At 31.6% G+C, this 72,089-nt stretch overlaps 4 protein-coding genes across 11 annotated transcripts; 2 read left to right on the top strand and 2 right to left on the bottom strand.

The window, feature by feature from the left end:
• Positions 1-16,244: 16,244 nt before the first annotated feature.
• LOC112764309 (uncharacterized) lies at positions 16,245-38,937 on the bottom strand. Of its 8 annotated transcripts, none has more exons than XR_011874748.1 (5): positions 38,077-38,937; positions 37,766-37,824; positions 37,124-37,225; positions 36,042-36,143; positions 16,245-16,381 (listed from the first exon to the last, which is right to left on the bottom strand). XR_011874748.1 is itself a non-coding variant. In XM_025809871.3 (4 exons), the coding sequence occupies exons 1-4, from the start codon at positions 38,239-38,241 to the stop codon at positions 36,110-36,112; spliced, it is 360 nt and encodes a 119-aa protein (XP_025665656.1). In that variant the 5' UTR covers positions 38,242-38,937; the 3' UTR covers positions 33,392-36,109. The 8 variants fall into 8 exon arrangements, 2 of the variants coding, with proteins under 2 accessions (XP_025665656.1, XP_025665657.1); XR_011874749.1 differs by having other exon boundaries at positions 36,042-36,128; XR_011874752.1 differs by having other exon boundaries at positions 36,042-36,128; positions 37,766-37,840; positions 38,077-38,509.
• On the top strand, positions 31,298-35,382 carry LOC112764307 (catalase isozyme 1). The gene is made up of 8 exons (XM_025809868.3): positions 31,298-32,268; positions 32,480-32,576; positions 33,087-33,364; positions 33,502-34,278; positions 34,454-34,543; positions 34,730-34,797; positions 34,887-34,980; positions 35,090-35,382. The coding sequence occupies exons 1-8, from the start codon at positions 32,254-32,256 to the stop codon at positions 35,147-35,149; spliced, it is 1,479 nt and encodes a 492-aa protein (XP_025665653.1). The 5' UTR covers positions 31,298-32,253; the 3' UTR covers positions 35,150-35,382.
• A 9,236-nt stretch (positions 38,938-48,173) lies between the features above and the next one.
• Positions 48,174-49,796, bottom strand: LOC112763589 (uncharacterized). The gene has a single exon (XM_025809220.1). The coding sequence runs from the start codon at positions 49,794-49,796 to the stop codon at positions 48,174-48,176; it is 1,623 nt and encodes a 540-aa protein (XP_025665005.1).
• A 6,581-nt stretch (positions 49,797-56,377) lies between these two features.
• On the top strand, positions 56,378-60,490 carry LOC112764308 (catalase). The gene is made up of 6 exons (XM_025809869.3): positions 56,378-56,714; positions 56,897-56,993; positions 58,604-59,655; positions 59,752-59,841; positions 59,924-59,991; positions 60,094-60,490. The coding sequence occupies exons 1-6, from the start codon at positions 56,700-56,702 to the stop codon at positions 60,245-60,247; spliced, it is 1,476 nt and encodes a 491-aa protein (XP_025665654.1). The 5' UTR covers positions 56,378-56,699; the 3' UTR covers positions 60,248-60,490.
• The last annotated feature ends 11,599 nt before the right edge of the window (positions 60,491-72,089 follow it).

Raw genomic sequence — 72,089 nt, 5'->3', positions numbered from 1 at the left:
TGTGACAATCTTTCTAAATTGATGAGGTGGATTTTTGCTGGTTAAGAGCTATACTCGCAACGTATTTCTTATATTGATTTCTTAATTGGATGACTTCTGCCTTTCCATCAAAGATCAGGGTCTTTTCCGAGCACGTAAACAAGAGTCGAGTGGCAAAAGAGTGTGTGAGGAAGGTGGTAGTAGATAAGGGTGATCACCGAGCCTCTGTTAGGGGAGATCAAGGAAGAAACTTGGCGCCTAGAGGTCAAGATTTCAGGCGAGGCAGCAATATTCCACAGCAACATCAAGGTCAAAGTAACTTCCGAAGGTTCAACAATAACAACAACCAGGGAAGAGGACACGAAAAATAGGCTCAGTTTTTGCAAGATGACTTGACTTGTAGGAGGTACCACCCGAACACTCCGTATAGAGCCGGTTGGGATGTATGTTATTATTGTGGGAGAACCGAGCATTTGTCCTGGAATTGCCCAGAAAAGAAGAGTCATAAAGTTAGAAGAGCTCTGCAGGCGGGACGAGTGTACACCATGGCGGCGGATGGTACTGAGGGCAAAGATGCTCCGATTAGAGGTAATGGTGAATTAGTAATTGAAATTTTGACTGCCTTGCATGATAATGACCTGTAGTACTCGTCATAATGCATTATCGAACTGTGCGAATTGAGATTTCCAAGGGAATGATCAAATGATGACTTCCAATTGGTGAGATAAAACGGCGTTTGGTTGGTTTAGATGGAGTGACTAGGTTCTTGAAGAATAATAACTAGAGTTATGTAGTACAAGAGGATTGAAAGAGTACATACAATTTGAACCATAAGTTAGGGATCAGGAGCATTAAGAGTGGTGCGACGACACTATTAGAATCGGTAGAACTTAGGAGCTTGAAGGAGTATGAAATTGAAAACGAAATCCGTTCAATCAAGTGTTTTCGGTGTGAAGCACCAGTTATGTCGAGGAAAGAGAAGATAATAACAGGATGAATGATATGTGAGGGAGTCTCGGTGAGTCAACCTAATTTTTCCTTTAGTGACTTACACTAGAGTCCATCTTAAATTTCTTCATGAATTATTAACTGATCAACTTCCCAAATCCTATCTTCCTACTTGCGTGAATCTCATCTCTCCCGAAAGGAACTTGAGCCTGTCCTGGAGTAATCGTGTAAATCCTTGAATCTTGGGGCTGCTGCAAGTGAAACTGCTCTATTTAGCGAGCTTGCATTTTGTTGACATCAGCTAAGATTTATTAAACTCGATGCACTTTATTCCCCCTCCATCAAGCTTGGATTTCAATTCTCTCTTTGGAAATACACCTTACTTTCCTTCTTGTGCATTTTTCCTAATCTCTAAGACTTGTTGCAATCACCGCAAAGGACATCCTTTTATCTTCTAGTGAATACCGTTTGAGTAGTTCAATCACTTTTGAGCCTACTATCTTTTAAAAAAAAAATCAACCCGAGCTTTGTTTAGAACCATGAACAACTCCTAAGAATAACCACCAGGATGTCGATTCCTTGAAAGAAAAGAGTGACCTCTGTGCCAAAATTCATGACACCTCTCAGAAAATGCACACCCACGCGTACGCGTGGCCTCTGTTTCAACAAAAATGGATTTTATATTTTAAAGCTCAAATTCAAACCTCTAAACCTCTATTTACATTCCTTTAACTTGGAAATAAAAGAAGATTTTTAAAAGGTATTTGTAGTTTGAGAAGATAGTATTTAAAGTGACAAAGATTATGAAAGTGATATATGAACCACTTAAGAGAGTAAGGTAACGTTGAGAAAGATGAGATGAGCTATGAATTATTACTGAGAATGAAAATGGTATTTATGAGAAATAATTGAATATATTGACCTTGGGGTGTTGTCTCCCCATGTCAGCCTGGGATTCGTCCCATGGATAATATTGAGCTTGGGGTGTTGCTCCCTCATGTCAGCTTGGGATCCTACCCAGGGTTATCAATGAGCTTGGGGTGTGTCTTCCCCATGTTAGCTTAGAATTCTTTCCATGGTTAATTTTTTATGGTTAGCTTCCAGGACATCTCGCGCTGACTACATAACCAACAGTTGATATCAACAGTCATAAGACAAGCATACATCATATGCATATTGTCTGATTTGATTGTTTGTGCATTAATTAGGATTGCCTAAATGATTTTAGTATGCTAACTGTTATACTTGCTATCTGTATTACTTGTATTCTACCTGTGCTTGCAACTGTCTGTTTGTCTGTCTTTGCAAACTTACCAGTGATGGAGGAACGGAAGAAAGGTGAAAAGACTTAGTGTTAAGATTAAGTTTAAACTAGGCTTAGATATCCTTAGAGCATCTCCAATGGTGAACAAATGAAGGACCCGTTTACTGTTTGTCTGACAAAAAATGAAGACTAACTATTAGAGCAAAATAAAGATGAGTTCTAGCACATTTTTCAAAGCAAGCAAGACCTTACTCAGAGGGACTTGGTTTGTTTTCATTTTAATCAATGATATTCTAACATGTGGTAATTAAATTAAAAAAATTAAATAATATAGTATTAATATAATAACTAACGTTGCATAATATGTTAACTATACATATATTTAACTTTACGTATATAATTAAATATTATAATTATTTATAAATTAAATATAATTTAAGTATTTAATATAGTTATTTAAAAAATTATATTAAATAATTAAATTATATTTAATTTATTAATAATTATAATAATTAATTATAATTTTATTTAATTAATAATTTATATTAATTATTTAAATCATAATTAATATAAGTAATTAAATTAATACTGAATATTAATTATATTATTATATTAAATTAGCCGTTGTAAAACTAGTCATTGTAAAATTAGCTGTTGGAAATTAGCCATTACTATGTTACTGTTATCATTAACAAATTAATATTTTGTTACTCTATATATACCACTTAGATATACTTCTATTCTCACACTATCTACTACTCTTCTTCATCTTCTTCCAAGTTTACAAAATCAAAGTTCTGCTAGTATTATTTTTTGTTCGAAAGAATGGATCCAAACCAACTCAACTCTTTCTTCAATTACTTACAAAACTTTTCTCAAATTTCAAATACCCAACAATCTCAAACTGCAAACTCTCAAGTTCCAAATCAAAACTTCACACTACCGAATACATTTCAAAATTCAAATCCACAAAATCTTTCTAATTTCAATTTTCAAGCTCCTTATAATAATTAATTTCCTATATTTCAACCGCAAAATCAAATTCACAAACACCACATTTTCCATTTTCATCCATATTTAACCCCTCTATCGGAAATGTTACTCCAACTTCCTTACCGTTTCCAACTCAATTCAGTGCATCAAGACATAACTCATCTGGTGTTGGTGGCTCTTCTAACCCATCCTCTCAGACTCCTATACAATCTAGTCCAAATTCACAATATTCAGATTTTGCCAAACTTCGTGGATTAGATGCTATCGACCTCAATGATGATGATATTGAAGATCGGAGGCAAGATAGTATTCAACACTGGCATTGAAAAGATGATGAAATGCTGATCAGTGCATGGTTAATGTTTCAACTGACCCTATAGTTGGTACCGATCAAAAGGGGGGGACATTTTGGAGTCGAATTCATAGCTACTGTGTAGAATTTTGCTCCGACATGACAAGGGAGGTAGTTGCATATGTGAAACGATGGTATAAGATCAACAAGGCTGTTGCACAATTTGCTGGTTGCTACGATCAAGCTAGTCGAAACATAAGGAGTGGTTCGAACGTTGATGATATAAAGGAGTTGGCCTATAAAATTTATTCCACAAATTATGGTCAAAAATTCACTTTTGAGAGGCATTGGAACATATTTCGGTTGGAGCAAAAATGGAGAAGCCAACTACCTACACACAGTGGCGGCTCGAAGAGAACCAAGGTTAGTGCAACTAGAGCATACTCATCCTCATCAAACTAAGAAACACCGTTGGCTGATGAACCCGGTGTGAAATCTCTCATTCGCCCACAAGGATCAAAGAATAGCAAGCGAAAAGGTAAGGAAAAAGCACAAATATTTGAAGATTTTAGCGAAAAAAATCATCGGTTGTTAAAAAATTATCTCTCATGGAAGATATTAAGAATGTTAGAGAAAAGGAACTAATGGATAGGAAGAAAGAAAGAGAAGAGGAGAGGGAACATAGAGCAAAGATTATGGCAATCAAAGAGAAGGAGTTACAAAGTCAAGCGGCAATGAAAGAACAAGAATTACAAGCTCAAGCGGCAATGAAAGAACAAGAATTACAAATTCAGAGGTATATTAAAGAAATGGAGATAAATGCAAAAGAAAGGAAAATGGAAAGGATGGCCAAGGAAAGGGAAAGGGAAATGGATATGCAAATACTTAATGCTGACACGTCTACAATGAGTGAAAAATGACGAGCTCTTCATGAGAGTGCATGTGAGAAAATAATCGCCAAGTGGTTTACTTAATGGTTCCTTCTATTCGTAGAGTTATGTAGTATGTTCTTATTTTTATTGCGTATTACTGGTATGTGATGTAGTTTGTTTTATTTATTTCTGATGTAATTTTTTAAATTAGCCAATATTATTGTGCCATTATTGTTCATGAAAGTGACTGTTGCAAAACTAGCCGTTAAGTAGCCGTTGCAAAACTAGCCATTGTAAAACTAGCCGTTGAGGAGTAGATACTTATTGCAAACACACTTATAAATATCAACTATCACCGACTCTGCAACTCCACTTCAACTTTTATTTCTCACATCGAAAGAGAACTAAAAATTACATTTCTAGATATGAGTAGAAATTTTGATGATATGTTTAATGAGGCTTTGTATGGCAAAAGAAGACGGCAAGATAACACACTCATAGATAATTAGATCGATGAGTGTTTACTCGAAGATTCAGAAGAAGAAGATATCGACAGAAGCTCTATCCCAACTCCTCGTAGATGGATCAACAGAGATCGAGAAGCAGGACATGATCGCCTTTTCCAAGATTACTTTGCAGATGAACCGGTGTATAATACTGACATTTTTTTACGAAGATTTTGAATGAGAAGACATGTGTTCTTTCGGATAGTAAACGCTCTCTCAAACGTCTATCCGTATTTCTAACAGAGGGTTGATGCAACTGAAAGAAGAGGCTTGTCACCACTCCAAAAATGTACCACTGCGATACTGATGTTAGCATATGGCATAGCAGCTGATGCTGTTGATGATTATGTGCGCAAGGCGAGAGCACTACAATTGAATGCTTGAAAAAATTTGTTGAAGGTGTCATTTTGGTGTTCGAGGATGAATACTTGCGAAAACCAAATCCAAATGACGTACGACGCCTGCTACAAATGGCGGAGGGTCGTGGCTTTCCTGACATGTTGGGTAGCATTGACTACATGCATTGGCAATGGAAAAATTGTCCAAAGGCGTGGAAAGGTATGTACATGAGTGGTTATCGTGGGGTTGCAACCATAGTACTTGAGGTTGTAGCATCTTCAGACCTTTGGATATGGCATGCGTTCTTTGGAGTTTTTGGTTCAAATAACGATATTAACGTGTTAGATCGTTCTCCAGTGTTTGATGATATTCTAAATGACCGTGCTCCGGAGGTAAATTATACTATTAATGGTAATGATTATACTATGGGATACTATTTAGCAGATGGTATTTATCCTGAATGGGCCACATTTGTCAAATCAATCTCAAAGCCACAAGGGGAGAAACGCAAGTTATTTGCACAATACCAAGAAGGACAAAGAAAAGATGTGGAGCGAGCATTCGGAGTGTTGTAAGCATGCTTTACAATTATATGTGGTCCAGCGCGCTTTTGGGAAAAGAAGAAGCTTGCCAACATAATGAGAGGTTATATTATATTAAATAATATGATTGTTGAGGATGAAAGAGACACTTATGCAGGAAATTTTGCTTAAGACTTAGAGTATGATGATGTCGAAAATGGCTTATCACAACCTCAACTGGGAGAAGAAGATTTTGCACCATACCATCAATTTCTCCAAAGAAATGCCCAACTTCGAAATAGGCAGCAGCATAGACAATTGAAAAAGGACTTGATTGAATACATATGACAATTTCACAATGCTTGTTATCAACTATTGAGTTTAATTATGTTTTTCTTTGTATTAAGTAATTTTACAAATTAGTGTAATTCCGAATGATATATTGTGTATTATTGTTATATATGAATTTATTTAATATTAATATTTTTTAATAGTGAATTATTTTTAAATTTATAATTTAAATTATATTATTGAAAAAAAGTAATTACATTAATTTTAAGTATTTTAATTAATTAATTAAGTGGGACAACATGGACTAAAGTTAGTTCCTCCTAATGGAGAAGAGAGAGATGGTTTGAGTTTCTATTTACTGTTTATGACGCAAAAGCTGATGTGGAGTTACTTTTTATGACAGGTCGGCCATAAATAGGAACTGAGATGAGTTTTCTACTGGAGATGGTCTTAGAGGACCACCTTTTATGGTTTTTGTTTAGTAATTTAAGCTTCGTAATCTGAGTGTCGGCGTTCTACAATTATCTCTGGCATTTTCAGGACCTTATGTTATGGAGAACTAGGGCTTTTAACCATGTTCTTTTGGGCTTTTATTATGTATATACTGTATGTAAATATTCTTTGGCTAGCCTTAACTTCGCAAGGTGAGTTAGGAGCTTGTTATGTCATTTTCTTATCTCTCTACTTCTACTTTCTTTAGTTATGCTTTTAAATCTTGGATTTTTTTGCACGCAAGTAATCCTATTTTCTGAGTGTTGCGCTTTTTATTTTCTGATTTTTGCTTTATCTATTTTTTTCAAGGTTCCTCATATACTGTATTCTTTTCAATATTATAATATATACTTTTATTTTAGAGGTTGTAATACCACACCACCTTTATTTTACGGCTTAAGCATAAAGTTCTGTGTGGTAGAATGTTACAATAATAATTTATAATTTAAAAGAGTAATTTGTAAATAATTTAAAATTTAAAAAATAAATAACTTAAAATTTAAAAAGTAACAATTTAAGTAAATAACTTAGAATTTAAAAAATAATAACCTAAGCAGATAACTTAAAATTAAAAAGTAACAACCTAAACAAATAATAATTTATAATTTATAAATAAAATTTAAAAATTTCTAGTAAACAACCTAAGCAAATAATAATTTATAATTGGGTAAAGTACTAAATTGGTCCCCTACGTTTGGGCGTAATCCTGTTTTGGTCCTTAAAGTTTTAAGTGTCCTATTTGAATTCAAAAAAGTTTCATTTAGTTTCAATATAGTCCCACCGTGAGGTCAAAGCTAAATAATTAACGAAATGTCCTACATGACAGCAGTACAAGAACAAGGTTAATAATCTGAAGAATAAATACAAATTCTAAAGGCACAAAATCAACCATGTATTCATCAATACATTTTTTAATTATCTTTCTTATAATTTAAATGAAATATTTTCTATAGAACTAAAGAAAATGATAAATAAATGTATTGATGCATCCATGGTTGATTTTGTACCTCTGAAGCTTGTACTTATTCTCCATATTATCGACTTTGTTCTTGTATTGCTGTCCTGGAGGATATTTCGTTAATTATTTAATTTTGACCTTACGGTAGGACTACATTGAAGCTAAATGAAACTTTTTTGGATTCAAATAGGACATTTTAAACCTTAAAAACCAAAACAGGATTACACCCAAACGTAGAGGACCAATTTAGTACTTTACCCTTTATAATTTTTAAAAAGTTATAGTGACGACACCTAAGCAAATAATTAGTTTAACAATATTAAAAACTAAATACCTTACAACTTAAGAAAGCATATTTAAAAATTTTAAAAGTAACAACTTAAATAAATAATAATTTATAATTTATAAATAAAATTTTAAAAATTTCTAATGACCATGTCTAAGCAAATAAATTTCTAAACTCAATGTATAAGCACTATGTTAATCTGAGAACTCTCTATTTGTATTATTATAAAAATAAAAATAAAGATTATCCCAATCTCATGTTTAGTATACCTAATGACATGTTTCAAAAACTAATTACTTCAATTTAAAAAACTACAAAATCTTAAACAAATAAAATCTCAAAATTGAACTAATATAGTCATTTTGATTATGATGGATGTATTGACTGTTAACCACGGCTATGGAAAATTATATACTTAAAATGAGCTGTATTATTTTAACGACCAAGTAGGCAAATTTAACCAATCCGAAAACTACCGCCCACTTTCTTAATCATATGTCTTGCTTTCACTTGTTTTCATGTTTGTTTTTTTAGATCATTTTTTTACAATAAATTTGTGGTCGCTCAAGCAAAATCATTGATAAGGAATCTAATGTTTAATATACAAAATTTCCTTATATGTTTAGTGCTAGTAGTACTTTAATAGCTTTTTCTCATTATTTTTCATGTGATTTTTTATGTTCCTTTTTTATAATAGTAAAAAAGTAGAACTACATGTAAGAAGTATGTGAAATAAAATCGAATTGATTTATAAAATCCATGTTTATTTCTATATAATTAAGGATATTTTCAATAATTTTTATCATTTAATAATGATCACCACGTTGATTAGCTCGAATTCTATTCAAAACATTGTCAATATTTTGACCGCGTTGAACAACATGAGAATGTCTTCAGTTATCATATCCTTCTATATATTGTGGGTTACCATATCCCTCCTCATAATCTACAATTTTAATAATTTGTTCGATCTGTCGGTAGAAAATTGACTTTTTATTTAAAAATTGTATTTTTTTGTCAAAATATTGGATTTTCTATTAAAAAATTGGTTTTTTTATTTTACAAAAATCAAGGTTTTTTTTAAATAAATTTTTATTTTTATAATTGCGTAAAAGCTAATTTTTTATTTTTTAATCGGATGAAAATCAATTTTATTCAATAAAATCAATTTTGTTAATTAGCTTAAACCAAATTTTTAGTTAATCAAAAACATGTTTAATTTTTTGGTTAACCTTGACAGGGGTAACAATGTACGACCAAGCAATATTATTGAACTGTATTAATTAACCTTAACAGGGTAATAATGAAACCAAGAAATATACTTTATATCAAAAACAGAAATAATATATGAATAACATATTAAAATATATTTTATTAAATTTCACAAAAAAAATAAAAATAAATCACAAAAAAAATACAACTATATATATATATATATATATATATATATATAAAAGATTTGAGTATTAAATAAGATATTTGAAAATTTCTTAAAATTTAATTTTTGTAGAAATTGAATTCAATTTCAATATTTGAAACATAAATAATTAAATTAATTTTGATGGAATTCAATTCAATTCCATTATTTTCTCTCCAAATCAATTCCAATTCAAATAGATTCTATTTAAAATTTCATTCCATTAAAATTTCACTTAAAACTTAAAACGTATAAAATGTTCTTATAATTTAATTACTTCTTCTTAACTTTTCTCATGCACTTTTTTCCAACGCCTCCTACCTTTCGACACACATTTTTTCTTCCCTCACCACCTTCATTTTCTTCTCTTCCTTTTTTGAAAGATCTATTATGTAGACCTAAAAAAAATATCCACACATATAAATTTTATGTATTTAACTTATATGAATGACACCAAATATTTTTCAGTCTGATTCATCTGAAATTTTAAGTAAAATTGTGTCAATTATAATACTAACAAAAAGTGACATATAAGCTTTAGAATTATCGTAACCTTTAGTTATCCTTTGTTTTACGGCATGAGATAAGGTTTAACGTAATTAAAGTGTTACACTTTTTCTAGCACACAATTTTTTGTTGGAGAGCACACAAATTTTGAAGTATAGCACACAAATTTTTAAAGTATAGCACACTAAATTTTGCACGTAATACAAACTTATCGATATAACACATAAATTTTTGCATATAACACAAATTTTTGAAACGTAGCACACAAATTTTTAAAGTATAACACAATTTTGTACAAACTTATCAATATAGTTAAGGGTGTTTATATTTCAATTTTTTCACATAGAAACTAATTTTAAATCAGTTTATAATGTAATGCATCAATTTAAACTAATTTATAAAAATAAAACTAATTTAAATTAATTTATATGCTAAAACTAATTTTTAACATATAAAAAAAATCATATTTAACCTCTCTCATCTCTCCTCTCTCTTCTCCCTTTTTCCTCTCTTCACCTCTCTCCTTTTTCTCTCATTCCTTTCAACCTCTCTTTTTTTCTTTATATCATCATTTATCTTTTCTTTAGTTTCTTTCTTAATTTCTTTATCTTTATTTTTAAGCTTTTATACAAAGATTTTTTTTGTTTATTATCCTCTTATAAAATATTTTATTCTAATATAATCATAGATTGATCAAACTGAAATTATACATTTATGAGTACAATGTGACACAAAACTTTTAATTATATATACTAAAAAAATTGGTTAAAGGGATTTTTTTGAATATTCCTAGATATAGTATACAAATTTTTGTATATAGCACACAAATTTTGGCTGCAAATGTATTTTTTAGTTAGGTGAGTCAATATTCTGGATATGTAGTCCTCTAAAAATTTATGTGCTGCACATCAAAATTTATGTATTATGCACCAAAATTATTATATTGTACACCAAAATTCATGTACTATGCGTATTTCATTGGTTGGGTGTCAATATTTTGGGTGTATGATCTTTTAAAAATTTTGTGTTGTATACTAAAATTTGTGTGCTGTACACCAAAATTTATGTGTTGTGCATCAAAATTTATGTGCTCTGGTCTCCTGAATATTTATAAGGAAAGAAAATGATGAAGACGATGAATACGATGATAATGATAATAAAAGAGAATGAGAAAAAAAAGAAAAGAAATTAAATAACAATAACAACATTAACAATAACATCATCAAGAAGAAGAAGACAGTGGTGGCAACGGTAGCTGCAACAACGATGACGTTGAAAAAGGAAAAAGAAAAAAGGAACGTAAGAGGAGAAAGAGGAGAAGGAAAAAGAAGAGGAAGAGGAGTGAGAGAGACAGAGTGGGGCGTGAGTTGTTTTTAAATTTTAACAACTTGGTTACTCAAAAGATTTGGACATCTAGCATTTTTGTTATTTTTTAATTAATAACAATATTTTTAAATTTAATATTTTTATATTAATCTAGTTTTTATTTTTTTTTAAAGAAGTGAACAAGTTTTAGTTAAAAAAAATTTTAGTTAAAAATATATTTTTAAATTATTTTATATAATTTAATAAATAAGTATATTTATTATTCAAATATGATATTATATTAATAAAGGATAAAAGTGTCATTATAAGACTTTAATTCATTTGATAAACATTTTAAACACTAGAATTCAATTCAATTTTATAATTTTATTAATTCATTTCAAACTCTAGAATTCAATTCTATATCACTAAAAGTTTTTAAATAAGTTGTTACGAAAAAGAAAATAAAAGGTAGAATTAATAAGAAGAAAATAAGTTCGATCCACTAATTACCGAAAGTAATTTTTTAAATGCAGAAGTTACAATTTCTAACTTTTTGTAAACGTACGTTTAGGACGTAAAATTACTTTTGCTTTCAGATTACAAAAAGTATCTAAATATAAAAAGAAAGCGTTCAATGCACTTAAACGTACTTTTCTTCTTCCTAATGCTAAACCAAACACAAATTATGGGAATACATATATTAATTATAATCTATTTCAAATTAAATGACTTATATAACAGTGATCTCATTTATTATTATAAATGCTAAATTGAATAAGTCATAATTATTTTTTATTGGAATTAAATGAGAATAAAATTAGATATTATCTTTTTTTGAGCTTTAGATATTATTTTTATTTGAGCTTTAGGGTTTAATGGGTGTCATACTCAAATATAGTGACTTTAGAGTTTCGGTCTGCAAAATACCAAAGTTGTCTCTATCGCTCTTTTCTAATAAGAGGAGTTACAATTCAACCTTATCAAAGATACAAAAAATTTTGGTTGAAAAAGATTGAAACAACTCTTCTATCACTTTTATGAGTACATGTACGCTTTCGTATCGTGACATATATTTTTTATGATTTAATATGGATGATTTGAATTATAAAATAATTTATTCTAACAAATAGTATCAGACATATTTATAATTTAGTCATTACAAGTATTTAATTTTATTATCTTTTTAGATTGTATATGTATGTGTTGTTTACATTGAGCATTATTACAGAGTAAAATTGTATATTATAAATAGTATTATGTAGTTCTGTTCATTGTTGTTTTTTTTTTTTTACCAAAGATAGGAGACTCGAATCCACAACCTCTTAATTGAGTATGGGGAGACTATACCATTTGAGCTATAACTCATTGGTTCTGTTCATTGTTGTTACACATACTAATTTAACTTTAATATATATCATGTGTGTGTCATATATAATTATTATTGTTGCACAAACATAAAATTTAATCCTTTTAAGGTTAATGTAATTGATCGCAATTTTTCATATATATTATATGAGACCGTCTTTCTTTTATTTAGTTTGGCAGAATTATATTTTTGATATAATAAGTAATTAATTAATTTATTCTAAAATATTAATAGAGTATTGTTAAATTTTAATTGTTTCGAAATTAATTGTGTGTGTCATTAATATAGGATAAAATTAATTGATTTTCCTTTTAGAATATAAAAAGGGATAAGTATTTTTTTTCGTCCCTAAAGTTTGAGATCAAAATCAAAATTATCCCTCACCTTTTTTTGTTATTAAAATCATCTTCAACGTTACAAAATATTATAAAATCGTCATTTTCTACTTTAATTTTATTTTTTTTACTAAATTATCCTTTTAAATAATAAAATTAATTAAAAAATTAAAACAAAACTAATCCCCCACCCCTCTCACTCCCGTAACCCTCCACCCTTCACCCTCTCACTCCCTCACCCCCTCACACTCCCTCACCCCTTCACCGTAACCCCCCACTCCCTCACCCCACTCCCGTAACCCTTCATCCCCTTCCTCATGCCCCTCTCTTCAAAACCCCAACCCCAATTCTAACCTCAATTTTTTTTCTCTCTGTTTCCGCCGCCCTACTTATTCGAACTCCAACCCCCCACCGCCCTACTCCCCTGTTCCTTGTTCCCTCCCCTTCCCTTCCTCCTACTCCTCTTCGAACTCCCCATTTTCCAAACCCCAATTCTTCTTCTCAAACTTAAACAAAACACCCTCCTCCTTCAGTCAATTCAGCAACAACAACCACAACCACAAAAACAAAAACAACAGCAACAACAAATTCAGCATTTTTAACCAATTCAACAACAACCATAAAATAAATCAATAGAAACTTTAGATTTAACAATTCAACAATCATCATCAGCTACAACTTCAGATCAAAATCAGCAATAATAAAAAAATTTTATGTTCTTCAAAAATTAAAAAAAAAATAAAAAATGGAAGAACGAAAAGAGGAAGGAAGTGATAAAAATAAAAAAATTTTCTCCTACTGCTGCTGGCGCTGGCACTGTCACAGTTGTGGGTGATGGAACTCAAAGGTGATGGATGAAAACGAAGCAAGAGAAGCATGTGCGGAGAGAGGAATCGGAGGGAGCAAAGAAGCAGAGGAGAAGGGACCCACCGCCACCATCTTCATAACCCACGGATCTGGCTCCGACACCGGTTGGCTCTTCCAGAAGATCTGCATCCTAGGCTATGGCTGCTCCGACAGTGAACGGGCTTGATCTTCTCTGCACCGCATGGAAGTGAAGACGAAGAAGATGAAGGGTTGTTGTTGTGAATGAGAAGAAGAAGAAGATGAAGAAGAAAGAAGATATGAGAAGAAGAAGATGAAAGGTGGAAACTGATAATGATGATAGGATGGGATGGGATTTGGGGTGGAGAGTCAAAGAGTAGGAAGAAGGGAAATTGGGGGTGGGTTGGGGGTGGGGTGGGTTTTTATTTTTTTAATATTATTTTTATTAATAGTTAAGGATAATTTGGTCCAAAAAAATAGAAAAGGACGATTTTATAACGTTTTGTAACATTGAGGATGATTTTAATAACAAAAAAAGATTATGAACGAAATTGATTTTGACCCCAGACCTTGGGGACGAAAAAAGTACTTATCCCATATAAAAATTATTGTGTATGTAACTTATGCGAATATTAATCAATCCAAAAGAAGATTTATATTTGGCCAAGTTATATGTACACATTAATAATATTTGAATAAGAAAAAATTAAGAATAAATTGATGTTCATTATTTATGTAAATAATAATCGATCCAAAAGAAGTTTATTGTTTGGCCAAATAATAAGAATTGCATACTTTTGTTTATTTTCTATCAATTATGTGGTCAATAATCAGCCTAAAGGAAGGTTATTATTTTGGCCAATTAATGGAAAATATATGCGATAATAAATAGGTTGCAAAGTTTAAGTTTTCATGTGTGTATTTAGTTGGTCCAAAGAAAGGCTTAATGTGTGACAAGAATTTTTGACAATATTTGATTACTACAATGAGAGTATCACTTACAATTAATTTTTCTATCCAAAGATTGAGAATTAATGTTGTTCTAGATATCTAAATATGGATTTTTTTTCATTATTTAACTAATATTTGTTGCATATTTTTTGTTCTAATCTAGTTACTATGGCTTTAGCTACTAATATTTCTGTACAAGTTAGCAGTATTCCTATGTTGAATGGTACAAACTTTAAGGTTTTGAAGGATATCGTGGAGATTGTCCTCGATTGTATCGATCTGGATATAACTCTTTGAGAGGAGAAATCCACTTCCACCTCAAAAAATCCCAATGAAGTTAAAACATTGGTGGGAGAGATCCAATTGAATGGGCATTATTATTATGAAATGTTCAATTCCTGAGGCATTTCGAGGCTTAATTACTGAGGATAAAGATGCCAAAAAGATCCTGAAAATTGTTGAAAAATTCTTTGATAAGAATGAAAAGGCGGAAGCAAGTAATCTTTGAACAAACTTGTCTCCGTGAGGTATAAAGGTAAAGGGAACATAAGGGAGTACATTATGAAAATGTCTCATCTTATTTCTAAACTGAAAGCACTAAAGTTAGAGTTGTCTGAGGATTTACTTGTGAATTTTATTTTGATCTCACTTCCTATATATTTTGGGCAATTCAAAGAGAGTTATAACACTCTAAAAAATACTTGGTCCCTAATTAACTTATATCTTACTGTGTGCAAGAAGAAGAGAGGCTACAGGGAGATAAGACTGAAAGTCTTCATATGGTTTCATTTTCTCAGTATAAAAGAAAGCGTGATACTACTATGGATTCGCCTTCTCAGCAGGAAAAAAGGTAAGAAACAGGATCAAGCTTCAACTTGTTTCTTCTGTAAGAAGGTGGAACACATGAAGACGAATTATACCAAATATGCCACTTGGCGTACAAAGAAGAGTATGATTCTTACTTTTGTTTGTTCTGAAGCTAGTTTAAGTTATGCACCTGTTGATACTCGGTGGGTAAATTCTACTACTACTACTACTCATGTAAGTGTTACTATGCAGGGTTGCCTTTGGAGCCGACCGCCAAGTGATGCTAAAAGATATATCTTATGTGGCAGACGGTAATATAATTGCAGTCGAAGCTATAGGAACCTTTAGATTATGTTCTACGAGTGAATTTTATTTGGATTTGTTTGAGACATTTTATGTACTGTCGTTTAGGTAGAATTTAGTTTTGTTTTTGTTTGGACAAGTCAGGTTATTTTTGTTCGTTCGAAAACAATAAAGTCAATCACTTTTATAATTCGAATTATATTTTCTCTAGTCATTTGAAGGATAATGTAACACCCTACCACACAAAAGTTTATGCTTAAGTTTGTAAATCAGAGGTGGAGGAGTATTACGACCTCTAAAAGTAAAATACGTACACACACGCGTATATATATGAAGAATAGTTTAACTAGGAGCCTTGAAAAAAAGTTAAACAAAAGAAACTTGAGATTCACATCACACTCGAAACGGTTAAGAAAAACGCGTGAGTAATAAAACAGAAGAAACACAATACATATGAGATAAGAGTTTCAAAAAGAGATATATATTAACAAGCTCTAGACTCGACCTATGAAACAAAGGCCGACCTATATATATATATATATATATATATATATATATATATATATATATATATATATATATATATATATATATATATATATATATATATATATATATATATATCCCAAAATAACCTAAATATCATAAATACAGTTTTTAGTTCTCTAAAGTCGACCTCTAAGATAGACAAAATACAAATCTATACAGAACTAGAGAATAATACATATATATATACAAAAAACAAAGGATAAAGTCCAAAAATAAATCTTCTCTTTAGAAGAGCCTCCAACATGCTCAACGAGGTGTCTCACGTTCTACATCTGAAAATAACAGAATATGTATGGAATGAGAACCGGGGGTTTTAGTATGGTAAAGGTACCCATATAGATAATAAATAATGTCCCGGGAAGCTAAAGGTATTCCAAAATCTCCAATAATTCAAATCAAATCCTAGAGTTCTCACTAAGCCAGAAATAAGGTAACTATATTTAAGGGTTCTAGTCTAACTCGTTGTAATTAGTTCTCTACAAACCTCCCCAAAATCACCAAGTGGAACAACCCTCAACACTCTTCCACCATTTGAGGGATCTCTCAAAAACAAACACAGACAAGACAAACAGAGAAAACACAAATATGAGCACAGATACAACAAATAGATTAAGTAGCTGATAATTACAGTTGACCAAATAGGCAAGCCAAAATAATTGCATACTCAAACAAAACGTACAAGTGCATATGATGCATGTCTGTCATATGGCCGATAATATCATCTGTCGGTTATACAGTCAATCCCGACATGTTCGGTAGCAAACCCTGGATAGAAACACCACATCACGGAGCAAGTGGGACTAAGCTACAACTCTTGCATACTATTCGCTTAACCCAGAGCAAGTGGAACGAACCACTACTCCTACGTACTACCCAGGCGGGTGTTTACAAACTCAATCCAGAGCAAGTAGGACAAACCACAGCCCTTGCATACTACCCAAGCGTCTCAAATACTAACCCAGAGTAATGAAACGAACCACAACCCTTGCTACTATCGAAGTGTTTCAATTACGAACCCGAAACAAGTGGGATGAACCACAACTTTTGCTATTACCCAAGTATTTCAAACATTAACCTTAATTCATTATCACTCAATCAACTTCATTCGTCCTCATCTCTCAACATCATAAATGTTCTTAAGTACACACCTGATCACCATCACCATCATCTCATTCAACAATATCATAATCATCCTCAACACATAACTTGTTCAGCATTATTAGCTCATTTTTAACTAAATTCTTCACTTCACAATCTCCCTCAATCTCAATTTAACTCCCTCAATATGTTTGCACTTACTCCGAAGCCTAAAAACTAGCTATCGAACCTTAAACAAGGTTTACAGAGATTTGGAAAGGTAAAGGAATAGTTAAAAACTCAAAAATTGCACTTTTCAGCGAAAAGACAATGTCGTGTACGCATGAACTGTCTGCGTATGCGAGAATTTTGGACAGAGGAAGGGTTTTGCATATGCATGCATGTTTTCCTATACGCATGAGTGTAAAAGTGACAATGTCGCGTACACAGCCATTGTTCGCATACACGAGTGTGTGGACAGAGCCCATTACTCGCGTCACGTGACACCGTCGCGTACGCAAGTATAACAGTTTGGTCAAAAAGCTGTTAAGTTCAGAAAATCAGTTTTTCACACCAAACTTCGAACATGCATAACTTTTTTGTTAAAAATCATTTTCAGTCTGTTCTTCAAATGTTATAAACCTCACGGACTCCATTTTTATTCAAAATAAGTTTTACAAGATTTGGAATTCGGAAACCAAGTTAAAGCTCGTCAAAGTTGGTCAAAAATAGGTTTTTATCAAAACTTGCCAAAGTCCTCTAGTTTCAAAATCTCCTTTCAAACCAAACCAAATCATACCCAAAAATCAATACCAACCCCTTCTACATTATTACCAAATAGTCCTCAATAACTCTCAATCATTCAAACACCTAAATTAATCAATTTTTCATTTTATCAACTCACTCAACAATTTCCAGGCCAACATAATTCACACCAACACTCATTAATTGTCATATATTTTCATCAATATCAATAATCATCATCAAAATCATTATACACCAATTTTGTTCACATGCTCGTCAATATTTGTCCTCGCTCTATAACATCATACAAATTGATTCAACCTCCATTCAACATTCTCATATCACACACATTTACAACTCTTAATAACAATTCAATCATTCATGCAAATTCAACCTATCTTAAGGTAACTAGCCTATGTTTTCATGCAACATTATATATTAACTACAAGAAACCGAAATCATACCTTGGCCAATTTCTCCTCAAGCTTAGAATACCAAAAAAACTCCTCCTTCACAAGCTTTCAACCACCAAAGCCTCTTTTTCACAACTCCCAAGTCTCCAATTTCACCAATTTCGTTAGTCCCATCCACCAAAACTCTAATTTAAGTACTCAACTTCTCCAATTTGAATTCAATTCAAATGTATCCAATCTAATTTCATTCGATTACATCATAATCAATTCTGGGATTCACTAATTCAATAATTCACAAGGAATTGGTGGTTCCTCACCTTACCCACCGATGATTGGGGCAAAACTCAACAATAACCCAATGTTAGATTATACCTAAACCATCAAAATTGTGAAAAGCACTCAATACCTTTAACCAAAATACGAATTCAGAATGGAAGAGAAAACTGGGCACAAAATACAAAGCTTCTTACCATTTTGTTCAGATAGAATTAAAGAGGATCCCAAGTTGAACGCATGGTCATAAATGACTCGTCAATCAAAGCTCCGGATTGAAAGTTATGAGGAATTGAAATTAGAAATAAAAAGGAGTGGGTTTATGGTTCCATGGTTCACCTTCTCTTCTCAGCATGGAATTGCACAAATGAAGGGGGAAAGAGGTTGAATTCATACTTATATATGGGGTGGAGTGAACCCCACTTGGGTCTGATTCACTAGATTTAGCCGGGTTGGCTCAATTTTGAGCCAAAATTTTTAAAATCAGTGTTTTAATTCGCATTCTAAATATTTTTACTTCTTCAAATTATAAAATTTAATTTTCTAATTTCTTTGACTCATAATTAATTTATTAATTATTTTTTATTAATTTACCGGGTTTTATAGATAATCTATATAAGCTTGATTTGAATTCCTATAATAATGAAATACTGCAAACAGGTACAAAACGAAAACTAAATGAGAATTCGGCATCATTATGACACAAATGCCTAAGTCATATCTTTAAACAGATAATTCATATGCTCGTGTCGAATGGAATTTTTGGACCTCTAAATTTGGTAGACTTTGAAGTCTGCATTGAGTGCATAAAGAGAAAAAGGACAAATGAAAGGAAATTAGGTCCCCAGAGAGCCAAAGATATCTTAGAACTAATACATACCGATATATGTTGCCCAGTCCCTACTGTCTCTTTGAATAACAATGGTATTTTATTACGTTCATAGATGATTACTCTCATTATGGGTATCTATATTTAATTCATGAAAAGTCCTAAGTCTTGGATGTTTTCAAGTCTTTCAAAGCTGAAGTTGAACCTCAACTTAGGAAGAAAATTAAAGCTATCAAATCTGATCATGGTGGTAAATACTATGGAAGACATGATGGTTCAGGTGAGCAACGTCTCAGGCCTTTTGCGCTTTTCTTAGAGGAGTGTAGTATTATTCCACAATACACCATACCAGGAAAATATAATATGAATGATGTTGCAGAGCAAAGGAACCAAACTCTTAAAGATATGGTGAGAAGTATGATTAGTTATTCTTCCTTGCCTGAATCACTTTAGGGAGAAGCCTTAAAGACCGCAATGTACATCCTTAATAGGGTACCAAGCAAAGTAGTTAATGAAACTCCTTATGAAATTTGAACTGGAAAAAGGCCCAATATAAAGTATTTACACATTTGGGGATGTCCAGTTGAGGTGGGACCTTATAGGCCGCATGAGAGAAAATTAGACTCAAGAACAATTAGTTGCTATTTTGTTAGTTACGTTGAGCGTTCACGGGGTACAAGTTTTATAATTCTGCATCAAGGTCTATTTTTGAAATGGAAAATGCGAGATTTCTTGAGGATGTTGAGTTTGGGGGAAGAAAATATTAGGAATATTACTTTTGATTAGCATTCTGTAACTGATAATGATCAGGTCTTTATACCTATTATTGTTCAAGATGCAGTTATAGTACAAGAGCACTATGAGAATCCTACTGTAGATACTCCTACAGTACAGGGGAATAATGAGAATCCTCCTCAATCCCAACCCATACAGCAAGCTCAACAACTCCAAGAAGTGTCGTTAATGAGATCCAATAGAAAAAAGAGAAGTGCAATTTCGGATGAATATGTAGTCTATCTCCAAAAATATGAGGATGACATTAGTTCGACAGAAAATGACCCAATCAATTTTCTTCAAGTCATACAAAATTATAACTCTAAAAAGTGGATCGATGCCTTGAAAGAAGAGATAAAGTCTATGAAAGACAATGACGTTTGGGATCTCATAAAATTACTTGAAGGTGTGAAACTAATTAATTATAAATGGATATTTAAAACCAAAAGGTATTCTAAGGGTAATGTCGAGGGATATAAAATTCATCTAGTCGCTAAAGGCTTTACTCAAAAGTAAAGCATAGACTATAAAGAGACTTTCTCTTCAATATCATCGAAAGACTCTTTTAGAACCATAATGGCATTAGTAGCTCATTTTGATTTGGATGTAAAGACAGCGTTTCTCAATAGTGATATTGATAAAACGATGTATATGGTACAACAAAAAGAAATTGTATTAGGCGATTCAAAATCTATGGTTTGTAAGTTAAAGAAATCCATCTATGGTCTCAAACAAGCTTTCCCTCAATAGTATCACAAGTTTCATCAAGTCATTATCTCATTAGTTTTGAGGTAAATATTATAGATAAATGTGTTACCGCAAGTTCAGTGGGAATAAATACATATTTTTAGTCTTATATGTTGATGACATTCTACTTGACAATAACGATATAAGATTGTTGCATGAAACTAAGAAATTTCTATCGAACAAGTTTGAAATGAAAGATCTTGGTGATGCCTCTTTTGTATTAGGAATCGAGATACTAAGAGATCACTCTCAAGGTAATCTTGGATTATCACAAAAGAATTATATTGAAAATATTTTAAGTAGATATAGCATGAAAATTCGTAGACCAGTGGACACACCAATAGCTAAAGGAGATAAGTTTAATCTCAAGCAATACCCTAAAAATGATCTTAAGATGACAGCAATGCATGATAAACTTTATGCATCAACACTAGAAAGCTTAATGTATACTCAAGTCTACACACGTCCCAATATATCATTCATAGTGGAAATATTGGATAGATACTTGAGCAATCTTGGCATGGATCATTGGATAGTTGCTAAACACGTAATGCATTATCTGAAGAGAACAAAGGATTAAATGCTTAGTTATCGGAGATTGGAAAATTTGGAAATTATTAGGTACTCTGATTCTGATTTTGCGGGATGCCAAGATAGTAAACGACTATACGCTCTACTTTAGGATGTGTCTTCATGTTGGTTAGAGGAGCTATTGCACGAAAGTCTAACAAACAGACTCTTGTAGCTTCTTCAACAAAGGAGGCAGAGTATGTTACTTGCTTTGAGGCATCCAAACATGGCATATGGTTGCAAAATTTTGTCACTTAGCTTCGTATAGTAGATGACATTGAAAGGCTATTGAAAATATTTTGTGACAATAAGTTAGTAGTACTATACTCCAACAACAATAAGAGCTCAACGAAATCGAAGCATATAGACATCAAGTTCTTAGTTGTCAATGAAAAAGTTCAAGAAAAACATATTTCCATAAAACATATAAGAATATAGTATATATATGCTAGCAAATCCATTAACCAAGGAATTAATCCCTAAAGTCTTTCATGAGCACAATACTCGAATAGGTGTCAATATATGTGATGCCTTAGTTTAGTGGGAGTTTATTTTATACTATATGTCCTATGACAGATATTGAATTATCTTTCTGCAGAATTAAGTTGATGGTTTATTTTATGTTATATGCAACGTTTATTTTGCAATATTTATTTTGTGTTTGATTTCAATAAAGTTTTAAAGTTGGACCAGTTGGAAATAGATATGCACGAGATCACTTAGCATTTAATTTCTATATTACTCATCTAAATTTAATCTATGTTGTTAATTATATTAGTATGATTGTTAGAATTAAAATTTACGAATTGTAAACAATAAAGTATACCAATAAAGTAATCATAGGAGCTGTAAATTGAAGAAATGAAAATGAAAAATATATGAGTATGAGTATTGAGATGAAAAAGAAATACAATAATTTCCTCCTTCGAGATGAGGGTGAAACTCCAAATGAGAGCTAACCAAATTTCTCTGCCTACCACAATAGTGTAGTCCATATCCCTATATATACTATTTTTCTCATCACTAATATTTATTAATACTTATGAATTCTTAATAGCTAATTATTTTCTAATTGGTATATTATATGTTCATATCAACTATCTACCCCTCAAAACAATCTTGCCGTCAAGGTTGGTATTTTCAGGAAAAAGGCATTGAAACTTAAATTCAAATAACAACCAAATGATCTCCTAAAATTATATGGAACTTCTAGTGATATTCCATAATCCACAAAACATAATCTTCCAGGATCCCATTACTTAAAATGCATCAGTGGAAATTGTTTCATCGTAATTGAGCCTCTTATTGTCCCATCAAATAAATTCTTGCCCCTTGCCACAAGTTGATCATTGTCCACTCCAAAGTTGCCACGGCCATTGAATAAAGTTGTAGTCCTAGATTCAGATAAAGCAAGTATTGTTATAGAGGTTCCAATATATGCTCTACATAGAGAGCATCCGTGCCAATAATATAGTCAAATGGAGGACAATAGCCTTATTGTGGCTCTCATATTCTTACTGAAGTTCATGTTGTGCAATCCTAGCTCGCAACTCATCTTTTGATGCAGCATCAACAATACTAGTTGTGGAATTCTTGGAGATGGTTACTTTGCAAGCAATACCAAACTGCTCAACTGAGATGTTCTCAACAAATAGTCCCAAATTATTGACTTAGAACTCAGCACCTGCCAATATAGCAAGGTCTTGAAGTAGGGGCTTTCTATGCTCACCAAATCCAAGAGCATTGATGGTAGCAACATGAAGAATACCCTGTAACTTACTCACAACAAGGGTAGCCAAAGGCTCACCAGTGACTTCCTCAACAATTACAAGTAAAGGAGGTCTCACTTGAGCTCTTTTCTCCAATAGAGGAATTATATCTTTAATTGTCGAACTCTTCAGATTTGTAATCAAGACTCTTACATTCTCGAATCCAATAATCAACTTTTCAAGGTTTGTAACAAATTGAAAGAAGGTATGTCCTCTGTCAATCTCCATTCCTTCTTCAACTTCAACGGTAGTCTCAAATGATGATGAAAACTCATTGGATAAGACACCCTCTGGTCCCACCTTGTCAATTGCCTCAGAAATTGTTTGCCCAACCAACTCGTCATTTTCTGCAGAGATAGAAACTACCCCTGCTCGTATTCCTTTTTCCCCTTGATCCTTCATCTTGCCACCACTACTAATTAGGAGTACAATCAACATCTCCTCCCTGTTTTTGACACAATCCAATTTCACGTGCCACCCAATTTGGACGATGTCGACGCCGACTTCCTCTCTTACGGATTTAATAATTGTTGTTGACAGTGACGTTGCTTCTTTTGTATTGCACACTTGTACCCTTACCTCATCCTGATTCACCTCGGTGACATTGGCGGGGCATGCGCCTCTGCTGGCGGACCCTCCTTGGTGCAGCCAATCATGATCTTTGTAGAGATCGGGATCTTCACCTTTGCTACGGTTACCGCCCTATTCTTGGTGTCTTGGTTGCGTGGTGTTATCTTGGTAGTTGTGATCTCACAGCCTCGATTCCATGGAAACGCCGCCGCCATGAGTGCCGGTGGTTTAGCCACTATCGGAGAAGCACATCGGAACCAACCTTGGTGAAGATCTCTGTTGGAACTCAGCGCTGCCACCATGTGACTATTCATCGCTCGCAGTTCTCCTTCTCACATTGCAATAATGCCACCGCTAAGCACACCCACAGAACCACTCGCGCTGCCGTCCTCGTTGCCACGCTGGACCCAGCTGCCGCCTTCCTTCACAGTGTCATCTCCTTCCTCCTTCATGACGGCACCGACCGCAGTACCGCTATTGGTCGTGCGTCGCATGCCACTGTGACTTGTAGATGTACCGTCACCGCTGATGGCATCTTCTTCCTCAACTGGATCTATTACTTTCAGATCTGAATGCTCCAAATGCAGATCTAAGTTTTCTTTTAAATTTACTCTATTCTAGCAAATTTCTGGCAAAAGTAGGCGCATATTGGGTTGGAATTGATAGAGAAAAGTCAGATCAAAAGTATCCCAATGTGCATGTGAATTCCGGTAACTCCATAGTTGAAACCATATTGAAGATCGACACGAGAAATCACTCGAAACTTCTAACAACCTCTGAGCTTTCGGAGTGCCACGAACATCCTAGAATTGCCCACTAAAATGGACTATCTGTAACCGTTGATTCCATCGAATATAGTGAAGGTATTTTCAACGACTTGAGTTCCTTCCGCCATGGAAGACTCTCAATGAGAGCACCAATATTAAAATTAAAATTTACGAATTGTAAACAATAAACTATACCAATAAAGTAGTCATATGAGCTGCAAATTGAAGAAATGAAAATGAAAAATATATGAGTATGAGTATTGAGATGAAGAAGAAATACAGTCATTTTCTCCTTCAAGTTGAGGGTAAAACTCCAAATGAGAACTAACTAAATTTCTCTACCTATCACAATAGTGTAGTCCATATCCTTATATATACTATTTTTCTCATCACTAATATTTACTAATATTTATGAATCCCTAATAGTTAATTATTTCCTAATTCGTATATTATGTGTTTGTATCAACGGTGATTATCGTAGTTCAGTCACGACACTAATGTGATAAAAGTTGCGATAATTCTATAACTAACATACAAGACGGACCAGTTGTTAAAGTAATAAGGAAAATAGCATTCAGATACTCGCATAAAATTTATAAGATGTGATTATCTCAAGAAAGAATATATGTATAGTCCAAGTGGGAGATTGTTGAGAAATTATTTAATTTTCTAATTTGTTTGTGGGTAATACATATATTAATTATAATTACAAATTATGTTATTTCAAATTAAATGACTTATATAACAGTAATCTCATTATTATTATAAATGCTAAATTGAATAAGTCATAATTACTTTTGATTTGGAATTAAATGAGAATAAAATGAGATACTATCTTTATTTGGGCTCTATATACTATTTTTATTTGGGTTTTAGGGTTTAATGGGTGCCATACTCAAATATAAATAGTGACTTTAGGATTTTGGTTCGGCGGTTCTCAAGATACCAAAGCCGTCTCTGTCACTCTTTTTTCATTAGAAGAGTTACAATTTAGTCTTATCAGAGACACAAAAAATTTTAATTGAGAAAGATTGAGACAACTCTTCTATCACTTTTATGAATACATGTACGCTTTTGTATTGTGACATTATTTTTTATGGTTTAACATGGATGATCTGGATTATAAAACAATTTATTCTAACACAAGGAGCCACCTTTGGCTAGTAGACCTAGCTGGCATTAAGTGTGTAGGAAAAACTAAAGTTAAAGGAGAAAGGTTTAAAAAATCTCAATTCATAAATAAATCTCTATCTGCTCTCGTTGACGTTACTTTAGCTCTTGTCTCTAAATCTGCACATATTTTTTATAGGTATCGTTTTTTCTGTTGTACACATTCTCATATAATGAATTCATTATTTAACTCATTTCTATGTCATTTGAATAAGGAACTCAAAGTTGACCCATACACTTTAAAGCTCCTTAGAAGGAGATTGTAAAACATCAATGTTTGTCTAACTTAACAAATGATGGAGTTTATTTAGAAAGATGTGAATTTATATGGATTCTATATATTCAATTTGGTCAAACTATTTTTATTAGTTATGGTTACAAAAATGATTCTAATGTATATGCATCTAAAATCTATAATTTAATACCTTACATATTATTTAAATAACTTAATTCTAATATTAGGATTTAATTAATTTAGTTTCAAAAGAATTTGAAAATTAATCTCAATTTATTACTTAAGTCTATTTAATTTAGATATATAATATTTAATTATTAATTTTTAATTTTATTTTTTTATTATTTATAAGTTTATTTTATCAGTAACATATCCAAATAATATAATAAAAAATGCGATTAATATGATAATATGTCATATGATTTTAATATATTTTTTATCTATCAATAGTTAAAAATTAAATTATTTAAAATAATAATAATATTTCTTTTGTCAATAATAACAAATATGTATAAGAAAAAGAATGTTTTTAAATACGTATCTACATAATACTTTACGTATATTATTAATATATTACATAACATTAATAACTAATATTATTTAATGAAGATAGATATTAATATATTATTATGAGAAAGATAATATTTAAAATAACTCCAATAGAATTAATTGGGTATCATTTTTTTATTTTTACAGTAATTAAAATGATATAAAATTAAAATTTATATTAAATATCATTTTTGAAATGATACTAGTATCAATAAAGTGATATTATATTATTTTTAAAATAGATTAATTAAATAGTGTCACATATATTAATTTTATAATTTTATATTTTTTATTTTAGTTAAAATTTCACAATTTCATTAAAATTATTTGAAATAATTAAAAAAATTAAATTTAAATTGAAATGAAATAAGCATTGGAGTAACAAATTTTATAGAGTTTCAAATTAAATTTTATAATATATGGTCCTAAAAATACGTAGATAACACTTTATAAGATCTAAAATAAAATAAAATTAAAATTAAATATTAGAGATATTCTTATATTATTAAAATCAAAATGTGTATATTATTTTAAATCAATTAATAGTAAGAACATGTATGATTATATTATTAGGAGAAAAATAATATAAATTAAAACTAACTAAGACTATTTATACTAAATGTAAATTATACAAATTATACTATAATTGTACATAATTATTTGTTCTTAAATTAGAGAATTAAATGATTATATCATTAATTAATAATTTATTTTTTAATTTTAAAAGTATTATAGTTAAATGCATATACTCTAACTAAGAGGATTAGTATATTAAACATAATATTTAAATTAAATATTGAGAATAAAATAATTTTAAATTTTTGTATTGTTGAAAATTTCGTAGTTAGTTTATTTTTTTAGATAATTATTTTAAAATTTTGTTTTTTAATATATTGAGTATAATTTTATTTTAATATTCTTAAAAGTACTGTATTTACAGAAAGAACATAAATATTAATATATGACTATAAAAATGATAACATTTATATATTATTAAAGTTAAAATTCGCGTATTAATATTTTAAATCAATTAATGGTAGTAATATATATGATTATATTATTAGGAGAAAAATGATATTCTAATTTATTATTAATTATATTAAAAGTAAATTATACAAATTATACAATAATTATACAAACCTATTTGTTTTTAAATTAGAGAATAAACTTAGTATAATATTAATTAATAATTTATTTTCTAATTTTAAAAATATTTTAATTAAATGAATAGACTCTAATTAAAAGATAAATATGTAAATCTATTAAAAATAATTTTAAATTTAATTTTGAGAATAAAATAATAATATTTCAACTTTTTTATTGTTAAAAATTTTGTAATTAGTTTATTTAAAGTAGTTATTTCGAGATTTTATTTTTTGATATATTGAGTATAATTTTATTTTTATGTTCTTTATTATATTATTAATTAATAATTTCTTTTCTAATCTTAAAAGCATTACGCTTATAAAAGAAACGTGTATATATTACTATATGATTATGAGAAAAAATATTTATATATTATTAAAATTAAAATACGTGTAATAATACTTTAAATCAATTAATAGTAAAAATGTATTTGATTATATTATTAGAAAAATATAATAATCTAATTTATTATTAATTACACTAAATATTAATTATACTAAAATCATACATAATTATTTGTTATGGAATTATTATATTATTAATTAATTTTTTTAATCTTAAGATATTATAAATTAAATACATAGACTCACTTTAAGGAATAAATATATTAATCTGATTATTAGTTTATTTTAGATAATTATTTTAAAATTTTATTTCTTGTTGAATCGAGTATAATTATATTTTAATGTTTTTTTATTTTTCTCTATTTACACATGAATATTTTGGGAGCGTATAATTATGAAAAAAATATATTTTTAATAATATTAAATATCTTTAAAATTTATTTTATACAAAATTATAAATAAAATATCTACTCATTATGACTACGAATAATAAAAAAAATAAATTAATAATTAAATAAAACTGATATTAGTTAAATTTTTATAATCAGAATAAAATTTTTGTAACTCATATAAGATATTAAAAACATGATTAATATATTATTATTTGGTATTTATATAAATAACAAAAAATATAAAATTATTTTATATAAACTAAAATCTATTCATGATAATTTTTTTCAAAAACTATATTTCAAATATAAATATAAGAAAATAAACATTTTTCGTACGTCGGACGAATACATATATACCAGCATTATTCAAATTTCGTTGTTTTCGATCAACATATACGAAAAATAAAATAATGAAAATGTTATAATACTATTTGACATATTTCTAACTTAATAACGCACAATAACCAAACTCGTAATGAAAGTATGAAACACAATTCATGAATATCGAGAGTTAAACCCTGTTTTGGTATATGAAATTAATGAGTTGTACTGATTTGATCTATGATTTTTTAATTGTTATAATTTAATCTTTTAAATTTAAAAAAATGCATTAATATAATTTTTCGTGTATTTTTCATTGTTGGAATTCAACACTTAGTGGCATAATTCAATTTTTTTTTTACCAAAAATAGGAGACTCGAACCCGCAACCTCTTAAATGAGTATGGAGAGACTATGTCATTTGAGCTATTACTCATTGGCAAAAATTTGGAAAGATATGTGACTCGAACCCGCGCGACTTCTTAATTGAGTATGGAGAGTCTATGCCATTTGAGCTATAACTCATTGGCAGCATAACTCAAACCTTGTTACATTAGACATATTAAAAATGATATGATATACATTTTAGCGTTAAACACGTCCCTTTTAATATTGTCCAAACCCTGAAATGATATCATTTAGTGCTCTTTTAGCGTCAAAACGTGTACAATGTTGTTATAATATGTCTAACATAACAAAATTTGAGCTATCTTACTGACAAGGGGACTATATTGATACACTTTTTTTAATCTAAATGATTGAATTTTGACAATTAAAAAGTCAAAAATTAAATCAATGTAACTCATCAATTTCAGATATCAAAGTGGAGTTTAACTCGAATATCGCCAAACACAATACTTGATGAAGGATTCATGTTCAATTCATAAATAATAGTCTTAATTATAATTCGGGAGATTATCAAATTCAGCATATCAAATATATCAACTATAATAAATTTAAGAGAAAATTTCAATTCTTTTATTTGAGAGATGCTAAAAAGATATTATTTTTCTCTCTATTTATAAAATTTACATCTTTTTCTCTTATAATTTTAATTTATTTTAAATTTTTTGTATTAATTAATATTAATTTTATCTATTTTTTAAAAAAATAAATTATCTTTTATAAAAATATTTTTTAACAAAAATTTTAATTTGTTGTCATTAAATTTTATTTACCAAAATATTCTTTAATAAATTATTTTTTATTGATTAAATTATATTTTTATCAAAATATTTTTAAAAAAATTTAATAATTAAATTATTTTTTCTAAGACATCCTTTAATAATTTTTTAATTATTAAATTATGATTTTACCAAAATTTTCATTAACAATTATAGTTATATTTTATTATTAATTTTTTGATATCAATATTATATTATTTTAATATTAAATAAAAAAATCTTGGTAAGATTATTTTTTGGTACCAATATATATTAATTATTATATATATTAACAGTGGTAAGATTTTTTTTATTTAATGTTAAAATAATATATATTGATATAAAAAAATTAATAATAAAATATAAAAATAATTGTTAACAAAAATTTTAGTAAAATTATAATTTAATAATTAATTTTTTTAAAAAAATTATTTTGATAAAAATATAATTTAATCAATAAAAAATAATTTATTAAGAGATATTTTGATAAGTAAAATTTAATGACAAAAAACTAAAATTTTTATTAAAGGATATTTTTGTAAAATTTAGAAAAATAAATAAAATTAATATTAGTTAACACAAAAAATTTAAAATGGATTAAAATTTTTTTTAAAAAATTATAAGGGATATACATTTTTTTTTACCAAAGATAGGAGACTCGAACCCGTAACCTCTTAATTAAATATGTGAAGATTATGTCATTTGAGCTATAACTCATTGGCATAAAGGATATATATTTTATAAATAAGAGAATAAGAGTGTCATTTTAGTATCTAAGAAAGGAGAGTAGAATTTTTTCTAAATTTAATTAAAAGTAAATAAAAGATTAAAAAAAATTATCCTATTCAACAAATCTCAGCTTGTTCTATTCTAGTAAAAGTGTAAAACAGTAACCAAGCAATTATACGTGCACAAGAATGCTGAAGATTGCATGAGGGCGTGGCATGTTTAGCATTTTGTGATGTTAGAACTTAGAAGTGATCAAGTGTGAACATTCGAAGATGAGAGCATCTCTAATTGTCAGACCTTCCAAATTAAAAGTGGCTCCTTGCTTATCTCTATGGCCAAGATTCAAGATTGTGATGAAAAGCACACATTTCAATGACTTTAGCATACGTGGCACTATACTACTGGTCCATGTCGCCGTTTCTCACAAGTGGCTCTGGCAATTTTTTGAAGAAAATGCCACAAACAAGATAAGGAACCATGAATCCATGATGTTCTCAAATACTGCTACTTTAATCCCTTCCTCATATTCTTCCAAAACTCTTATCTATATCTTTCCACTTCCCACCATAAAATATTTTAAATGCCAATTATGTATTAATTAATAATCATTGTGGGTCCTAATTTATTACCTTCCATAAAATATTCTCTCCATCAATTTTATATATCCATTTGTTGAAGGAATTATCATTTAAGTTCCGTTTGCTTATGCATCAACGGTTTGTTGGAGTTATCTTAGTCTTAAAAATTTTTTTTTCTCATTTTCAAAATACGAAATAAAATACAGGTGCTGCTAATTTGCGAATAAGATATTGCTGATTTAGTAGTACTTTGTTATTCTAATCAAAGATAGATAAAATTTCAATTTGATAATTTTTTAATATTAAATTTTAAATATGTCAATCGAATTTACACTTTTTTTACTAAATTAGATAATTTTTTACGAATTTAATTTTATAAATAATTAATTTTATATTATCACATTAATAAAAATAATTAATTTTGACATTTATCATTTAAAAATTAACTATATTCATTAATATGATTGAATAACTATATACAATTTTTTACAAGTAATTATGCCGCAATTTTATGTCTTATATATTTGATTTTAAGTTTTTAATTTTTTTTTAAGGTAACCTTAGTTTTCGTTACCCTTAGGGCCTTAGGCCTTATCCTGACTGCTTGCTTTTATATCGATCACTAAATTACTAATGCTTTAAGTATTTTGGTTAAAATGGAAACTTTTCATAATTTGTGATGTAGGGAATTAGCCTAATTAGAGAATTCAATAAGCCTTGATTATGATACTAAATTATTTATGGATTGTTTAATCTCACGTTAGATTATTTTTTAAAAAATAACATAAATAAAAAATGGATTTTATTTTTTATTGCCAATCCACTAATAATAGAAGAAATTAAAAAAAAAATAATAGAGAAGAAAAAGGAGAGCCTTTATAAAGCGTAAAATACTGGCTTTTATTGTGTTCCCCACACGAAAACTCTCTCGACTTTGTTTTTCACAATCTCGTCTTTGTTTCTCACTCTCAACCATTCCAAGTCCATGGATCCCTACAAGGTACGCAAACTCCTAATCATAAGCTCATTCATATCGATTTCCGTTCCTCTGAAAACGATTCTCGTGAATCTGTTAAAGCTAAGCCTATTGGTTTTGACTTTTGATGCTTCTTTGAAGTTTTGTTTAATTGAGCCATTTTTTGCGGATCAATTTAATTGTGAAACGGTGTTTGGTGATTGAAATCATTGCCTTTTTTCTCCGTTTCATACAGTACCGGCCATCCAGCGCCTTCAACTCTCCGTTCTGGACCACAAACTCCGGTGCTCCCGTTTGGAACAACAACTCATCCCTAACCGTTGGAAATAGAGGTTTCTTCTTATTCTTTATCCTTTTTGGGCGATGAATAATTTTCTGTGTCTAGAGGTTATGTATATATATTGGATTTGTGATGTATATATTGTATAATTTTACATATTAACTTATTTGAATGCTTTCTTATTTGCTTAATATTGCTGAAATCCCTAGGAAATAACATACTTTTTAATGTGGTTTGATTTGATTTTCTTCCATTTATGAATAATTTTGATTTGTTAAACACTCTTATCTTTGTGATGATTATATTTTTTATTTCAAGGTTATCTGATTGTCAAGTGTAGACTGTGGAGTATTTAGTTGTAGTAGTTCCGTATCTTTTCTTATGTTTAAACAAAACACACTGTATTTTTTTCCTTTGTTTGTTTTGGAATTTTTATTTATAGTTTGGGTTTGTTAAGGAGGGTGTTTATGTATCCCATCTGTTTGTGTAAAGCTAGGATGTGAATTTAGATGAGTGTTGTTTCACTGAATTTTCTTTTTTTTTTCTTTAACCCTTTTGGCAGGTCCAATTCTCCTAGAGGATTATCATCTTGTCGAAAAGCTTGCAAACTTTGACAGGGAACGGATCCCAGAACGTGTTGTCCATGCTAGGGGAGCAAGTGCAAAGGGTTTCTTTGAGGTCACACATGACATTACTCACTTGTCATGTGCCGATTTCCTTCGCGCCCCCGGAGTTCAGACACCCATTATTGTCCGTTTCTCAACTGTTATTCACGAGCGTGGCAGCCCTGAAACCTTGAGGGATCCTCGTGGTTTCGCTGTGAAGTTTTACACCCGGGAGGTAATCATTTAGGACCATACCACACAATTTAATAAATATACCTTTCAATGTCAAATATTAAAAGATGTTTTATATGTTTAAATGTATTTATCTTTTGAAGCAATTTCATTATTCCTGTTTTTGCTCCGTGAATACAGGGTAACTTCGACCTTGTTGGAAACAACTTTCCAGTCTTCTTTGTTCGCGATGGGATGAAGTTTCCAGACATGGTCCATGCCCTTAAACCCAATCCCAAGTCCCACATCCAGGAGAATTGGAGGATTCTTGACTTCTTCTCCCACCACCCAGAAAGCCTTCACATGTTCACCTTTTTGTTTGATGATGTGGGTGTCCCACAAGATTACAGGCATATGGACGGTTCTGGTGTTAACACTTATACTCTGATCAACAAGGCTGGGAAAGTACACTATGTTAAATTTCACTGGAGGCCCACATGTGGGGTTAAGTGTCTGTTAGAGGATGATGCTGTTAAGGTCGGAGGATCCAACCACAGCCATGCTACTCAAGATCTTTATGATTCGATTGCTGCGGGCAACTATCCTGAGTGGAAACTGTACATTCAAACTATAGATCCCGACCATGAAGACAAATTTGACTTTGACCCGCTTGATGTGACTAAGACCTGGCCCGAGGACATCTTGCCCCTGCAGCCTGTTGGTCGTTTGGTCTTGAACAAGAACATAGATAATTTCTTTGCTGAGAATGAGCAACTTGCATTCTGCCCTGCAATTGTGGTACCTGGTGTTTACTATTCAGATGACAAGTTGCTTCAGACTAGGATATTCTCTTACGCTGACACACAAAGGCACAGGCTTGGACCAAACTATTTGCAGCTCCCTGTTAATGCTCCCAAGTGTGCTCACCACAACAATCACCATGAGGGTTTTATGAACTTCATGCACAGGGATGAAGAGGTGAATCTTTATCTTTGTCTGCAATTTTCTTATTCAAATTTTGGATCAGAAGCTGGTTGCCACTTTAAAGTAGTGCTTTTACCTTTTTTGTACATATATAACTCTTGTGATATTGCGAAATGCTTTTAGCTGCTTTCATTCTTTTTCTCTGTTGACTGAATGCTTGATTTCACAGATCAATTACTTCCCTTCAAGGTATGATCCTGTTCGTCATGCAGAAAAGGTCCCCATTCCTTCGGTTATTCTCAATGGAAGGCGTGAGAAGGTATGTTCTGATGGATTTCTTATTGTGAATGTGAATACTTCATATTTAAATGTCTTCCAACTTGAAATCAGTTATATTTCTTAGTTGCCAATAAAGTTAGGCCAAAGTTAATATGAAAGCTAGTTGATTTCAAAATGTCTCCTTTATTGATCAACAATGTGTAAGCAACTCTACATCTTAATGCAGACCATAATTGAGAAGGAGAACAACTTCAAGCAACCAGGAGAGAGATACCGTTCTTTTGCACCTGAGAGGTTCCTGTCATAAACCAATTATGTGATTAATACAATATATTATATTTGCTGATGTCTGTATAACTGGATTCTCTCTGCTTGTTCTGCAGGCAAGATAGATTTATCCGCCGATGGGTCGATGCTCTGTCTGACCCACGTGTCACCCATGAAATCCGCAGCATCTGGATCTCATACTGGTCTCAGGTGAGACTTGAAGTGCAAATTGATCGCTTGATGAACTTTATTTTCATGAATGCCGAATGAATCTATACTGGTTTGCTCATTCAATGTTTCTCTTTGTATCGTTACGCAGGCGGATCGTTCTCTTGGTCAGAAATTAGCATCTCATCTGAACGTGAGGCCAAGCATCTAAGGCTGTTTGGCACACCAAAGCAGAGTTTGTTTGCAAGAGTTGCAGATGTGGAAGGATTATGATAAGGATAATGCCAGTTTGGATCACTTTAAAGGGTTGATATAGCAATATATTTGTGTTGTATACCAAATACCAAATATATACCTACAAATTTGTCTATGCAACTCCTTTAAGCTGTTGTCTCAAAATAAATAATGTTTTGTTTCCGTTATTTATAACTAGGTTTTTGAGCACTCTTCTCTCTGGTGTAATTTCTTATGCATGCCGTCTTGAGAAAGTAATAGCATTCCACAGAATAATTAAGATATTGTAACTCTATCCAACCTCTAAAGCCTTTGATTATGTTTCCTAAATAATGCGGCTTATGGGATCTAATTAGTGGTCATATGTGGTGTTGGACTGTTGGTCAAGTTTTTTTTTGTCATTGGTTATTATTTCAATGCCCTAAAGACAAACTGGGCTATCTTTTACGGGCCCCTTATATTTTGTTTTCGATGTTTTTTTTCATTCAAAAATATGTTAAGTGGACTTTTTTTTTTGGACTTAGAGTTGACTTTCTTTAGAAAGTCCCAACGTGTTCCGGTCCCCAAAGAAAAACAAATGAACAATGCAGTCCTAGCATACACTACCCAAAAAAAAAAGCCCTAACATATATTGCACGAATTTGGTAATAAAAAATGTTAAAAATGTTTATAAATTTATTTATGAAGGTTAAAATGGTTGTACGGAAGAGGATAAGGGACAGTTAAATTTGGCTACCACTTGGTTCCATATTTAGCTATTTATGAATAAATGAAACTAATTTTATCTGTAGATTTCTATAAATGAAAATTTATAATTTACACAAAAATTGAAAAAGTTCAGTGGCTAGAGGGCAATTGTTATACCATACCCGATATGCTTCTTCCTTCTTCAAACCTGAAAGTTGCAAGCCTTCGTTCTTCAAACGTACGATCGTAATCACAACCCCAACTTACGCCTACACCCAACAACTCTACAAGTGTTTTGAGAATGTTGACGGGAAAAATGGTGAAATTATCATTTATCAAGCGAGAAAAAATTTTAAACGGACTCTGACAATTACCTCAAAAGACAACAAGGTTCTTAACAAAAAAAAAATACTCTTTTCTATCCCTGATCCCTGATCTTTACTTTTATGAGACTGATTAGCTCCTATATTAATATTTTCTATTGATATTATCAGAATAAGCCTACATGATATGTTAAATTGTTGATTTATCCATTAAGAACTAACTAGGATTAATAAATTCTTTTTTGTTGGGAGTCTCATTGTCTTTTAAGGATAATTATCAAGACCATTTAGTTTTTATTTTTATTTTTCTATTATCTTTTTCAGATACATTAGCTAAATTTACTATGTAAAACTAAAAAATATTAGTGATTTTTAGATTGTTTTTACTTATAAAAATTAAATAGAGAATACATTAGTGATTAACATGTCACATAAGTATGTTTTGAAAAGAGATCATTGATAGAGGGACTAACAAATCCCACAAAATTAAATATAAAGGCTGGAAAGAATATTTTTTTAGTTTGAGAGCCTTATAGTACTTCAACAAAATTATCAGGGACCGAGTTGGATATTCACTCTTTATCAAGCAGGTTTGACATTAATTGTAAAGAAATTTTGTTTAGTGAAAGATAAAATTGAATAAAAAGTAAATTTTAACTAAATTTCAAAAAGATATGTGTATTACACATGACAACTTTTTTTGGTGGATTTTTTTATTAAAACAGTAATTTTTATTCTTCACTAAAATTTCATTTTTTCTTTTGCACTATTCCTTTTTTTTTTTAGTTTTATTGCTGTATATACTAAGTAGAGTTTGAATTTCGATATTTATTTAAACGAATTAGTGAGTTAACCATTAAATTAGTGAGTTAACCACTAAACCTACCGAGTTTGAGGCTATTCTAATTGCAAACATATTGTATGTGATAAAGGAAACTTGCCTCTGAATTGGCCCAAATGCTATTTTCATTGCCAATTGGGAAAGTGGGAATAGTCCAGTCGGTACCAAGTACATGATCATGTGTTTTCTCTCCCATATGTTCCTAGTTCAATTCCCATGTAAAACACACCAAATAAATAAATAAACAAAAAGAAAAAAAAATTAAAATAGAAGAAGAACGCCACGTTGCTATGTTCATGATCTGTCCGGTATCAGCAAAATTTTGGATTGGGTATTAAACCAGACAATGCATAAATTAAAACGTTTGAATGTTAATTTAACTAGTTCAATGGGATACATGTAGACATGACGTAGTAATTATCCTTGATAACATTGCAGAGAATTCAGATCTCGTATTACTTATACATAACTTTATATTTTTAAGATTTTTTAAAAATGGGTGACTACTCGTATTCTTACATTACCTTATCATGTGTTCAAGTTAAATTTATTTGAGAGTAAGAAATTTGTTTTAGCAGAGTGCATTTTTAAGAATTTTCAACCATGTTATTATTAACGAAGGAAATTGTTAGCAGAGTTTTTGAAGTTTTTAATTTGTTTTAGCTAATAATAAAGCATGTTTAACATAACACATAACAAACAAACAAAAAAGTGGAGTTGAGGGTAGAAAGTTAAAACATACTGTGTGAGAGAAGCAACATTTCTGGGCAAAGAAGGACTATATATAATTCCATTCCACTCCTGCAAAAAATATCAGCTGTATGTATAGGAACACGTTATGTGAATATATAATTAAGCCCTAAACAAATTAATACCATTATTAGAAACCACGCAAGAGCTAACTCACACACACACACACACATATATATATATATATATAGACTTCAGATCCTCCTCGCTCATCGAGATTTCTTTCCTCCTTTTTTGTTTAATTTTCAAGCACAGACACTAATTAATACAAACATTACTGAAATATATAATATATATACTTACCATCAAAGCTCTTGATCGGTGATGATAATTAAAGCTAACATACAAGCTAAGCTTGGTCGCTTGAATGGATTGAATCACATCTTTCACGATGCCTTTGTTGTCTTGCAGCCAGCTTTGCTCATTTTCTTTATCTGTGTTTCGTTGTTTTCCATTGTTGATGTACATGTGGGAGGTGTATGCATGTTCTCAATAATGCAAGCTCTCTTCTCCCTTTTTTTTTTTTTCCCTTTTTGTTGGGCTATGCTACATGTTGTTATGGAATGATTTTTAATGCTTGTGTGTTTTGGAGAAACAGAAAATTAACATGAAACGTTATTTCCGTGTCATTTACTTGTTTAATAGGCTATGCCAGAGAATTTAATGAAAGAAAATCAATATTTTGGTTACTTATATAAAATATAAAATTATAAAAGTAAAAGTACTCTTAGCTACCGTTTGCTACCCTGTACTACCAACTTATTATTAATAATAATTAATTATTATATTTTAAACACATATATAAAAAAATACATCTAAAAAGTATATTTATAAAGATAATTTTATTAAACATAACCATAAAAAAGATATTTTTATTAGACACTTTCATTAAATACAATTATAAATAACAGTTGTAAAAAATTAGTAAAAATATTGTTGGTAATATACCGAAATTGTTTTAAAAACGGTCAAAAAATCTGTTATTTGTCGACATTAATTACGGTAGTAGTGGATGCTCTATTGATTTTGCTAATTTCTGGATTATTCAGTATAAATTTATCTACTATTACTTGATAAATTTGTTTCCGTCTAAATTAAAATCAACCACCTCAAAATGGTTATGCCTGTGACTTTGATTTTTTTTTTTTTTTTTTTTGTCAATACTGATGATATTTTTCTAGTGCTAAGAATAAAAGTTAATATATACGAATTTTATCATAGTACGCTTAATGCATTAAAGTTTTTCAATATTGAAGGCACCTTTGAGAAATAGTAAATTAAATCAACTAATCATTTTATTGGGATAAGCATTAACTGTAGTGGCTGCATGCTGACTGTAGTGAGACCCACCGAAGACTTGTATATGTGGATTGTGGCTAAACAGCGTTCAAAATCAACATAATTGATGGCAACATAACATGGCGTGTTGATGGTGAAAACTTCAAACTTTGTGAATTAAAAAAATAATTTCAAACATTGGTTTCGTAATTTAGATCTTTACAACTACTTGTTAATCTGCTATAGCCACATAACATGTCTTGATCTGAAATTTCTGTAGTAAGGGATATGAAAATATCTAGATCCCCCAATAAGGTGGGGGGAAAGTGGAAGGGACCCATTTTCATATGAATTATTAAGCTAGCTTTGAGACTTTTCTTTCTTTATGCCACACATCAAAGTGACACGCACATGCAAATGCAATGTCGCCCTCTACTCTCACAACTCAACAAAATTAGAATTAATGTGCCTCCTAATTTCTCATCTAAACCCATCTCTTTTTTCCCTCCCGAAAATACTAATTGTTATTATTATATTAATCAAAAGCAAAAAAAAAAAGAGTTTATTTAATAACTAGAGCTAGTTCGCTTAAACAAATATCAAAAATTTAATTTTTATTTTATGCATATAGTAATATTTATAGACTAACTACACATTTTTAAATAAAACTCATACTTGTGACAAGATTAATTTTTAATTTATGGGTAGATAAATATCGTTTAAAAAAACAAAAAAAAACAAAATTAACAATTATGTTAACTCCAATAGAAGAAATCAGTCATCAATCAATGAGTATATATAAAATAAGTTTGACTATTTATCTTTATTAATTTGATTATTGTTTTATTATGACATATTTAATTATTTTAATAGTTAATTTAGTTAAAAAATAATATAAACCAATATATATAAATATATACATATAGATATATAACGACCATATAATTTGATAATTAATTTTTAATATATATAAAATATTTTTGTTACGGTGGGCCATATATATAATCAATCTCTCACGTTTCATAGTCCGGTTTTAGTCATTTAGTGTTATAATATAGAAAAGAAAAATAACCAATATATCCTTATTAGTAAGCATATATATAAAAATAAATAAATAAATAAGAGTCTTTATACATATTGTATAAATATTCCATTGACTTCTTATACTTTCTGAATGAATAAATATCTAACAGTGCGAACAAGTTGGAGCCACAGGTAGCTCGTAGCTTAGCGAGGGTGAAGGGACCATTTTGACATGAATTATGATTTTGAGTGAGCCTTTTCATTATTGCTTTGCTATGCAACAAACAAGAAAAAGAACCTACGAACATTGCCAATATCATTCATTTCATTTCATTTCCTAACGTGATGAATTGATGAAGCTGCCGACACCCTTTCTTCAATTCCCTCCATCACTCATATATATATCAAGAATAAAATTTCTAAGTAATTTATAAGTGTGAAATATCATTCATTTGGCGAGTTAGTATTTGAATGTTAAGTTAGACCTATTGAATTTTAATTAAAATATGATATTAGAACATATCTAATTTAATATTGTTAGGTCATCCATTTATTTTATTCACGTTTTAGATTATCGTTTCTAAATTCTTTAAAGATAATTTATAAGTGGTGTGAAATATTCCTTCGCTCATGAGATAACTTTTAAAATTGAATTAAAATTTTCAAAGGTAAAAGACTAGAATTCGATCAATTTACCTTTAATTTTTCATTAAGTTTCATATCATTAAGTTGTTAGTCTTACACTACGTACTGTTGCATGGTGATAATGATGGATGACATGCGCACTACTTGTGGTTAATCATATATATGATCCGATCTTATCCCCTTGCGAGACAATGCAACTTTAATTTGATTTATTTCATTATTAGCGCCAGTAATCGTAGTTGTAAAGGCGTTGAAAAATAGTAATGGCTAGCTAAGAATTTTGATTAGTAGTGCAACTAATTAAACTTTTTACTAATTGGCAATCAATTGGAAACACGGGTGTTAGTTGTCGAGTCATAGTCACATATGCATAATGCATAGTTTCTTTGATAGAGATTTTTGTAGTGATATGCACCTAACAATTAATATTATGATAACATTATTTATTTTTGTATCATTGTTTCATGAAATCAAGAAAAATGTAATATGAAGACAGATATACATACATAGTTTTGTTCTTCATGGAGCTAAGCCACGCAACTACAATAATGAATCATGAATGTCAATGTTGTAAGAAAAAGTGAAGTACATATATATATATATATGATGCAGTACAAAGAGATCACACCGTATGTACCGTACAAATGTATATTATTACCAATAACTGCTAATTAACTACATCTTATATAGTTACTAGCTAGATTTGTTTGAATTTGAATTATTGAATCAATTGTTTGAGATTGATTTTAGGACGGTCCCAGCAGACATGTGGATGCAAAGGCCTATTGATTTTGGCATTATCTCACCTCACTTCACCTACTCACCCACCCCACACTCACATGTGATCACTTGCTTAAGAGAGAGGTGAGAATTAAAGAACTAAACCACATTTTGTAATCAAAATAATTGGGCTCTGTAAAATTTCTAATCATTATTACATATCGTTTCGCCTTGTCGATAGGTTCCACCACTACGTTATTATAATAAGAGATATAATTATTTATGTGTTTTTATTTATTAATTTAAATATTTTATAATATAATATTAAAATTTTTATTACTTTGACCACGACTATGTTAACCATAGTTAAAAATTGTGACTTTGTTTAAAAAGTTATAACCATAGGTCAAAGATCACAGTTTTTTTTTATTAGTTTAATTTTTTTGTAGTAGTTTGGTGCAATTATTACTATATATCCTTATGAAATTTGTTTACATTGCATAGCCTAGCTAGCTAGTGGAGGTATGTGTGTATGTATCTGAACTGGTCATACAACGAAGATTTGGAACTTTGGGTGGGTAGGGACAGTCCCTCTTTTCCTTTGAACAATAATGCATTTCTATCATTGTCTTTCCTACTTTTCCTTTTTTTGTATTCTTCTCTGTTGGTTTACTTGTACACTTCACGTTACTATTAGCGTTTTGTCAAGACACATTTCAAATATTGATGTATATATCTTATATGATATAATAATAGTTCAGAGTTGTATATACGCGACTTTCATAATTTAAAGATATCGAATTCAATTTTTCATTATAATCACTTTAAAATTATTTCTGAAATAGAGCTCCGATTAGTAATAAATCAATCTTTCAATTTGTTTGTCAGATTAAAAGAGACTGTGCAAGAAAATCTAAAATCATCCAACCCAAAATTTAATAAAAATGGTAATACATAAGTCTATCTAGATAAGTGACCATGCAGTCAAGGATTCCTGCAAAATTATTGGACCTCTCTAATTTTCTTTGAAAGGCTGAACAAACTTTTCAGTCTTATTAGGATATTTCACTATTATTTTGGAAAAAAATTTAAATATATCGGTATATCGATGTTTCAGTAATTTTTAAAATTATAAAAAATATATATAATATATATAATTAAAATAAACATTTAAAAATTACTGAAACACCGGTATATCGGTATATTTAAAAACCTTCCATTACTTTGTACAAGAAAATAACTATTGTACTGATTAATATAGATGCATGCATCATGCATGGATGTAGTCACAAATATTAAAATACCAAATTCATTCTTATCGGAGGAACATTAAAGTATTTGATAGACATGGGCTATAGTTGAAGAGTTTCTCGTGTTTTGAGTACTAGTGACAAAGTTTGGAGTTAGCTAGTCGTTCAATTCTTCAAAGTTTTAATTTGAACTAGTATAATTTCTCAACCATGGTTTATTATTACTAGCTTAGAAAGATAAACTTTATTTAAAACCAATCACGCATTATCTTAGCTTTAATAATTAATTAATTAATTTGCATAGCAGTCTTAAGAGATTAAGGGTCCGTTTAGAAAACTCTATAAGTAGTTTTTTTTAATTTTTGACTTATAAAAAGTGGTAGTATTAATGTTTGGTGTAATTTTTAAAATTAAATTGTAACTTTCTAAGAAGCTATTTTGGAGCTTATAGAGAAGTTAAAAAAAATGACTTCTCTCATAATACTTCTATTTTTCATTACATTTCTATAAAATAAGCACTTTTAGAGTTAAAAATCCAAACACAAAATAACTTATTTATAAGTTACTTTTAATAGAGTCATTTATTGTTTAAGTTATTTTATCAAAAAGAGCTTAATTAAGTTGGTTACCCAAACTGGACCTAATTGGTTTAGCAAAAAGTCTTGAGAGTCTTAATTGTAATTTTATGGTGGCGTAGGATAAGAATAAAGGAATAATGGAGGGGGTTGAAAGAGAACAGAAGCAACGCACATGATTATTGTCTCATGTATCTGACCCACTTATCCTTAATTGATTCCGTTGGATTTTGTTTTTTATTGCATCATTCTTACGACCAGAAACGCATAACCTTCAATTCAATTCAATTAGGTCGCTGCTCAAAGAATCAAGCATCAAATCTTTCACCAAAAATAACTATTATTTAAAAGAGTAATATTATATGTTTTTTTATATAAAACTATTTTTTAAGAATTTAAGCTGATAAAAAATATGTATAATTATATTTTTAATGTATTCTCTTAAATAAAAATTTTTGTTTGGAATTTTTGATTTTTTATATAATTTTTTTTATTTATCTTATATTATTATTTTTTCTTTTTGGAGAATAATAAAAATTAAATTCTAGATCTTTTGATTATAAAAATTTTAATACCATATTATAAAATTATTTTTTCAAAAAATTTAAAATGAGAAAAAAGATATATAAATAATTATATATTTAATATTTTTGTATACACTATTTTTATGTATTTTTTATTATTAATATTAAAAGTTATTGATAAAAAATTGAGAAAAATGTTAAATTTATTTTTATACTATAAAAAATATAAAAAAAGAGTGCTTTAAATATATTTTTTTTACTTAAAATTAAAGGTTAATTGTTATACATTATTATTGTATTAAAATTTTAAAAAAATAAAAGTATTTCGAATAAACTATAATTCAAATAGCATAATCTCCCCATACTCATTTAGAAATTACAAATTTGAGTTTCATTCCTAACTTAAAAAAAAGGTACTAATTTTTTTTCATTCATTACTTATATTATATATCGGAAATGGGAGTTATTTTTAGATTAAGAAAAAGAAAGATCAAAGAAAATAATGTCCATCTCACCCGAATTAGTTTATAAATAATTGAATATGTCAATTGACATATTTGTTTGCATACTTTTATATATGGAATAATTATTTGAGAAATGTTAAGAAATAGTAAATTTTGTGATTTATAGTCTTTAATTAGTTATTATTAATATTTTAAATAATGTAAAATTATATCTAATAATATAAAATTATTCATTTTTTTATTAATTAAATATTGATTAAATTTTAATAAAAATATTAATATTTTAAACTTTCCCTAATTATTTTATAGACTAAAGGCCTCAACTACTACTGCTCCAATTACTGTGTGAATTTTTCCTTAAAAATAATGGAGGGGGCAATTATATTGTAACACAGGATGAGTTAATTAATCTTAGCTTCCGCAATATTAGAATGGCTTTGCCTAGGGTGCACATGGGGCCAAGTGAAATCGGGTTCGTCGTGACCCGAATTCGACTCTAAATAATGATCGGATCTATTTATGAGACCCTTATTCGACCCTAGATCCGATGAAATCGTGTTACTTTCGGACCATACTTAAGCCGGATCTAAATCGGGTGAAACCCGGATCTTGATCAACTTTATCACGACATCACCAAAAATTAGATTCTACATCTTTTGAACCTCTAAATTTTGAAAAATAATTATTTCATAACAATACAACATTCGCATAATAATAATTTAGAATCTAATAATAATAATTTAAAGTTTCATAATAATAATTATATCAATTACACATTAAACATTCAAAGTTCAAAAGACAATTAAAACAAAGTTAACAACTAACACAAGATTAACATAATAATAATAATTTATAGTGTCATACCAACTTATAACAACAAAATATTAAATAGCAAATAACTACACAGGTCCAACGTGTCGGAATCGGGGTCGGGTGACCCGAAACTTGGCCCGAACCCGATTTAATAAATAACCGAAACTATTTATTGAAATCTCAGGTCTGACCGAATCATAACAAAACCAAATTAAATTAGTCCCAAAATCATCGAGTCCGGTCCGAATCTTCAGACGGACCGAATCTTGTGCACCCCTAGCTTTGCCTCTTCGAGAACTGAATATCTAAGGTCTAGCATATATCTATATACGGTATGTAGATAAAGGTATAAATAAATAAAAAATGAAGCATATACAACAAAATTGAATGAAAGCACGTGTTTTTGGGGACTTGACTTTATCTTGTGCATTGGTGTAGTAAGAATTAATAAATTAAAGGACCAATGGTCCATGTACTCCAACCACAATACAGCTAGTTACTTGTATGTTGCTTCATTCTCCAAAATTTTGATGAGAAACGACACAAACAAGCAAGATAAGGATTGCGATTTATGTGTGGGTCCTAATTTTATCGTCTAAAATCAAACTCTCTTATCTGTACCTTCCAATTCCGATCTACTTGAATAGTTGCAATTTTGCAAGGGTGTTTATGGTACAGAAAATTTGATCCGACTAAAATCGATCTGATTTTATTATATTAGTTTTGTATTTAAAGGATAATCGAATGTAATTGAATTTGATTAATTTCATTTTAATTGATTTAGATATTAATTTTGAGATCGCAAAATTCAAATAAATCTAATTATTTAATTAAGTTTATATTATTTTAAAAAATAAAATATAATAACATATATATAATTTTTTAATTTAAATTATAATATTTATTTAAGTATAATTTTAATGATGTATTATTTTTTTTATTATTATTACGTATTATTTACATAAAATGGTTCTCTCTTTTTTTATATATATATTTTTCATTTTTCAAAATTTTATTTTCAATTGAAATATTCAATTATTCAAATAGATCCAATCTAGTAAAAAAAAAAAATATCCAATCTGAATTTAATCAATTTAAATTAGTTCGGGTCTACATACAAAATTTTCATATTTAAAACAACTCAAATCTATTAAAATGTAATCAGTTTATTTTTTTTTTAAATTTAAATCAATTTGATTCGTGAATACCTCTATTATTTTGGCATAGAAAAAGTCACCAAAAAAATTTTGGCAAGAAAAAATGAATATATAAGTGAAATAAATGGATCCCTTTAAACTCCAATAATTGTGCTTGTAGCATATTTCATCTTCCAACCTCTAAGTGTCTAACCAAAATACAAAAGCTAATTAAAAGTCATGCCTGGGTTAATTTATATGTTTGATACCAACATTATTGTTTTCTTTTTTTCAAATAACATTATTGGTATTTAGTTATTTAGTAGTTGAATCTAAAGCATAACCTTTTTTCAAGTGGGTGCTTCGTTTAAAAGAATTTTAGTTTATTATGGAAAATTATCTGTAAAAATATATTATTTCTATGTTTATTTAAAATTTTAAAATCTAATTCTTAAAAATAATTTATTCTCATAAAAAAAGTATTATCAAAATTTACAAAAGCTTAAAAATTATTATTTATAATAATAATTATAAAAATAGTATCAATCTTGAACAACAAATTAACAATAAATTAAAAAAGAGTTGCTGTCAGCCAATAAAATGGCTACAACATAATGAAAAAGAAAAGAAAAGAAAAAAGAATGATTAGAAAAAAATCGAGAGAAAGAGAAAAGAGTGTTGTGATGATGAATATTTTGATTGCAATTGAATAATACATCATATATAAGAACTTTACACTATACTATACAGTTTATATATTTGTTCAATAAGTGTGAAAAGAATGAAAGAGAATAACAAACTATTAACTAGTCCTAACAAACTAGCCAGTTGTACAATCTAACAAACAAAAAATATACTAACAAATCTTTTACATTTGAAAATACTATTTTCAACATCTATATTAACTAATATCCTCCCATAAGCTAGTATTACTTGACTTGTATAGATCAAGTAATCCCAGTTTGGATAGCAAGTAGGAGAAGAGTCCCTGTGCAAGAGACTTTGTAAACAAATCAGCTAGCTTCTCACTAGAGGCAATATATTGAAGATTTGAAACTCATTCTTTATATTTATTACGAGCTACATGGTAGTCAGTGACGGACCCAGAAAATTTATGGTGGGAGACAAAAATAATACACATTATTATCAAAATATATATTAATTTAAATTTAAAAATATAAAAGTGCACATTAATTATTCGAATACAAAAAAACCAAAAATTACATTAACTGCTAACTTTCTTCGCTTCAAATCTTGAAGGTACTTCTCTTCTTGTTTTCATATTTTGAAAATGTTGAATAATTGTTTCATTATCAACTTGATTGAATGTCTGTCTTTCTATATATGTAACCAAACAATCATTCAACCACTCATCTCCCATTTGATTACGAAGTCGACTCTTTATGATATTCATAGCAGAAAATGTTCTCTCAACTGATGCTGTTGTCACAGGTAGAATCAAAGCTAATTTCAACAGAAGAAATACCAATGGATAAACAATATGTTTTTTTGTCTCAACTAACTTTTGAGATAGTCTACTGATTCCATTTATATTTGAGAATTGATCATCAAGACGCATATCCAATATAAAATTCTCAAGTTGACTATCAAGTGCCAAAAGTTGAGTAGAAGAGAATTCATGTGGATAAAATTCAGCTAAACGAAGCAACTTCTCCTTATCAAATGCAAAAAATGAGTCACTTGGATTCAAACAAGCTATACAAAGAAGTAGCTCGGTATTTACCTCTGTAAAACGATTGTTAAGCTCTTGAAGTTATCTATCAATCACTTGATAAAATAATTCAACTTAAAAATGATGCAAGTTTGAGACCTTTTGGATTTTGCGCCTTGATCTTCCTTGTGTTACAAATATATCATTCATATTTAGAGCAAGAATATTGTGACTATCACAAAATAGTAAAACTTCGTTGAGCAAAGAGGACCAACCATCGTCTCTTATACTTTGCAATCGTTACTTAGACACTTTAACCAATGTCATAGCATTTATAATGTTTTGATCACTTCTTTGTAGAGCTTGAGACAACTCATTAGTAACTCCTAATATACTTTTCATCAAATGTAGATTGAATACAAATTCAAAAGATTGAATATGATTCAATAATTGGCATGCTTCAACTCTTTGTTCAAGATTATTTCCATCTTCCTCAATAACTTCAAGAACTTCTACCACGGAAGAAAAAATAGAAATCAAGCTAAGTATTGTACCATAATGTAAGCCCCATCGAGTATCACTTGTCCTTTTCAATGTTGTTTCTTGATTTAAGCCATGCCTACTAGAAACATCTCCATTTTGTAATGCAACAATTGTCTTTTGCATTTGACTTTCACGAAGCATGTCTTTACGTTTACAAGAAACTCCAACAATATTGCACAAACTAGCAAGCAAATTAAAAAGTAGTGCAATTTCAACTTGTTTCTTTGCAACAACCACAAGTGCTAATTGAAGTTGGTGAGCAAAACAATGAACATAAAAAGCACAAGCATTTTCATTTAAGATCAAACTTTTTAAGCCATTAAATTCTCCCTGCATATTAGTAGCTCCATCGTAACCTTGTCCACGTATTCTTGCTAAACTTAAATTATGCTTTATTAATAAAGATTCCAAAGCTACTTTTAACGACAACGCATTTGTGCTAGAAATATGGACAAGGCCAAGAAATCGCTCTATTACAATCCCTTCTTTGTTCACATACCGCAAACAAACAGCCATTTGCTCTTTAACAGAAATGTCTCGAGCTTCATCAACTAAAACAGCAAATAAATCATCTCCAAGATCATCAATAATAACTTTAGTAGTTTCACTTGCAGCAGCTCTAACAATATCTTTTTGAATTTTAGGTGCTACTAGCTTAAGATTTCCACGAGCATTTTTGAAAATACGATCAATCTCTGTATTATGTTGAGCAAGAAAGTCAAGAAGCTCCAAAAAATTACCTTGATTATTTGAATTGTGCGATTCATCATCACCACGAAAGGTCAATCCTTGTCGCAATAAGAACCTAATGCACTCAATTGTTGCTGTTAAGTGAGTTCGGTAATCTCTTTTAGCTTGGTCTGAATGCTTTGGAAAAACAACTTCAATATGTTGCTTTTGCTTCATGAGTGCTTCGCATTTTCTTCGAGCTTGATTATGAGCACTATCATGATTTCCAATATGTGTTTGTAATCGCTCCTTCTTTTTCCAATTTGAAAAGTCCTCTTTTACAAAAGCATCACCACTCGCACCATCAGGTTTCATAAGATAGCAACAGAGACAAAATACAGCATCTTTTGAAATACTATATTCCAACCAATTGCCAAATTCATCAAACCAATCAGCATTAAATCTACGGAGAGAAGTTCCAAAATATGTTTGTGGAAAATCATGTTCTCTTGGTTGACAAGGATCTTTTTGCAAATAAGCTCGTCTAACTTCATCTTTGTCATTTGGATCATAATTTGAAATTTTGGGTCGTTGTCCAGGATCAGCTGCTAGACTTTCCACATTGAATTCTAAGAACTTCTTTTTATTAGAAGAGACTAATGGAGTGACTTCAGATTCTAGTGGTAACTTTCTTTTGAAATATTTTTCCATTACTATTTCTAAAAATAAAAATAGATATTCTAAATTAGTAAATTGATCAATTCACTTTAAAAATTTATATGTAATCTAATTACATATAATAGAATAGAACGAAAGATAAACAAATAAATAATAAGGATCACTAAATTGAGAATAAAATAAAATATATAAATTCATGAAGAGAATAAAAAATAGATTAATACCTAAACTATAATTGTTTGAATTAAAATTTGCAATTGAAAATATCAAAAAGAGAAACAATGAAATTGAAAGATACATAGAGTCATAGAGAGCTATATAAAATAAAATAGAGAATTCAAAATTTACCTTTTGATGAAGAGAAGATGACCACTAGATAAGGAATAGAAAAAGAAGATTGAAAATATGAAACTAAGAAAAGGATTTAAGAGAATAAATAAGTGACGGCTAGGATTTAAAAACAGAAGAAGACTAAATTTAATTAGGTTAACTAATAGTCAAAATCATAAAAAGATAAAACGGGCTTAGACTTTTAATAATTGGGCTTAGTTTATTTGTAGTAGGATCATTTAAAATTTAAAGTGGGGGCATATATATATATAATATCAAATGTCACTGGGGCAAGTGCCCCCATTCATGAAGGTGGGTCCGTGCTTGATGGTAGTCAATTTCAACATACTTTATTCGTTCATGAAAAATCATATTTGAAACAATATATATAGCAGATTTATTGTCACAGAATATATCAACGGATGGGAAAAAAAAATCTTGAATTTTTTTAAAAGTTTTAGCAACCGTACAAATTCACAAGTTCCATTTGCTAAAACTCGATATTCAGCTTTAGAAGAGAATATAGAAACTTTTGATTGTTTTTGTTTTTTCAAAATATAAGAGTTTGGTAAAAAAAGAAGCAATAATCAATAATAAATTTTTTAGTATCTTTACAAGCCTCCGAATCAGAATCAGTATATCCAGAGAGAATAAAAGAATTAGAGGTAGAAAAGAAAAGACCTGATGTTGGTGACTGTTTCAAGTATCTAATCACTCTATAAGCTGCTTTGAGATGAACATCAGTAGGACAATTCATGAATTGAGTAAGACAACCTATAGAGTAGCTCAAGTCGGGTCTAGTATTGGTGAAATAAAAAAGGCGACCAACCAACTTTTTATAAAGAGCAGCATCGGGTAGAGGAGAACCACAATTTCTTGACAAAGATGTAGTATAATTCATGGGTGTAGTGGCAGGTTTGGCTCCAAGTATGCCACAATCATTGATCAAATCCAAAGCGTATTTTCTTTGATAAAGAGCAACTCCTGTTTTGCTTCTTGCTACTTCCATACCAATGAAAAATTTTAAAATACCAATATCGTTTATCTTGAATTTGTTGTCCAAGAAGCGTTTGACAGTTTCAATTTTCGAGAGATTATCACCAGCCAACACAAGATCATCCACATAGACCAAAATAGCAGTGAAGCTAACATTAGTGAACTTGGTGAATAAAGAGTCATCATTTTCATACTGAATATATCCCAATTCAATTAGAGCATTGGATAGTTTGATGTTTCATTGGCGGCTCGCCTGTTTTAAACCATAAAGAGATATTTTTAATTTACAAACTAGCTTGGAATTATCACACTTCAGTCCTTTTGATAACTTCATATAAACATTTTCATGGAGATCCCCATTAAGAAAAGCTATATTAGTATCAAGTTGACGAAGATACCAATTTTTTGATGCTGCAATTGCCAAGAGAACTTTCACTGTGCTCATTTTAACAACTGGGCTGAAAGTGTTAATATAATCAACTCCTGAAATTTGAGTGAATCCATGAGCAACTAACCGAACTTTATATCTTTCAATTGTCCTATCTGAGTTGAATTTCGTGTGAAAAATTCACTTACAGCCTACTGCATTCTTGCCAGAAGGAAGAGAAGTGACGATCTAGGTATTGTTTTGCTCAAGAGCAGCAAATTTTGCATCAATAGTTTTTTTCGAGCAATCATGTATAATAGCCTCTGAGTAGTGCTTCGGGTCAGGATTATTTATAAGTACAAAAGTGAAGGCTAGATATTTTGGAGAGAAAGATGCAAATGACAAATGGTGTGATAAAAGGTACTTAAAGCTTGAAGAAGAATGAACAGCATTGATAGGATCCTCATGTGATGTCATGCTGAAACAATGAAAGTCCTTAAGGTATGAGAGTAGTTTTCTATCCCTCTCAGACCCACTCAAGACAGGCTGAGTTAGTTCAGGTTGAATGTAATCAACATGAGGCATAAGGGTAGCAGCATTATCACTATTTTCATGAGATGCAGATGCAGATGATACAAAATTCTTACTAATGTCATTATTCAAAAATGAAAAAAGAGCTATTATTGTTAGAGACATCAGCAGTAATTCTAAGATGTGATGATGTATGAATAATATCCTCATAATGTGATGCAAAGACAATTATAAATCAGGAAAAGGATTAAAATCTATTGGACTAAAATAGTGTTGTATGTGAGAATTTGAGTGTGCATGAGTTTTGGTTGTTGTTTGAACATATTTGAAAGAAAAAATACATTCAAAAAGTTTTGTATTTTGTGAGATAAAAATTTTGTGTGTGTTAAAATCAAACAAAATATAATTTTTGGTTCATGACTTGTATTCTAAGAAAATACACTTCTGAATTCTAAAATCTAATTTTGTCCTACTAATTATAAGAAACACAAGATAATCAAAAATTTTAAGTTCATTTAAATCAAGTTTTAAATGAAATAAAATCTCATATAAAGTTGTATTATTTAAAAATATACTAGATAACCTATTAATTAAATAAATTGAGTGTTGCATAGCATAATATCAAAAATATTTGAGAATATTTAAATGAAACAATAATATTCTTACAACTGTTATAAATATATCTTTTATTTCAAAAAGTTGTAATTAAATAAATTTAAAATCTAATTAATTTATTTATGTAACTTACCCTTAAAAAGTTGATTGATAATTTTATTATCAAATATCAATTTTAATCTAAACCCTAAACAGTACCGCATAATCTTTTTCCTTTAGACAAAAATATATGGCAAACTAACATAAAGTAGCATAAAAAATCAAGTTGCGGCAATAAGCTGGAGCTAAAGCGAAAGCGACTTGGACCCATTTATGGATGAATTATTAAGCTTACTTTGAGATTTTTCGGTGCTACCCTGTTTGTTTGGATAGGGACTGAAATTTTTAAAAATGAAAAGTTTATACATGATTAAATATTCTTTGCAAAATAAATAATATAAAATAAAAATATTATAATATATGTTACACAAGCACCGTTCTTTCCTCCTAATCAATTAATGATGCATGTTTATAATCTTTACTTAAATAAGTTTTTAATTTATTTTAAGTTTTTATTATTAATTTGATCTTTTAGTTTTTATTCCATATTTAGCCTGTTACAACGATATTAAACAGAAGAACAAACTAATAACAATAATTAAAATAGAAAATTTTAAAGTTTACTAAACAAATTATAACAATAACAAATGGATACATAAAATTATTTAACTCTATAATATTTCTTTGATTTTTTTCTTTCCAGTTGATCTGTGATAATCAATGACAAAAAATAATTGAAAATAAAATTGTCTAGTCCTGCGGTATTCTTCCCACGTGAGCATAGAAAAATTTCCATAAGAGCAGCCCCACTTTTCGATTTTATTTGCTACGTCATGAATTTTCACCAATATGTTATTTCTATTTTCTAGCTACACAAACACTCAATTAACACAGGAATCAAACGTGGACCTTTAGCTTTACCTCGTCTTGTAGTCCATAGATATTTACACTACAGGTCATCTATCATCATCACTCTAATTTTTATTTTAGTTTTTTAACTTTTAATTTATTAAAAATATTGCGTCTCATTACTGTCTGTCTGACTGTCTCATCATTATCTTATAATTTCATCTAAATCTCAGCAGTCATGGCAAATTTCTTTTCTGTTACCCCTGTAAGGTGAACCTTAGCTTGTCCATATATTATTATTATTATTATTATTATTATTATTATTATTATTATTATTATTATTAGGGGTAAGTATGGTTTTACTCCCTAACGTTGAGGGCCAGAATCGAAATCCTTCCTCATCTAATTTTCGATATAAAATCGTCCTTAACGTTTTTTTTTGTATTAAAATCATCATTTTTAATAAATTTTTTTGTTTTATTCCTAAACTACCCCTACTCCTATTTTAATAATAAAAATTATAAAATTAAAAAAAAAACGAAAATGCAGTGTTGGGGAAGGGGAAGAAAACGCATTTGGGGGGGGAGGTTGGGGGAAGAAAAGGGTATACGAAGGGGGAGGGGAGGGGAGGGGAGGGGAGGGGAAGAGGGGAGGGGGGGAGGGGAGGGGAGGGGAGGGGAAGAGGGGGAGGGCGCCGGGGAGCCTCCGTCGTCGCCGCCGCCTTCTCCAGAACTCTGATGATGATGACGATGAAGGGGGAAGGGAAGCCGCCGTCCCGCCGCCGCAGTCTCGCCGTCCCGCCGCTGCAGCCGCTGCCTCTCTCCTGTCCAGATCAACCGCGACCCTCTCCCGTCCTTCTCTTTTTCCCTGTCTCGGATCTCCTCGAACCAGAGTTCACTGCCGCCGTTCATGCATGCTCCTCTGTTGATTTGAATTTCTTCGAACCAGATCTCTTCTTTGTGCTTTGAATTTCTAATTTGACTTTGTGTTTCTCTGTTGATTTGACTTTGTACTTGAATTTGTTAATTTATTACTTGAATTTCTATTTCTCTGTTTCTGTTTCTGTTTGGGGGTGGAAAAAGGGGAGACGGGGAGGGGGAGGGGACGCGTGGGGGTGGGGGTGAGGGGAGGGGACAGTGGGGTGGGGGGAGGGGAAGGGGAGGCGGAGAGGGGGAAGGGGAAAGGACGTGGGGGGAGGGGACGGTGGGGGTGGGGGGGAGGGGAGGCGAGGAGGGGGAGGGGAAGGGGAAAGGGTGGAGGGAGACGGCGGCGGCATTGGTAGTGGTGTTGGTGGTGCTGGTGGTGGTGTTGGTGATGGTGTTGGTGGAGGTTGTGGCGGTGGTGTTGGTGTTGGTGGTGGAAGAGGTAATTCTGTTGGTAGTGGTGAGGGTATTTTTGTCCAAAAAAAATTAAAAGAACGATTTTAATACGAAAAAAAACGTTAAGGACGATTCTATGTCGAAAATTAGATGAGGGACGGTTTCGATTCTGGCCCTCAACGTTAGAGACCAAAATCATACTTACCCCTTTTGGACAATCATAAAATAAAATATTTAATTTTAATAAAAGATATTGAAATTAATTATATAATATATAAAATATATATTTTGTTTTTAACGTTTGTAATTTTTTTAATAAATAAAGATATTGATATTAATTATATAACATATAAATGATGTGTAATTTTTTTTAACGTTTGTAAATTTTTTTAACAAATATTTTTAATGTTTTATTTAATTTTATTTCTAACGATTTATATTCATTCAATTTTGTTTACAACGCTTTTAATTTATATCAAATCGACTTCTAAATATTTTCTAATTTTATCTTTAATATTTTAAATAAAATTAATATTTAAGAATAATTTTAACATAAATAAAAAATATTAAAAATATTAAATAAAATTAAATATTAAAAAATTAAAAAAATAAATATTAAAAATAAAAAATATATATTTTAACCTTACAACTAATTCATTTGAGAAATTTTGGAGGAAAGGTTAAAATCAACATGAAAAGAAAATTAAAATTAGATATACAAGAGTAAATAAATCACCAGCTTTTGTGTGATCAACTAACTGCAAAAGTATACTAAATTTTGTTTATTATCTGCACTGTTCTTAATAAGTGATGTATTAAGCAAAAAATCTATTTAAATAGTATCAATTTATGAAAAATTTCCCCAATACTCGATATGTCTATCTTCTCCTAGCTATTTTAATATTAATTTACATGCCTTTGGTGTTAGATATGCTTCCCTTCGTAGCTGGAATCCAATGTAGATTTGTATGGATCTATACACAGTGTGTGTTGTCGGTTCACTTCATATATTGTTCACGTAAAAATCTATGAAATATATCTAAGTTTAAGGTTTTTCTAAAATATGACTAAATAAAAGTATATTAAAGTTACTTAATTATATTAGCTAGTCATATCTTTTTAGGGACATAATAAGATGAAGAATTATGGAAGGATATGCATGGTGATTGAATGTTAATAATTATTTCTATAAAAAAAAACAATGCTAAAAAATTAATTTTTTTTCTTCAATTAGTATTAGTTAATTTTTTAAAATTATTTTACTCATTTTAAATTGTAAATTCTACATCATAAACTCTTCATTTTATATTGCTTAAATTATAAACTTTAAATTCTAAAATTAACTAATATTAATTAACTAAAAATTAATTTTTTATACATTTTATTCTAAAAATACTTGTTTATAATTCATAAGTTGATTATAATTCCACATTTCCACTTCTGTTTGGTGATGATAATGACCATGATATAATTGGGGACGTGGTAGGACACAATTGGCTACTCATATTTATGAGGAATTTTACCGCGGTTAATTTTTATAATTAATTAATGGAAAGAGAGAGAGAGATGATATGTCACGATCATGGTTCCTGTGACTTGAGATCGAGATATTTGTAGCGATATACCTAACACTTTTATCTACTATAATTTAATTTCAATCATGTCAATAAGAGTCATTATTAATTAATAATAAAGAATATACCTGTTATTTTTTCCTTTTTATAAAAATAAGGATGAGAAAAGAAAAGCGGAAAATAAGAGAGGAGGCTTTATAAAGGTGTAATATAACTATATAAGGCTTGTGGTTTGCTCACGAAAACACAGGGTTCTTGTTGTGTGGATAGTCACACTACAGTAGAGTACGGTAGTCTTCTTTACCCTTCCAACACAATGGATCCTTACAAGGTATATGCAACACTACCATCCATGCATGCATTTCGTTCTTTAATTTCTTCACTCAAGCTAAGGAGAAACTAACTCTCTGATCTCTCAACTACTGATCGCTTTGTTTTTATTTGCACATATCTATCTGTTGTGTTCTGAGTTTGAGTTTCAATATTAATGGTGATTGGGTTGTTGTTGTTCAGTACCGGCCATCCAGCGCGTTCAACACACCCTTCTGGACCACCAACAGCGGCAACCCTGTTTGGAACAACAACTCCGTTCTTACTGTTGGAAACAGAGGTATCATCCATCTTAATTATTGTTACCCTTTTCCTTTTGAAAAAACAAATATGGGAAAGTCTCGGGCCAGTATTTTTTTAAAAAGTTTGGCCAACATTTAATCATGAAAATTGAATGATTCCATGCTATTGGATTTATAATTTCACACCATTAAAAATACTATTGATGACTAATTAATGGTTACAAAATACAAAAATTGTTGGCCCTTAACACTTTTCATAAAATAGTATACAAATAACTAATTTTAGATAACTATGTATATAAAGGTAAAAATAAATAATTAATTAATATATATCTTTTACATAATAAATTCAAAATTTATTTCTTTTTGTTTTTAATTAATTGTTCATTAATTATATAAATGACTGGAATATTTTTGGTCTTTGGTATACATATCAAGGTTAAATTAATTATTAGCATTTTAAACTTTAATTGTGTGTAACTCTCTCTTGCAAAGAGAAAAAAAAAAAAGAAAAGAGATTTAAAAAAAAGGAAGAGAGATAAAAGAAACTAAGAAAGAGTGGGTTAATCTGAAAAAAAAAGGTTAAAAAGGTTTTTGTTCAAATAAAACAATTATGCTCCATCAACGTAAAATATTAGACACTAATTAGGATTTATAATTATAAAGATACATATTTAGTGTTAAGAAATATATTATAATATTATAAAAATATTTAAGTATTTTATCATGACAGATTTAATTATTTTATTAGAAGTATTTGATTTTATTTTAAAAATATATAAAATAATATACACAAATATACATAAATACAAATTGGTTGATTTAGTAAATAATTTGTATATTAATTTAATTTGAGTATGTTAATAGTATAAAGAAGTTTAGTCTTTTAATAAAATTTAATTTATTATTTAGATAATTTTTTAAATAATAGATTTAAAAATTAATTGTTTTTTTATGATATAATGATATATAATTAAGTGTCAATTCTTTTATTATACCGTACCAAAGAAGTGTAGTTGACTAGTTGAGTTGCAAGAATAGCCGCACAAGCTCATGATGAAATATAATTTTTTGAGCAAATATTTTTCAATTTCATGAAAACAAATTGAGGTCAATATCCGTGTCGTGATACACATCTCTTTCACCATCTTAGCAAGCTTTCTTCTTTTAGAAAGAAGAGAAGTACTTTTTCTATATTGTTTTAGTTGAACAAAGACAAAAAGATGAGTGGTGGAGTTGATGGTTCATGGATTGAAAATATATACTAGAGAGAAAGAAGAAGCGACAAGAAAAATATGGTTAATTAATATAGGATTTTGTCAGTTAAATAATAATTTTTGTAAATAATGTCAACAATAAATTTTAAAATTGATTTAATAAAATAAAAAAAATATTTCATTTCAAATTATTTTATAAACCTCAACATTAGTAAATTAAACATTTAATCATTATTAACTGCACATAATATTAACTGCACATAAGTAAATCGAATAAAAAAAATAATTATTCACTTAAAATAATTAACATAATCATCTGTATACCTATTAAATTGAATAGCTTACGTATTTATTATTTATATTATTTAGTATTCTAATGGTGTACTTTTCTATTAAGTTAATAGAGTGTTTAATTAATTAATTGCATGCAGGTCCAATTCTGTTGGAGGATTATCAATTTGTGGAGAAGCTTGCAAACTTCGACAGGGAGCGGATCCCGGAGCGTGTAGTGCACGCGAGGGGAGCTAGCGCTAAGGGCTTCTTCGAAGTGACACACGACGTTTCACACCTAACATGCGCCGACTTCCTCCGCGCCCCGGGAGTGCAAACCCCCGTCATCGTCCGTTTCTCCACCGTCATCCACGAGCGCGGCAGCCCCGAGACCATCCGCGACCCCCGCGGCTTCGCCACCAAGTTCTACACCCGCGAAGGCAACTTCGATCTCGTCGGCAACAACTTCCCCGTCTTCTTCATCCGCGACGCCATGAAATTCCCTGACGTCATCCACGCCTTCAAGCCAAACCCCAAGTCCAACGTCCAAGAGAATTGGCGCATTCTCGACTTCCTCTCCCACCACCCCGAAAGCTTCAACACTTTCACGTGGTTCTATGATGACGTGGGCATCCCCATTAATTACCGTCACATGGAGGGTTTCGGTGTTCACACCTACACTCTCCTCAACAAAGCTGGCAAGGTTCTGTATGTCAAGTTTCACTGGAAGCCAACTTGTGGCGTTAAGTCCCTTCTAGAAGAAGAGGCCATTCGCATCGGAGGAACCAACCACAGCCACGCAACGCAAGATTTGTATGATTCCATCGCTGCCGGTAACTACCCCGAATGGAAGCTCTACTTTCAGACTATGGACCCTGATCACGAGGACAATTTTGACTTTGACCCTCTTGACACTACCAAGACTTGGCCGGAGGATATTCTTCCTCTTCAGCCGGTTGGTCGCTTGGTTTTGAACAAGAACATTGACAATTTCTTCGCTGAGAATGAAATGCTTGCTTTCAGTATGCATGTGGTGCCTGGTATTAGCTACTCCAATGATAAGATGCTTCAAGGTAGGATCTTCGCTTATGCTGACACTCAGAGGCATAGGCTTGGTCCTAACTATCTTCAGATTCCTGTTAATGCTCCAAAATGTGCTCATCATAACAATCACCATGATGGTTTTATGAACTTCATGCACAGGGATGAAGAGGTACACACACCTTTATTAATTGCTTTAGTTTACATGCTGTTTCGCTAACTAAATTTGTAACTAACTAGTGTTGGTTTGGTTGTTCAAATTTGACAGGTGAACTACTTCCCTTCAAGGTTTGATCCTGTTCGTCACGCAGAAAGGGTCCCCATGTCTAGTGCTCTTATTAGTGGACAACGCGAAAGGGTTAGCTAGTTCTTCAATCAGATGACAATAGTTGTTTGAATTTTAATCCTGATAACAAATTAAATTATTTTAATATATGCAGAGTGTAATTGTGAAGGAGAACAACTTTAAGGAAGGCGGAGATAGATACCGTTCTTGGGCACCTGACAGGTTCTTATTATCTTATCACAAATTATAGTATAATGTGGAACTAATAACATGCATGTTTATATGTTGTTATGTCCTAACATTGGATTATTATGATTGTGGCAGACAAGAAAGATTTATCCGCAGATGGATTGAGGCATTGTCTGACCAACGTCTGACCCATGAAATCCGCAGCATTTGGATCTCATACCTGACTCAGGCTGATCGTTCTCTTGGTCAGAAGGTAGCAAGTCGTTTGAATGTGAGGCCAAACATCTAAGGTTGCTGTGGAAGAAGAAGGGGTCAACTATGAAGAATGTAATATAGGAGTTACTTTGCATATATGCGACTCTGTTACATTACAATGGATTCATAGATCCTTTTTAATATTTATTATTATTACTGTTACTATTACTATTACTACTGCGTTGTATACCAATGTACTGCTAAATCTGTCCGCGTGTACGTGCAACTTGTTTACCTATTTGATCAAATCAATAAATGTTGTTTGAATCATTACCTATATGTATATCTTCCTCATTTATGCAAGGATTCTAGTACCAAATCCTAATCTTAGCTGGGAAATGAACGTAGAGCAGTTGTTCTTTTTTGTGTGGTCATGGTAGTGCAGTTGTTTGTGAGCAAATTATGGACGAAAATTTTATTTGGACTTGGATATAAAAATATGAATTTGAATTCTCGAAATTTTAAATTTGTATTTTAGAGGGTAAAGTATAATTTTTTAGAAAAAGTCTAGGGACCAGCAATTTTGTTAAATTCTGGCTAGCATGTAACCAGCAAAGAAAAGTGAGTCATTGGATAAAAACTCACACCAATCTTACACCATTAAAACTATCATTGATGGCTATTTGATGGCTACAAATCACAAAAGTTGCTGTCCTCCTAGCATTCCTCAATCTTTTATTCTTGAATGGTTTCTTTCTCATATTTATTATTGGTCTCATAAAATAAATGGTGAGAGATCACACTTTATTCTCTAAAGTAAATTCAAACTTTAGAAAATCTAAATCCTAAAAATATGAGGTTTCTTTTTTTCTTTTTTCTTTATTTGGACAGAATTTTTTACTTGGACTTAGATACGAAAACAGGGCAAGAGATCTCAAACTCTGCTGTGTGGTCGAACGCTGAGTCTTCGAGGATTTTATTAGAAGCCCAATAGGCACATTTTTATTAGGAAGCCCAATATATACTTTAAGATCCAAAAGAGACAGCTATAAAGTTACTATGTCCAAAAAACCATGAATGTTGGTGCAGTTCTTCACTAAAAGGGAAATTGGGCCTCTCAAAGTAAAGTCAGTGCAATACTTCACTTCTGCCTCTCACTTTCAACTAAAAGGTAAAAAAAAAAAAAAACTGTCCAAAACAAGAAAAGGTTAAAAATAAGGTCGTCCAACCAAAAATAAGGGAAAAGAAAAGAACCCGAATTAGAATGAAGGTTACATAACAAATCAGAAGGAAGATAGAGCAATTATGGAGGCAAGAAGAAAAGTTTTGGGCCAGAGATCAAGGTTGAAGTGGCTGAAATGGGGAGATAGGAATACAGCTTTCTTTCAGGCCACAACAATTCAAAGAAGAGATAGAAATAGGCTCGAGAGATTAAAGGACAACAACGGGAAGTGGGTATATGACAGTTCGGCAATAATGAAGCTGATTGAAGAACACTTTTTCAAGCTTTTCACCAAGTCAACCAGGAATGGAATTAATCAATGCATCCAAAAAGTTCCAAAAAGGGTGACGGAGGAGATGAATGAAGAACTCACAAGAGAAGTAAGAGAAGATGAAGTCAAGGAGGCAGTTTTTAGCATGGGAGGCCTCAAAGCCCCAGGATTGGATGGTCTTAATGGAAAATTCTTCCAAAATCACTGGGAGGTTGTTAAGAAAGAGATTCTTGAAGTAGTTAAGGACTTTTTTCAGAATGGAAAAATGCACAAAGAAATTAGCGAAACAACAGTCGTCCTCATTCCGAAGATAAAGAGGCCAAAAAATCTAAATCAATTGAGGCCTATCAGTTGCTGCAACTTCATATACAAAGTAATCACTAAGATTATGGTAAATAGGCTAAAAAAGATGCTGAATTCTATCATTTCCCCAATTCAAAGTGCATTTGTGAGCAACCGGCTTATTCAAGACAATATTATCATTGTACAAGAAGTGTATCACAGTCTAGATAAAAAAAGAGGCAAGGTTTCTAAAAACATGGCAATCAAACTTGATATGAACAAAGCTTATGATCGCTTGGAGTGGGACTTTATTGAATTGGTACTTAAGGCTTTTGGGTTTCATTCAAAATGGATCCAGCTAGTCATGGAATGCGTCAGCTCTACTTCCTACCGATTTAAAGTGAACGGGATCTTGTCCAATAAAATCATTCCAGGCAGAGGTTTAAGGCAGGGCGATCCATTATCGCCATATTTATTCATATTAACTGCGGAAGTTCTCACGATCCTGATGGAAGAGGCACAAGAGAAAGGAAGGGTCAAAGGTTTCAAGATTGCTCCAACTGCACCGACTCTTACACACATTCTCTTTGCAGATGATTGTATTATATTGGCAGAGGCTAATGTAGAAGAGGCATACCAAATAATCTCCATCCTCAATAAGTATACAAATGCATTAGGTCAGAGAATAAACCTCCAAAAATTAGGAATTACTTTCGGAAAACAAGTACCTTTGCAAGCTAGAGTAGATATAGAGGAGGTGATGGGAATGAGTGCATGGGATAATCCGGGAAAATACCTGAGTCTACCGGCACATTGGGGAAGGGCAAAAAGTAGTGCTTTGAGCTGGATAGAAGAGAGAGTGACAAACAAATTAGAGGGTTGGAAAGAAAATTTGTTGAACCAGGCCGGGAAAGAAATCCTCATTAAAGCGGTTGTTCAAGCCATACCGGCATATGCCATGAATGTAATCCTGTTTCCTAAAGGGTTTTGCAGCAAAATTAGTGCCAAAGTAGCAAAATTTTGGTGGGCGACAAATGAAAAGGGATCGGGCATACATTGGAGAAGATGTGAGAAAATATGTGAGAGCAAAAAAGAAGGGGGCCTTGGATTCAAGGACTTCCATCATCAAAATCTGGCTTTTTTGGCAAAACAAGCATGGAGAATATTAGAGAATCCAGAAGTAGTTTGGGTCAGAATTCTGAAGTCCATTTATTTTCCAAATAGCAACTTCTGGGAGGCAGAGTCAATGGCAGGATCATCTTGGGCATGGAACAGCATTTTACAAGGCAGAATTTTCTTAAGAAGAAGCGGGAGATGGATTGTGGGGGATGGCAAAATGATCAAGATATGGGAGGACATATGGATCAACGGTATGGGGAAAATTGGAAGGGGTCAAAATCAAGATGTAAAATTGGTAGAGGACCTGATAAAGCAGGGAGAGGGATGGGATGTGGAGAAAATCAGAAGGATCTTTTCGAGGGCAGTTTGCAATAGAATTCTCAGAACACCTATCAGTCTTAAAGGCAGGGATGACAAGCTTAGCTGGCCGCATAAACTAGATGGAAGCTACTCAGTCAAGACAGGATACCACGCAGCAAGGAAAGAAGGGCTGGAACAAAGGCAGAACACCCCAAGCACAAGCGGCGAAGACAAGGAAATATGGAGAGAAATTTGGAAGCTCCAGGTACCGCAGAAGATAAAAATTTTTATGTGGAAGGTAGCACAAGATATCCTACCAGTGGGAGCTAACCTATATAAGAGAAAACTTGCAGAAAATCCTATATGCCAAATATGCAATGAGAATATAGAAACGACAGAACATGCTCTCTTGCTCTGCCCCTGGACCAGGGCAACATGGTTTGGGGCACAATGCCAGCTCAGTCACTCAATAAACTCAATCTCTACCTTCAAAAACTGGTTCATTTTGAATGTGAGAAGAATTAGAGCAAACAATAACACAAACCAGGAGATCATGATCAGCAAACTAGCCTTCTTATGTTGGAAAATATGGAAAACTAGAAATGGTGCTTACTTTCAGAACTTAAACATCAATCCTAGTTCTACAATTTGCACAGCAAACTCACTAGAAATTGAATTCAGAGCAGCAGACAGAGAGGAACAACATGATTCTAAAAAAATCAATTCAAGGAAAGGTAGAGCAGCTACCTGGAGGCCTCCACCCGGGGATTGGATTAAGACGAATGTGGATGCATCTTTCAATCCGAATTCCGGGAAAGGAGCGACAGCAACAGTGGTTAGAGACAATAAGGGACAGCTGCTCATTGGAACGACTGAAAAAATTGTGACAAGCTCGGTCCTAGCAGCAGAGGCTACAGCAGTCAGGAACGCCATCATTTTAGCCAGGAATCTACATTTCAAAAAAGTACTGATAGAATCAAATAATTTACAGATCATTCAAGCATTAAAATCAAAGAGTATAGGAGGAGAAGCTGAACCAATTCTGAGGGACGTTGATAAACCACTATTTTATGGTTTATAATGTGTTTAATTGTGTGGTTTTATCATGATCTTTACCCACTTATTCATATGATTAGCATGCATTTATATTTCCTTTCTAAAATTATTACATGATTGAAAACTTGCTTCCTAGAGACTTTTAATTATGTATTTTAATTCTCCTTTATTCCATTCGATGCCGTGATCTGTGTGTTAAGTGTTTCAGGCTTTATATGGCATGAATGAGTTGGAGATTGGAAAGGAAGCTTGCAAAAATGGAAGAAACACAAGAAATTAAGGAGATGACCAGCGAGAAGTAACGCAGCCGCATGGCTCACGGGACCGCGCGGAAGAGAGGAAATCGCAGTGACGCGGTCGCATGGCTCACGCGACCGCGCGGATTGGAATAGCACAAGTGACGCGGAGGCGTGGACGGCGCGCCCGCGTGTCAAAGCAAAACGCCGCATGACGCGTCCGCATGAATGACGCGATCGCGTGACATGCGCAATCTGCATAATCTGCAGAATTCGCTGGGGGCGATTTTGGGCCCTGTTTTGACCCAGTTTTCGGCTCAGAAAAGCAGACTAGAGCCAGAGAACATGCAGAAACCAAAAACAACATTCATTCTACACAGTTTTTAGTTTTTAGATCTAGTTTTACTCTTCCTCTAGGTTTTCTCTCTACTCACTCATAGTTCTTAGGATTTTTATTTTCTATTGTTATTTGCATTGGGATATCGAGAAGAGTTATTACCTCATCAAGACTTCGTCATTCTAGTTCGTTTTCTTTACTTGGCTTTACTCTTCCATGTCCTTTAATTTACTCAATTTTACTATTGGATTATTTTAGAATTTATTAATACAAGAGTTACTTTTATTTTTAATTGATTCTCTTGAGTTTTATTTATCATGTCTTTCTTTAATTCCCTTTCCTATGTTATGAGTTCTACATTCACAATGAGCGAGTAGTTCCCTGACTTGATGGGTAGTTAATTGAAAGGAACCCTTGAGTTGGAATGTTCAAAGGAGAAATTGTAATTGGGTTTATTGTTGGATGGCTCTCTAGTAACTAACGCCAATCCTTCCAAGTAAGCGGATTGAGACTTGTGAGTAGAAATATCATTCCAACTTGTTTGACTTTCCCTTATTTAGTAAGGGATAACTAAACAGAACGACCTTCAATTATCAATTAATCTTGAGAGTACTGCAACAAGAATAGGGCTTCCAACTAATCTACTCCCAGTCAAGGCTTTCATTTAAATTACTTAATTTCCCCAATTTAATTTCCTGTTTATTCAACTCAAACTCTTTCTGAAAATATCTGATTAATAAAATAGCACACCTTTCTACAACTCGTTGGGAGACGACCTGGGATTCATACTCCCAGTATTTTAATTTTAATTTGTGTGACAACCCTTCTAAATTGATAAGCGGGTTTCTGGTTGGTTAAGAACTATACTTGCAACGCACAACTTATATCAATTCTTAATTAGCCAATTTCCGCCACATCGATTTTTGGCGCCGTTGCCGGGGAGTTACAATAGAGTGCTAAAGTTATTAATTGGATCTTATTTATTTACATTTTATTTTATCTTGCTACCATGAGCTGCTTGTTTCTTTCGTTAGATGACGCGTTCACTTTCTGATCCAAACTTGCTAGTATTCGATCCTGAGATTGAAAGAACTATTTCACGAATAAGGCAAGCTCGGCGTCGGTTAGTCCTCTCTGAGGGCGGATCTGAAACATCACTTGAGAAAGAAACCAACCCCCGTTCTACTGATTTAGTTGATTTACATGCAGGTAACATGGCAGCAGCTAGGAGAGTTACTATCCAGGAGGCTGGAGCCCCTGATTTTACAATGCAACCATTTCAAGCACATCACCCAGCGGTGACTACAGACTTTGAATTAAAGAACGCACTGCTCAATTTAATGCCCAAGTTTCATGGCTTGCCTGCTCAAGAGCCTATCAAGCACCTGAGAGATTTTCAAGCAGCCTATTCTACTGTTAGGCGTGATGGTGCAGATGAAACTTCAATTTTGCTGAAAGCTTTTCCGTTTTCTCTTGAGGGGAAGGCAAGAGAGTGGTACTACACTCAACCAGCAGCAACTGTATCCAACTGGGATACACTGAGAAGAGAATTCTTGGAAAAATTCTTTCCAGCTGAAGTTACTGATAAACTGAGGAAAGACATTTTCATGATTGTTCAGGATGAATCTGAGACTCTCTATGGATACTGGGGTTGCTTTAATAATCTTCTGAAAGCATGCCCCCACTATATGATTGACAAGATAGTGTTACTCGGTTACGTCACACAGGACATGAGGCCCCAAGATAATACCACATTGGAAAGTGCTAGCAATGGGTCTATGAAAAAGTACAAGACCACTGACGAGGCATGGCAATTGATCAGCGACTTAGCTGAATCTACTCGGAATCACAGGCAGAAACAAGGCCGTTCAAAAGCCGTTGCAGAAGTATCCTCTAGCAGAGAGACTGCTGCTTTGACTCAGAGTATCTGTGAAATGACCAACTTGCTGAAGCAGATGCAATTGAATCAACAACAAGTTCAGCAAGCTCAACCCTCTCCACCACAGCAAGGCCAATAGTTAGTCCCACAGAGAGTTTGTGAAATCTGTGCTGATTATAGCCACTATACTGATGAATGTCTGCAGCTCCAGCAGGAAGACAACACCGTGGCAGCCACTCATAACTTCTATGACCGCCCCAACCAAGGGTACAATCAAGGTGGCAACTACAACCATGGATGGAAGGACAATTCTAACTAGAATTGGAGGGACAAAAACAACAACAGAGGAGGCAGAGACACTCAAGGAAATCAAAGGTGGAATAATAACAACAACAGGCAGCAGAACCAGAACCAGCCTTACAGAGCACCTCACCTGAGATAGTCCCAAGGACCACAGAATACCCAACAGCAGACCTCTCAAATTACTTATCCTTCCTCATCTTCTAATGATGATTTACTACAATCCATTGATCGGAGACAACAGACCATGAAAAATAACATTAATGCCACTCTAAATGGTTTGAACGCTACTCTGCAAGCTCTTGTCTCACAGATTGGATCAATGAATAACTCCAATAACCAGCCTTTGAGCTTCAGTGGAATCCCTTCTCAACCATTACCCAATCCCAAGGGTGGCATTAATGCCATCACCCTGAGGTCCGAAACCACACTGCAGGAGAGGAATCAGGAGGAGCCAAGCCTACCAGAACACGCCTCAGCTGAAGAGGTAGTGGAAATAGAAGATGCTGAAGAGGAAGAGGACACACAGGACATAGATGAAAAAGAAGAAGTTCAACCACAGGAGGAAGCACCACAGGGCGCAGATACTGCAGAAGACACCACTCCTATCCCATTTCCACAACTTGCAAGGAAGCCCAGGAAGCAGCTGGAACCTGATCCCAAAATGGTAGAGATATTCAAAAAAGTTGAGGTAACTGTTCCTCTTTTTGATGTTATTCAACAGGTACCTAAATATGAAAGTTTCTAAAAGATTTATATATACATAAAGACAAAATTAATGAATTAGAAACTATTCCTTTAGGTAGTTCCATATCTGCTTTAATGGGTGGTTTACTTGAGAAGTGTAGTGACCCAGGTCCTTGTATGGTTAATTGTACTATTGGTGGTGTGATAATTTCTGACTGCATGTGTGATTTAGGAGCATGTGTGAGTATAATTCCTTTGTCTATATATGATATTTTGAGGCTCCCTCCCTTAAAAAGGTCGGCAGTTCGTTTTGTGTTAGCAGATAAAAGCATTATTACAGTGGTTGGAGTTGCTGAAGATGTATTAGTGAGCATTAAGGGACTCACATTCCCCACTAATTTTTATATTCTGGAGATGCCCCAAAATGACTCAGAGAAGCCATCATCAATCCTACTTGGAAGACCATTCCTGAAGACATCTAAGTTCAAATTGGATGCTTTTTTAGGAACATACTCTTTTGAAATAGATGGCCGATTAGTAAGTTTCAATCTGAATGGAGTTATGAAGCACTCTCCAGAAGATCATTATATCTTCCAGTGTGACATTATAGATAAAACTGTAGCTGAAGTTCACCAGGAGGAATTAGAGGAGAAGCACACAGGACAAGGTCCAAGTGTGGGGACATTCTCAGAGGACAATGACAGTGCTTTACCATTGTTACCAGCTCCAGACAACCCAGAGCCTGACCATGATCAGAAGTTAGACTTGAAACCCCTTCCTCCACACCTCAAATATGCTTACCTTGAGGACAAGCAACAGTGTCCAGTTATCATTGCAAGAGAACTCACTTCTCAACAAGAAGAGCAGTTGAATATTTTTAGAAGAGGGAGCAAGGCCCGTTCGTCAACCCCAGAGAAGACTGAACCCCACTATCTTAGAGGTTGTCAAAAAGGAAGTGACCATACTACTGGAGGCAGATATCATCTATCCCATCTCAGACAATGAATGGGTAAGTCCAGTACAAGTAGTGCCAAAGAAGTCTGGAGTCACTACAGTGAAAAATGAGCATGGAGAGCTCATAGCAACCAGAGTACATAACGCTTGGCGGGTCTGCATTGATTACAGACGCCTCAACCAAGCAACCCGTAAGGATCACTATCCTCTTCCATTCATTGATCAAATGCTGGATTGCCTATAAGGTAAATCACATTATTATTTTCTAGATGGTTACACAGGTTATTTCCAGATTCATATAGCTCCTGAGGATCAGGAAAAGACTACTTTTACATGTCCTTTTGGGACTTATGCTTACAAGAGGATGCTCTTTGGCTTGTGCAATGCACCAGCTACCTTCCAAAGGTGCATGATGAGTCTTTTCTCTGATCTTATTGAGCACTGTATGGAAGTTTTTATGGATGATTTTAGTGTTTATGGCGATTCCTTTAGCCTTTGCTTAGATGGATTATCTAGAGTATTAGATAGATGTGTCAGTACAAACCTTGTATTAAATTTTGAAAAATGTCACTTTATAGTTAAACAAGGGATTGTACTAAGACATGTTGTGTCTAATACTGGCATTTCTGTAGATCCAACAAAGGTGGATGTTATTTCCAATTTACCTTACCCCTCTTCTGTGAGGGAAGTCCGCTCGTTCCTTGGCCATGCAGGTTTTTATAGGAGATTCATTAAGGACTTCAGTAAGGTAGCACTTCCCTTATCCAGACTACTGTAGAAGGATATTGAGTTCGAGTTCAGTGAAGATTTCAAACAAGCGTTTGATAAGCTGAAGACCGCCCTGACTCAAGCTCCAATTGTGAGAGGACCAGACTGGAGCCAGTGAAAGAGCAAGAAGATTGATGGTTTAGAGGTTATAAAAACTCTCGTTGTGAGTATAGTTACTAAACCAAGCAATCAACCTTTCTTACAAACGTGTTGGTTGTCACAAGTAACAAACCCCTTTAAAAATTGTTAACCGAGTATTCAAACCTTGGGTCATCTTCTCAAGGAACTGCGAGGAAGTGTGTTCTTATTATTGGCTATAAAGGTTGTAATCGGGGTTTAGAAGGTGAGAAGCAAGTAATTTAAATGACGAGTGAATTAAATGGCAAGTAAAAAAAAAAATAACTGTAAAACAACTTTTGGCAAGATAAGGAAAATTAGAAGTCCAACTTAGTTACCCTTCTCAACAATAATGAAAGTTGTATCTTAATTCCACTTGGTCAACCTTTACCGGAGCAAAGGAAAGTCAAGGGACTAATTAAATTGACCTTTGAATCCTAATTATTTCCTAAGAAAAGGTTGGGATTATTTAAGTTCAACTTAATTAGCAAGATAACAATTATCAATTATGTTGAGTTTAATAACTGTTGAGTTACTGAATTCTTAACCAAAACCAAAAGGGGAAAAAGTAAATTGCTGAAATAATAAAAGTGTCCTTAGATGGGAAGCAATGGCAACTTAAATCAAGAGAACAATCATAAACTGAAAATACCTCAAATTATCATTAATTCAATTAGAAATCTGTAACATGGAATAATTCTTAGATCAATTTATAATAATAATCAATTCAAATGTTGGAATAAATAAATAGAAGTAATACTAAAAGAACATTAAACCTGGATCCAGAGTTACTCTTAAAACAAGAAGAAATCCTAAATCCTAAAAGAGAGAGAGAGAAGATCTCCCTCTCAACTAAATCTAAATCATTGAAAGGTGAAAATATATGCGAGCTCTCTTTGAATGGAAGCATTCCCACACTTTATAACCTCTGGTCTATGCTGTCTGTACTTGGATCTGGGCCAAAAAGAGCTTCAGAATTCGCTGGGGGCGTATTCTGTAATTTCTGGTGCGTGGCCTCTGTCACGCGTCCGCGTGGATCACGCGGTCACGTCATTCGGAGCTTTTCCTTGCCACGTGGTCGCGTCAGTCATGTGACCGCGTCATGTATATTCTGCTTGAGGCGCGCGGTCGCGTCAGGCATGCGGTCACGTCGCTGCTGATTCGTGCTTGGCACGCGATCGCGTCATCCATGCGATCGCGTGGATACCAGTTTCTTTAAAGCTCCGTCTTGCTTCCTCCTTCCATTCTAGTATGTTTTTTTTTCATCCTTTAAGTCATTCTGCCTTTAGGAAATCTGAAACTACTCAACACACTAATCACGGCATCAAATGGAAATAAAGGTAATTAAAATAATTAATTTTTAAAGCTTAAAAAACATGTTTTTTTCATTACATGACATAATAAGGAAGGGAAAGTAAAACTATGCAATTAATGTGAATAAGTAGGTGAAGAGTTGAATAAACCACTCTAATTAAGTACAAAAGAACTCATGAAATATGGGTTTATCAACCTCCCCACACTTAAATACTAGCATGTCCTCATGCTAAATCCAAGGTAAATAATTAAGGTTAAAGTGATGGAATGTTATGAAATGCAACCTATGCTAAATGCATCTACCTAATGAGTCATGCAATTCTAATTCATCCACTCATATATAAAGCCTACATGTAGTCAAGTTATTCTCAAGGAGAGAGATATATATATATATATATAGCTAACCCTTAAATAACAAAGCATTTTAGCAAATGAGATGGGAAAGAAAACTTTGTACAAACTTGCAAAACAATTAGTAAATTTTGAGCACAGATATATGTTGATGAGTTATTGAACCCTCACTGGATTTTGTGTTTACTCTCTAGTCACTCAGTGTTTATTGGGTTTATTCACTCTATTTTTTCTTTTTATTCTTAATTTCTACAGCTTTGTTTTTCATCTAACCAATCAACAATTATAGAATATAGTCATACCAAAAAGTCATGAGGTCTTAATTAAGGTTGTAATGGGGCCAAGGTAAAGGTAAGGATTTATGTATAGGGTTAAGTGAGCTAATAAGTGAATCCTCAATTAGACTAAGATCTCACCTAACATACACATCTAGTAAAATAAAATTTCTTTACCTAAATTCCCATAATTTCCCACTTATTGTTACATGCTCATGTTTCACTTTTTATTTTATTTTTTTCTATTCCATGTGCATTGTTTTCATTGGGGAATTTCCTTTTTGTATTCCCTTTTATTTAGATGCTGAAAAATAACCTTTTTTTTTATGCACATGATAATTAAATCACTTAGATTTTCTTATGAGCATGCTTCCCAAATTTTATTTTATTCCTTTTTACTTTTTCTACCCTTTTGTTTCTATCATCCATGTTCCCAAAAGGTTTCCCACATTTAACTCTATTTATAAT

Source organism: Arachis hypogaea, chromosome 17, assembly GCF_003086295.3.
Source record: "Arachis hypogaea cultivar Tifrunner chromosome 17, arahy.Tifrunner.gnm2.J5K5, whole genome shotgun sequence".
Lineage (NCBI taxonomy): Eukaryota > Viridiplantae > Streptophyta > Magnoliopsida > Fabales > Fabaceae > Arachis > Arachis hypogaea.
This window is presented reverse-complemented; position numbering and strand designations above follow the sequence as displayed.

Bases quoted from the DNA above. Each gene is read 5' to 3' on its own strand.
- LOC112764309 (XM_025809871.3), bottom strand. From the start codon at position 38,241: ATGTACATCAACAATGGAAAACAACGAAACACAGATAAAGAAAATGAG. The intron at 37,226-37,765 runs GTATGTTTTAAC...GAATTGAACTAG, and splicing joins AATGTTGCTTCTCTCACACA to GAACATATGGGAGAGAAAAC. The intron at 36,144-37,123 runs GCAAGTTTCCTT...AAACACTTGTAG, and splicing joins GCATTTGGGCCAATTCAGAG to AGTTGTTGGGTGTAGGCGTA.
- LOC112764308 (XM_025809869.3), top strand. The intron at 56,994-58,603 runs GTATCATCCATC...AATTGCATGCAG, and splicing joins TCTTACTGTTGGAAACAGAG to GTCCAATTCTGTTGGAGGAT. The intron at 59,992-60,093 runs GTTCTTATTATC...TGATTGTGGCAG, and splicing joins CGTTCTTGGGCACCTGACAG to ACAAGAAAGATTTATCCGCA.
- LOC112764307 (XM_025809868.3), top strand. The intron at 34,279-34,453 runs GTGAATCTTTAT...TTGATTTCACAG, and splicing joins TCATGCACAGGGATGAAGAG to ATCAATTACTTCCCTTCAAG. The intron at 34,544-34,729 runs GTATGTTCTGAT...ATCTTAATGCAG, and splicing joins TCAATGGAAGGCGTGAGAAG to ACCATAATTGAGAAGGAGAA.
- LOC112763589 (XM_025809220.1), bottom strand. From the start codon at position 49,796: ATGGAAAAATATTTCAAAAGAAAGTTACCACTAGAATCTGAAGTCACT.